This window comes from Carex rostrata, chromosome 24 (assembly GCF_964058835.1).
Source record: "Carex rostrata chromosome 24, lpCarRost1.2, whole genome shotgun sequence".
Taxonomy (NCBI): domain Eukaryota; kingdom Viridiplantae; phylum Streptophyta; class Magnoliopsida; order Poales; family Cyperaceae; genus Carex; species Carex rostrata.
Genome location: NC_135941.1, coordinates 5,029,089 through 5,101,177, shown reverse-complemented (window position 1 = coordinate 5,101,177; position 72,089 = coordinate 5,029,089). Strand labels below are relative to the sequence as shown.

General features: G+C 34.4%; 3 protein-coding genes and 2 long non-coding RNA genes across 6 annotated transcripts; 3 read left to right on the top strand and 2 right to left on the bottom strand.

Moving 5' to 3' along the window:
- The first annotated feature begins 1,904 nt into the window (after positions 1-1,904).
- Positions 1,905-2,890, top strand: LOC144575916 (uncharacterized). Its single transcript, XR_013518559.1, has 2 exons — positions 1,905-1,965; positions 2,683-2,890. It is a non-coding gene; the product is annotated as an uncharacterized LOC144575916 (long non-coding RNA).
- An 18,101-nt stretch (positions 2,891-20,991) lies between these two features.
- On the top strand, positions 20,992-24,128 carry LOC144575848 (dirigent protein 20-like). Of its 2 annotated transcripts, none has more exons than XM_078326094.1 (2): positions 20,992-21,469; positions 21,743-22,157. In XM_078326094.1, exons 1-2 carry the CDS (start codon positions 21,087-21,089, stop codon positions 21,948-21,950), a joined length of 591 nt encoding a protein of 196 aa, XP_078182220.1. In that variant the 5' UTR covers positions 20,992-21,086; the 3' UTR covers positions 21,951-22,157. The 2 variants fall into 2 exon arrangements, with proteins under 2 accessions (XP_078182220.1, XP_078182219.1); XM_078326093.1 differs by lacking the exon at positions 21,743-22,157 and adding an exon at positions 23,945-24,128 and having other exon boundaries at positions 21,054-21,469.
- Positions 24,129-26,739: 2,611 nt separating this feature from the next.
- LOC144575288 (protein NRT1/ PTR FAMILY 4.5-like) lies at positions 26,740-30,286 on the bottom strand. Its single transcript, XM_078325381.1, has 5 exons — positions 30,134-30,286; positions 29,586-29,803; positions 27,975-28,415; positions 27,724-27,842; positions 26,740-27,628 (listed from the first exon to the last, which is right to left on the bottom strand). Exons 1-5 carry the CDS (start codon positions 30,219-30,221, stop codon positions 26,740-26,742), a joined length of 1,755 nt encoding a protein of 584 aa, XP_078181507.1. The 5' UTR covers positions 30,222-30,286.
- Positions 30,287-40,076: 9,790 nt separating this feature from the next.
- LOC144575808 (uncharacterized) lies at positions 40,077-42,292 on the bottom strand. The gene is made up of 2 exons (XR_013518532.1): positions 42,182-42,292; positions 40,077-40,329 (listed from the first exon to the last, which is right to left on the bottom strand). It is a non-coding gene; the product is annotated as an uncharacterized LOC144575808 (long non-coding RNA).
- Positions 42,293-49,061: 6,769 nt separating this feature from the next.
- LOC144575794 (SET domain-containing protein) lies at positions 49,062-52,815 on the top strand. The gene is made up of 5 exons (XM_078326041.1): positions 49,062-49,538; positions 49,773-49,963; positions 50,517-50,683; positions 51,160-51,224; positions 51,943-52,815. Exons 1-5 carry the CDS (start codon positions 49,152-49,154, stop codon positions 52,609-52,611), a joined length of 1,479 nt encoding a protein of 492 aa, XP_078182167.1. The 5' UTR covers positions 49,062-49,151; the 3' UTR covers positions 52,612-52,815.
- The last annotated feature ends 19,274 nt before the right edge of the window (positions 52,816-72,089 follow it).

The window sequence follows — 72,089 nt, the reverse complement described above, 5'->3', positions numbered from 1 at the left end:
AGCAAAAATCCAGAAAATAAATGATGCCGTCGCCGGCAACGGCGCCAAAAACTTGTTCACACAAAAGTATGCACAAAGTTTCAGTATAGCAAGCTGTACTTTTTAACCTTGTTTGCACCTTTCGAATCGGATTGCAAGTGTACAATCCTATCGAGCAGTATATTCAGGTATTGATCCTGTAACGTCCCGTCACGTCAATTATTTTTATTATTTTATCAATATAATTCTAGGAACAAAATAATATTCATACTTTACATTAGTATATATGATGAAACATATATAAGAAATATGTACATATGCTATGGAATGTATATAACTATTAAGAAGCTAACATGATGATCTACAATTTTATGTTATATGATATTACAAAATTCTAAGACATTATATTCAAAATATTGTACCCAAGTAGAGTTAATAATTATATTCCGAAACAAAAAAAAAATAATAATAATAACGTATGGATAACTGATGACTGGGAGTATGTTTCTCATAACGCGCGTTGTCATAATGACTAATTACTATATATAGAAATCTGACAAGGAGACCAACGACTTTTATATTTTTGTTATTTTCCATATTTTAAATTTACAAGTGTCAAGGTCATGTGTATAATAGATATATATGTGCATATTATGCTTCTGCTCATATATCAAGTTCTCTTAATATACTTACTATATGTTTAATTTTAAAAAGATTGTTTTCATCACCTATCTAATTCTTGATCCGAAAATTACCATCTTTCAAAATAAAATAAAAGAGAAACAACAACAGAAATAATTCGTGCTTCCAATTCGTATATACATCAAACATTAAAGCTTTCCATATCCATTTCAAACAAAAAAAGAAGAATATTATATATTTCCCTAAATTCTCCTTCCTTAAAATTTGGTCTTTCCTCCTTTGTTTTCCTGTCTACATGACGTGCTTTCCTTGGCCAGCTAACAATCTAACGCCGCCCTCTCTATAATAGCCTCCTCTCACCCTCTAGCATGTTAACCCTAGCAGCCCCTCACCCGTCCTCTCTCTCTCTTCTTCTCCTTTCTCTATCTAGAACCCAAGCCGTCCAAGATGCACAAGAAGCCGTAAGGACAGCCATCGCTGCTGCATGCCGTGCGCTGCTTCCCCGCACCAGCCACCGCCAAAGCAGCCAACTACTCGGCAGCCACCACAGCCCATGCACCATGCCTTATCCTTTTCTCATATGTTTCTTGCTTCCAAGGTACACCCAAATCAAAAGTTAGTTATTAAACTATTGTACGAATGATTATCTGTCTAGATGGATTTATTAAATAATAAAAGTAGTAGCAAATAGTTAGTTAATAACATCATATGTTAATGCTTCTTCTGTTATTCATGTTTTTGTCTATTGAACGTATCTTCACTTCACTATCCTCTTAAAATTATTATACTTTTAAAATAATATCAAACATTATGTTCATTTTTGTTTCAAAGTTTATAAATACCTATCTTAGTTCACATTTATTTTATCTTTATACTTTGCCGTTATTCATTGACTTTTAATTCTTTGTTGAAGTAACTATATCAATTTTTACTAAGTACTCAAATTATTTTAACACTGAGGATATATAAATAAAATGGTAATTACTAAATAGCTATATTTTAAAGAACTTGATTAAAGAAAGTTATGATGCATATTATATATATAGTGTTTCTTCTGGAGACGTTGCAAACAATCTTTAATTTTATTTTTGGTTCTTGAAAAATAAATAAATTAGATTACAGCGTCTCCCTATTTAGATATGTTCAAGTCTTCGTTTGCTCTTTTTTCTTAATCTCTGATTTTTAAATGGATTTCAAGTAGGTTGTAAATGGCAAAAACGTATTAAGTATTATAGACAAGTGTTGTCAAACGATGTTAACTAGAGTCATGTTTACGTAATTTAGGTTCAAATTTCGAAGTGTTAGAAGAGTGGAAGAACGAATAGGAATCTACTACAATAACAGGTGCGGGTTTCCTAGACTTTATAAAACTATTTTACTTTCTTATTGTCATTCAATTATTTATTATTATTGCATTAGTTGGATTTATGCATGTTGTTGTCGAACCACTCGTATGACTTGAGTAGACACAAATAACTTGCATGAAATGATAGGATTCATATATTGACCAATGGACTTGCATGAATAGGATGTGTTGAGCATGGCATGAACTGTGTGATTGAATAAATGTGTTTTTGAAAAAAGAACAAATATGGTAATTGAACAGGGGCCAATATGCTTGCATATTGGGATGTATACATTGGGTTTAGTTTCGACTGGACCCCTCGTTAACGTGACTGTAGGCGAAAGCGGTCCTGTCACGGATGTGATTGTAGGCTGACGCGGTCCCTTCATGGACGTGATCGTAGGCGGAAGCGGTCCTTTCACGGACGTGATTGTAGGCGGAAGCGGTCCTATCACGCCAAGACCTAGCGGCATATGAATTCACCGTCTAGTGAGGCAAACGAACAAGATTAACGGATTTTTCTTTAAATAAATGAAAGTAAATGAATGAAGTAACAATAGGATATGCATTGCATTGGAAGAAGCATACACATTTTATTTATATATTTTCATATTTGTGAATATAAGTAAAGGTTTTATAAGCTCTAGGCTGGAACTAAATCCCGCACTGAGAGAAGGTTCGATCTCTCACCCGTTCCACTTTTATGTGGGTTCCAGGTAATGAAGCGGAAGGATTCGAGCAAGGACAAGAGTGAGACTAAGCGGGAAGGTTTATGATTGATAAATTACCACATGTTGTTTAGTTTTATTTCTATGATTCAATAATTGATACATTGAGCAGGCATGGCAGTGCTTGTATTACTAGCCATGTCCGCCATGATCGTTTGTTAAACTCGTTTGATTATGAAATAAATGTGGTCTTATTGATACTGTTATTGATAATGTATGTGATGTGCATACACCTTACGTAGAAATACGTGGCGGGTTGTCTCGGGGTGTGACAGATCCACAGGACGGTTCAAATTTAAACTGGACTCTACCTAAATTAATTAGGTACTAGAAGTGAGAAAATGGTGAATTGGTTTGTTTTAAGTTCCTAAATTTGATTGCAATAACTAAATTACAAAAAATAAAGTTTGGTTTTTAATCAGATATAAAAGGCGTTTCCAGGGTTTCTGATTTCATCTTCCACTCTGCCTCTTAGCACCAGCCAGGCGACCCGCTTCCTTTCAGAAGCGACCCTTGTGACGCGGCCCGCTTGGGCTTCGAGTATAATACAACATGCTATGTTTTTTCGTTGATTCTTTGTGTAAGGTGTTGGGTTTTGACGGTTCAAACCTATTGATTAAGTATGTTGGGGTTTTGACGGTTCAAACCCATTGATTAAGTATGTTGGGATTTTGACGGTTCAAACCCATTTATTTGCTTAAGGTGCGGAAAGAGTAAAAACAAAAATTTTTACATCTAACTTAAGCTACGGATTAAATGAATCAAGAAGATCCGTTTAATCCTATTTACAGATCTACTCCATAATTGATTTTCTAAAGCTTTAAATCTATTTACCAATTAAATATATTAATATAACAATTTATACCTTGTTTCCAAATCACAGTTGGAATGCAGACCGAGCGAGAAGAGCTACACCAGGGAAGAAATCGACTCGGAGTATCACACGTGTGATACCTCTATTGGTTATCCACCAGGACTAACCAGAGAGCGGTTTATTTCTTTTGCCAAAAATACTATAAACCGCGGTATATAGCAAAAACACTATTCATCGAAATTTTTTGTTTAATCAGATTCACTAAATAAACCAAATCTGAAATACCGCAAAAATTCGGTAAAACACTATTTACTAATCCGAAAAACTGTAAACCGAGAAAGAGAGAATTCCAATTAACGAAGTAATCAGATTAACACATGAATTAGTGAATTCTCTCTTTCACCTATGCCCCTCTATTTATAGGCATTCGAGGAGGTTCGCAAAAAGACCAAAATGCCCCTGAAGTTGCCAAAATTACCATAATGCCCTTTTGTGGCGGTTTTGGAGAGGCATTCAAATTTGATTTTGCAACTTTATACTGGTTAGATTAGTTTAATGGATTCTAAACCCATTAACCCAAACCCATTATGAATTAGTAAATATCCAAATCAAATATGTATAATTGTCATGTACAATTATATTCGTCTGCGGTTTTCGTTTGGTAATTTTTATACAACATGTCAAACACGTTTATAAACTAACTAGTGTTTCTGTTTGTCATTCTAAATGACGTATAATTAATTATATCAAGTATAACTAATTATAACCATTAGTTTTTGCTTTGTCATTTTTACATGACAAGTATAATTTAATTATAACACGTATAATTAATTATAACCATCTTAATATTAATTACAATCAATTTATAATTAATCAGTAAGATTCTCCGAATAGCTACTATATGGTGTGACCCAATAGGATCTGTGTTATGTTGGTAAATAGAGTTAAAACTGTTTTAACTTCTATAATCATGAGCGGCATCTGGCAATATACATCATGACCATCCAATTACACAGATGATGCTGTACTATACAATATCACGATCCAGTAAACAATTTACTTGTGTCTGTTCTTTTGTCTCATAGCTATCATATCAGTTTCAAGGTGTCATCCTTGCTAACTGAATCTTTTTTTGATCTTGAGCAGATTATCAAATATAATTACTCTTGTAATTATACCGCATGCAGATAATCTAACTTTACCAAGGGGCCCAGTGATGCTATAGCTCGTATAAAATACGAGGGACAAATAGTACTTTTGGTAGACTATCACTTCCTCAGCTAAGCTACACATATGGAAATGCTACCGTTATGACTGCTTTTTACGAACAGCGTTAGATAACACTCACACATACATATTACTTAGTAGGAACGATAAATACCTCATACTGCAGAACTTGACACTGAATAAAAACATTAATGACACGAACACAATTCTATTTAATGTTTCATTCGGGGTCTGTCAAATATCATGTTCCTAGAACATGTATCTATGTGATTAAAATGACATCTCGTGTCAAGTGGTTTGTAAAACTTAACCATCTTTTAATCCACATACTAACCTTATAGCGGTAATTAGTGTTCCTGCTAATTACCTTGGTCAGTGACCTTTTAAGAGTATATATCATCTATATTATGGAGTTTCACAATTTCAGTCATGAACTCGAAATGATCCATAAATGCAATAATACTCAGGATAACAAAATGATATATAAATAAACATTCAATTCATGAACAAAGCTTTATGATAAATTATCGTATTATTGACTTCTAGATTATTACAAACTAACATAAGGTTCTACTGACCGTACCTAATGTTCCTAAACCTCAACTCTCGTTTGTTGGCTTAATAAACTTGATGCCGAAAATGCAGTTTCACTTTCTTAGATTTTCAACCCTAAACTCGCATTAGGTATTCTACCTAAGTTATTTGTTCAGTCTACTAAAGGCATCCAATATCTCACGATAAATGGAAAGTTTCACCTCACAGTTACTATTTGGCTTTTGAAAACCTACCTCAAATACTTGGTCTGGTTGAAAGAAACATCAAGGCTAAATTACTAGAAGATATGCTATAGACATCTAACAGTAGACAATCAAGAATCATTCAATCAATTTCAACTAAGCAATAGAAATAATACTCAAACAAATAAACACAAATATCAACTCAGATCCAAATAACATTCATATTAAAACAGAGTTTCAGACTACGTCATAACTCTAGAAACTAAATAAACTACTCAGACATAATCAAAAAGCAAATAAAACAAATGATAAAAGAATTATTCATGACAAAACCCGAAAAACAAAGAAGATCCGTGAAGAACTTGCGTCTTTCGCTTCTCAACTTCATCTCCAGCAAGCCGTCAAGTCTCAACCCTAGGAATTGTTCTCTTGCTCTCAATGATGCAGAATGAATTGGTCTTAAGCAAGAAATCTCGTATTATAGCCTTCCTTAACCGACTTTCCTTTAATTGGCCTCTGTATCCCGTTCTAATTTGTTTCCGGAAAAGGCTGACGCGACCCGCGTGCCTGTGTTTCTCAAGTGATTGATGAGCATCGCGTATGTGGTCGCGTCAGGGTATGATGTGGCCCGCTTTAAATGTGACGCGGCCCGCGTGAAGACCTTCACACTTCACAATTTTCCCTGATTTCGCATGAAGAGAAATGTATACATTTTTATAAATGAACTTGGTTTATTATACCACTAGGTATAGAATGAACTTGGTTTATTAGAAGTTGAAATTAATTATGGCTCATAATCTATGCATGACTCACAATACCAAATTACGAAACAAATTTTAAGTGATTTGGTGATTTTTGCTGTATACCTCTGTTGCTTGATTTAGTAGTTTAGGAAGTAATTTTATGCGGAAAAGTTTGCCAAACTCATGCTGGTACAGGTTTGTACTAGCCCATACCAATACATTTATGAGTTATATGATTTTTGGGTTTTTTCTTTTTGATGAATGTCTGTCAACCTGTGTGCCTAGCGATTTCACAACAAGGTGAAATAAGCTAGCACCTAATATTTCATAGTTACTGTTAACACTAATTTGTTGCTGGATTCTTTGCATACAAGATCGAACCTCTAACACTGAGGTCGAATTAATCAAAATATAATTTAATTGCCTTGGTTTTTAATCTTAACTCAACTGATGGTTTCACATCCAATTCATACCAGCACAAAGTTCAATTTTCTATTTTATTTTAAGTAGAATTTAGGAATAAGAATGCAACTGCAGTTGCCGTATTGTTAACATGCGAATGGAATATGAGTTTTATACTCTTCCAGCTGACTTGCATGTTGGGATGGTTGTTGCCATTTGAATGCAATGCCTTTCCCATAACATAAGGCTAAACAACTGGATTTTCTATGAAGATAATTAAAAGGGGAGTGCTATACTGAGGGCAACAATTCAAGTTTTGAGAGCTTTGTTTCTAAATGTCAAATTTACCCTTGCTCTCTTAACGGATGGCTTAATGAATCGCTGAATCAAAATCCAAATTAAACCCGCTTTCCTTACTTTCTCAGTTTCTCGTCTCTCTTGTCTTCGTCCATTTCTCTCCCACTCGCTACAGAACCAATGAAGAAGGTCGAAGGCATCCATACCACCGCCGTTGTCGAACTCGCCGGTTGCGCTCTCTTCATGCTTCCCGTTTTGATCCATACTTCTCTAACCGCAGCCACCGCCGCAATAGCATCTGTACCGACGACCACCCTTACGCCCTCTTCTGTTGCTCTGTACGAATTAATTTGAGTTTTCCAATATTGTTGGTCTAAGCTCTATGACATTATGCCGATTTCAATTAGAATCTTGGTACGTACTGACTTTGATTTTTTAATCTTTTTCTTTACAAATTTTTGTCTAATTTTATATTATTTCAGATGTGCTATATTTTGATATTCTTCTTCAATTATCAATTTTTCTGCGTGAAAACTCGTAGTAAGCTTGTGTAGAAGGATCAAAGAAAGTGTTCCTTCCCTGATGAATTTAGTGTCAAGTGATGGGCCTACTGGTAACCTCGGGGCAGTGAATCATCCTTCTGTAGTGAGTGGTCTCTAAATAATAGTTTTAGAACTATACACTTTAAGTATCTCATTACCTTAAAGCATACCTATTCATTTATACTAGATTATAAATGAATTGTATTTACATTTTTGTTTTGTTTTCTTTCCCTTTTTTTTATACAGGAACATAATTAGTGTCAAAGGAAAATCTAGGATGGAACATTGACTCGGCAGTGTAATAATGATAAATTGAGGAACGCGGTGGACCGGGAAAACCTCTGTATCCATTTAAAAATAATAAAGTTATTTAGACTTCCATTAGTTTTAATTTTTACTTGTTCACCTTTGCAGGCTAAAGCAATAGCAATGAAAGAGGCTCTGTTGGAAATTCAAATGTTGTGTGTGTGGGGGGAAGGGGGGGTGTGGCTATGTGTAATTTTCTCTCTGACTGCTCCCAATTGGTAGAGGTTGCAACTGCTGCACAACCACCCCTGGATATTGATTGGAGAGTGCATAGCGAATGTTTTGAGATCTGGAAGCATTTTAGATTAAATCAAGGTCTAACCTGCAATTGTAAAGGTTTTATTTTTCCAGTCTTTAGGACCTGATTGGTTTGTAGTACCAGTAGCTATGTGGAGATGCTGTAACGTATCTATTATGAATTTGATGATGTAAGGTTACTTGATGTAATTGCCCAAGGGCTTTGAAATAAAAAAAAAAGTTCTAATTTTTACTTATGAATTATATAATTTGGTTGTTTAGTAGTGGCATGTTTATCTTGTTTGAAAAAAAATTCTTTTTAATCAATGAAATTATTATAGTTTATACATGGGTATATGATAGAGCACAAAGCTGGAGCACAAGACAACAAAACACAAACCCATAGCACTGGCACATCAGTGCTATGATAGCACAGCGTCAGAAAATGAGAGCACTGGCACATCAGTTCTAGTTGCTTACATTAGAATTCTATCAAATCTGAAACTAGCAAATAACAAAATAGGCTTGTACCAGCATGCAAACAACCTACTCTAAACTGAAACCAATTAAAACCAACAATATTTCAAAAGTGACAACATTAGTTACAAATTAAAGCCAAGTGACAAAATCCATGATCTGCAAACTAAAATAAAACATATTCATATAAAAAATTAAAACCAACAAAATTCAACTATTACATATTCATATCAAGTCCTTTTGCTCGAACCGCATTGACGGGATGCTTCAACAAACTCAAAACCAGAAGGATCTCGTCGCGTAGAACTTACTGCCTTTCTCTTATTATTTGACTTTGGTGGACGGCCTTTAGGAGGTCGAGTAATAGGTTCGAATAGAACATCATACTGATTTATGAGTTCTTTTATCCTTTCACGAGCAATTTCCTTTTTAGAAGCCGGCCATTCTTGATACTTAGTGCGAAGTTCTTCGAGCATGACACTAAAGCCATCATCGTTGTCATCATTGTGTGTAGTCGCATAATCACTCAAGGTCCTTCCAACAATCTGCCATTGTGAGTGTATCGAGTCAAGAATTAGCGGTTCATTTCTCCAATTACCCATTTTGTGAGCACACGGAAGACCCATAGTTTTTGTAAATTGCCCACTGCAAACCGCACTCAAAGTACCAAACTTTGCTTTCATGTATTGCTTCTGTAGCTCTTTTAGAGCATAAAGAGACACATTGTAAACAACATTTTTAAAAAATGAAGTATTGCAAGTGTGAAGAAGATTAATCTTTTTACTTGAAAGCTGTCCCTACAAGAAAATTTAAGACAACAACAAATTAAACTAAGTGATTCTAAAGTTACATAAATAAAAATTTGAGATTAGAACCAAAGATATGTGCTTATAGTACCTTAATTTCATTAAATTCATGTTCAATTACGAGACATATTTTGCTCCGCACTTCATAAAGATCGCCAGTTGAAACTTGTAAATACATCTTAAGTTTGGCATGTGCTGATTCTGCTCGTGAAGATGCACGGTTGCCGAAGTGCAAGTATTCATCAGTCCATGCACTGACAAACTTCTCTTTCAATGGTAGCCACACATCTACAATATACGCCAATGCTTTCTTTTTCTCCACGTAGGTTGATTCAAATTCTTTCCATTGTTCATTATATTCAAGCTCAGTAGAAGAATACACTATCTTTTTCCAAGAACTCAGAAAACCTACCCAAGTCTCTTCAGTTTCAAAATATTTTTTACACTTCGTTAGTATGTTTTTCTCTATATGCCACACACAGAGTAAATGTTTGCACTCTGGAAAAACAATTTTAATTGCATTTATTAATGCAAACTCTCTGTCAGTTATGATAACACAAGGTTGTTTCTCACCCATAATGCTACTAAACCTTTTTAATGCCCATATGTAATCCTCCTCCCTCTCTCCTTTCAGAAAAGCAAACCCCGAATAAAAAGAAGTGTTGAAACTTGAAATTCCTATAATATCCAGTAATGGCATTTTGTACATATTGGTTTTGTAGGTACAATCCATAATAAAGATATTAGGAAAGTTTTGGGTTAACTTCACCGACATTGGATGAGCAAAAAATAGATGAGTGAGATGGTCTTCTTCACTTAAAATGTCGTATGTGAAACCACCTTGGGAAAGTTCTTCCAAGAGAGCTTGAATGACTGAACGACCCGCAAGATTATCTTTGCGAATTTTTGCTTTTGCATTGTAAATGGTTTTTGAGATTGCAGAAAGCTTGGGGTTAGATTGACTCATATGTTCAACACTTCTTATTTCTTCTTGCGATAGCCTACGACATATCGGATGTCCGGTTACATCAATCGAAGCTTCATGATTGTGTAAGTAGTTCTTTATTTCAATCATCCATAACCCATTATCTTGTCGTTTTCCCTTAATCTTAAATTGACAATCCGTTAAACGACTTGTGGTTGTTCTTTTTCTTTGTTCTATCGAAATATTACGTTGGTCTCGATAACAACCACCTCTGTCACATCACAAAATCACATACTTATCTTTTCTCGAGCTACGAATTGATAAACCATAACCTTTTTGTGAGAAAAAAGCACGTGTTCCCTTGATCAAGTCATCAGATGTCTCAAAGCTTAACATGGTTAACTCGAGCTTTTCATTCTCCATGCCATCATTATTGATCGGCTCGTTAAAATTCATCTGTCAACAGAGTACAAAGTGTTTTAGAATTATAAATAAATTGTTGCACAAGATCCAACATATTGGTCAGTTTTTAGAAGTTGTATCAATTGTGCTAATATATATCCATACTAGACCTTACAGTAGTGCTAATTAATTCTAGAATGGCATCTTAATTTAATCAATTTAATCCCTAGTAAGGTTATTACCAGTACTGTTATTAAATAACAGAAATTGTTATGCTTATTACCAATACTGTTAGTGAATTCTTGTTAATTAAGAATGAACTACAAGTGCATAGCTAGAATTGCCTAAGGCCAAATTTTTCCTTTTCATAACTGGATTATGTTGAATTAAAAAAAAATACAATAATATAGATTACCTTTTAACTTTTGCTTGAGAATTCGTGAGTAATAACGAAGCTTGTTTTTAATCAGCTTCTCTTGCTCGAAGTACAAGGCTTTAAGCTTGCTTGTGTCTAGAATTTCAGCGTATGTCACACAATTTGATGTCATACTAAGTATTCCGTCAATTGATTCTACAGTCTGATTTATTTCCATTCTTGGGTACAAAACTATTTCAAATTATAAGAAATTGGAGGAGAAAAAGATATAAGAATCGAACAGAATTTTTGAAACGATTTTCCACTGGCTCCCTATTGGATTCTCTGAGTTAGTATGAAGGAAAGAAATTGGGTATTATTTATCAGGTGAGAGAGAGAGAGAGAGAGAGAGAGAGAGAGAGAGGAGAAGGAAAGAAATATAACGGAAAGGAACATTCTTTATTATCGGGTGAGAGAGAAAGTGTATCTGTAGCGAGTGGGAGAGAAATGGACAAACACAAGAGAGACGAGAAACTGAGAAAGTAAGGAAAGCGGGTTTAATTGGATTTTGATTCAGCGATTCCTTAAGCCATCCGTTAAGAGAGCAAGGGTAAATTTGACATTTAAAAACAAATTATTCTCTCACCTCTCAAAACTTGAATTGTTGCCCTCAGTATAGCACTCCCCTAATTAAAATGATCGATCGGGTGTCAATCACGTATATGAGAAAATTTGATCTCTACTTTAGCAAATGGTGTGCAAAATTGTGGTTCTAATTAAACGGCATAAACTCTCCGCCCATTTATTTTGTCGTCATTTTTTTAAAAATCAAAGTATATTAGTACTGAAGTTTTCTAGCTTTTTCTTGAATGAAGTGATTAAATCAAGCTCTTGGAGAGAGTTCTAATTTGCTGGTAAATAAAGATTTGGAAGTTAACAATAAACTGTGTGATGATTGTTCTATATTGGGTTAGATAATTGCATATTCTCAATACTGGTATCAACTTCATTCAAGTAAATACTATGATTATGTCATATCATTTGAAGTATTGTGTAGTTTGAGCAAGTCTACTTAACACTTTTGAGTAAGCTTAATCTCAAATTGTCATAGTTACAATTGATATTCAATTTCTACTTAAAAATTTCTCAGCACACATATGCAAACTGTCAAAGAACAAGCACCACAGCAAATGCATCTTCTATCCAATCTAGGAAGACTTTCAAGTTTCGAATACTTTGGCCTGATCATGGATTCCTCCACGGCATGTTCTCATAAAATTGAAAAATAATAGTAAAACAGGAGACTAGATAACTTGAAAAATCCAAAGTTTACAGTTCAAAATGTACAGTGGCTTTCATTATCTGATTTTGGTCTGATGATACTGGAACCTAGCTACATTTTGGCATATGGCCTCCAAGTGATGATCGAAGAGCACACATGTTTAATTTCTTCTCCACAACTCCAACAATATTCACATTCAAATTGCAACATTACCAACTTACTAATTGAGCTCATGTATTCAATTTGTTCCCTTTGTATTACAATCATCGAGACATCCAATTGGCAAATAATTATTCTTGAATTTTAGAAAATAAATATTTCCGTAAATTATATTTTGAAAAATAAATTCACTTTTAATTTACAAAAAATTCTGATTTTTTTATTTTATTTCTATCTGACTTAACTAGATAATAAGAAAAAGGTAGGCCATGATGAATAGTAGCGGCCCAAACAAATACTGGTCCGGGATGAATAAAGCAGCCCGCAAAGAAAGCTTGTTTTTCCTTCAACATCATCTCAAAATAATGCTACTGATTTAATTTTAATTTTTTTTAATGCTATGAATAAAAAAACAGCGGGACGGGGTTCATGCCACATTATTTGTTTGGTCCTTGAAAAGCTCTACCACTGCTTGTGGGAGAGATTTCTATAGAGAGCTACCTAAATCATACTTCATTTAAAAATCTCATTTAATTTATTGTTTAATATTCTACAAACTGGATCGGTTTTAGGACGTCATTACTCATTATTTTAAATATTTTGAAATAAGCATGATTCTTATATTATCATCATATCATGTGGTTGCTGTATTAAAAGTATGACATTTAGTCCATTTAAGTTCTAATATAAATTTTGTTACCTAATTATCCGGCATATCATGTGAATCTGAACAAATTATATCATGTAATAATTATTGTAATCAATTTGGTCATACAAAGAGACGATTCCGAACATAGAACTATAAAATCACTAGTGGAAAATATGGAATCAAGATCGGTTATATACGCATATTAGTATCGGAATACAACCGATTCTGATGAAGGCGATCGATACTGATAACTATCAGGATCAGTTGTTTGAAATAACCGATCTTGATAGTTGTCAGGATCAGTTGTTTCAAACAACCGATCCTGATGTTATATTGGATCTAAAAAAAATATTTTTTTATTTGGCCAGCTTCCATATATATTTGCTGGCCAGCATAAAATATTTTTTTTTATTTACCATTGATTTATTGGAGCTCAAAACCAATTAAGAACACAAAATAAAATTCATGAAACACAAAAATAAGTACAATAATAGTTGAAGAAATTCGGTGCAATAGCAAAATAAAATTCAGCCACATGTATGGCACTCCCTCTTTTATCGTCTCCACCAGTGCAAACTTCAAAATATGAACAAATATTTATATCATTAATTGCTTGTTTGTGCATATTCGATACATGTATTATTTAAATTGAAAGACAAGGAAAACCTAGCTAGCATACCTCAAAGTGTACCTCTTCACCGCCGATGGAATAATCTCAAAAAGCCTTGCTCAAATGAAAAAAAAAATTGAAACCATGAACTATAATACTGCAATTTAGTGTAAATTAAAAATACAAAAGATGCTCAAATGTACATAAGAGATTTGAGAAAATAAACAGTATGCACCTTAAGTATAATTTAAGGGTATAAGCCGGGGCATCATCATTCATCTCATTCCATGAACATGGAAGAGATGGATGGCACATCCTTGTCAGTTTTCGTCTTCTTCGCCTTTTTTTGACATGATCGAGAGAGAGAGACGGACGAGTTGAGAGGCGGGTTTGATTTTTGCTAAGTTAAAAACGAGAGGCGCGAAATGAAAATAAGAACCCTAGAAGAGGGAGAGACTGAGACAGAGAGAGACGGAGGAGTTGAGAGGCGGGTTTGATTTTCGCTAAGTTGAAAATGAGAGGCACGGAATGAAAATAAGAACCCTAGGGAGTTATCAGGATTGGTTGTTTCAAAATAATTGATCCTGATAGTAAACAGCTAATCCTGATAATAACTATCAGGATCGGTAGGATCGGTTGTTTAACCAAAAAACTGATCCTGATAGTTATAAAAGGGTTTCTTGGTTAAATCATGACATTGAATGTTTGGCAAAAATCATGAAATTTTGCTAACGTGTTATTCTATGATGCTAGAAATTTGGCTAGAAAAATGAAGATTATATTTTTATTGCATGCTACTGCTACATATATCTTCTCTAATATTTAAAACATTGATCACTTCTTGCACATATCATGAATTAATGCATATTAATTATAATGTCTTGTACAGACTTATATATATAGAGAGAGAGAGAGATGGGCTATGGTGCATTGCAATGTATGGAAGGGTTCGTGCATTGAACTATAAATCTAAAATTCAAAATTCAATTGGCCGATCCAAACTGTTCATCTTGTTCTCCATATTAATATGTGCTTGGAGACCAAATTTTACATCTTTCTGAATTTTTTTACTATTTATTAAGTATTTTACAAAATTGTTGATCTAACGGTGGCTTAACAAAACAGTAAAATCAGCAGCCACCGTTTTTGATTTAAACTAGAATATTTCAGGAGCATATTGGACATAAAAAAATGAATGATTTTGATTTTTGCATAGTCTAAAGTTTTATTTTATATATTTTTCCTTAGTAATTGAACCAGTACATGCAGGGGTGAACTCAGTAAGGAACTTAATATCTGAAAAGTTTGTCAGGCGCCAATCCATACAACACTATTAAAAAAATTAAGACAATATCTTTTTTTATTTTTCAAATTTGGACAAATTAGATAATTAGAGTTAGAACTGTAAGTTATTTATTTATTTTTAATTAATTAAATTCTAATTTAGTTAATAGATTTAAATCCGATTTGCTATTTTTTTTTCTCTCCTTACTAAAATTCTAAATTTGCCTCTGAATACATGACCATCATAACTCTGAATATATCATTTTCTTCTATTTTTTTTTGAGTGCGGCATTTGTTTTGGGGGACAAGCGGATTACTTTTGAGGTATTTTTGACTTGGGTTGCTAATACTAAATACAACACAACATAAAAATTAAAATTAAAAAGGTTTCTTTATAAAGAAATTTAAAGCACAAGAGGAAATTGAATGCCGACAAGCACAAAGGAGCATGTGAACAAAATGAAACCAAATCGCAATGGAACTAACAACAAAACAGATCTATAGATACATCCAAATACAACAGTTTGTTAATTCCGCACAATATATGCAATATATACTAATTAATAAATAATTAAAGGAAGTTTTTCAATGGCACAACTACTAAAATTAAAAAAGGAACAATTTTGATTTTTGACCATCTGACCTAGTATGATATATCCAGATAGTCTTTCAATTTTGATTTTATTTCATGTTAAAAGTAGTTTTCAAGTTTTAATTTTCTTGTAACTTATTTTTTTTGGATGTTTTAAACAAATTTTCCAGAAATATATTATTGATTGAGAAAGTCTTATTATTCATAAATAGTTGTACCAAAATTTTAATATTTCTTAAGCATGTCATAATATTGGTTCCTAAAGTCTTAATAATTCTTAAGCAGGTCATAATATTGGTTCCTAAAGACTATCAGGATCGGTTCCTAGCTTAAGAATCGCTCCTGATAACTATCTGGATCGGTTCTTAACCTAGGAACCGATCCAGATAGTCTTTAGGAACCAATATTATGACCTGCTTAAGAAATATTAAGACTTTAGGAACCAATATTATGACATGCTTAAGAAATATTAAAATTTTGGTACAACTATTTATGAATAATAAGACTTTCTCAATCAATAATATATTTCTGGAAAATTTGTTTAAAACATCCAAAAAAAATAAGTTACAAGAAAATTAAAACTTGAAAACTACTTTTAACATGAAATAAAATTAGCTACAAAAAATAACATTAAAATTTTTAAGATAATTTATTAAAATAATTTATAATATAACTAGATCAGTTGTTTAGTTGTTCTAAACAATTGATCCTAATAGTACAACTATTAGGATCGGATGTTTAGTTGTTCTTAACTCAGTTGTATATAAAAAATCGATCTTGATAGTATCAGAATCGGTTTTGTATAAGCAATTGATTCTGATAGTTCAACTATCAGGATCGATTGTTTGTAAAAACCGATCCTCATACTATTTGGATCGGTTTTTATAAACAATTGATCCTGATAGCTGAACTATTAGGATCAGTTGACTAAAAAATCCGATCTTATTAATTTTTAGGATCGGTTTTGTATAAACAACCGATCCTGATAGATATTAGTATCGGTTGTTTCATATAGCCGATCCAGATAGGTCGATCCTGATTCCTGTTTTTCCACTAGTGAATGTAACGTACGTAGAATAATAAATTACTTTATTAGATGAAGAGAGACCCAAAATACTTTTTTAATGAAGGAAAAAGAGAGAGCTTAGACCACTAAGTCGAAAAGAAAGCTTGATAGTAGTAAACAAAAAAAAGAAAAAAAAAAAAAATTCAATATCTTCTTCCAAGTCCAAATAGTCAAGTCGTGTTGTTTAATATCATCTTTGTATGAAAATGTAATTGCATAATATATATTTTTTTTTAGATTTTTTACTATTTTTAGATAGGTAAAAAATTACTATTTTTGTATGACTTAGAATATCTAATTTTTTTTACCTATCTAAAATAATAATAAATAAATCTAAAAAATATATAATTTTATCTACAAGTATATTTTCATATTTAGATTATGTTGAATGGTTCATATCAATTGTTTGAACTTTTAAAATGAAGATATTGATTCGGACCAATAATTATATATGCATAGTAGCCTCACTCAATAATAATTTGATTAAATGAGAGAAATAGTGTCTTGAAAGACGGAGCAATGGAGCATCGATCGTAGAGACAAAAGAAGCAACAATCCTTTAAAATAATTTTCTAAAGGAGTTTAAAAAAAAGTATGATCCAACAATTATATTTTAACTTCTCTATTTATTTAGCTGATCAATAATTTACACAAACAAATATTTCTTCTTAAAAATATCGAAAACCTCACCTGCGTTAAACTAGAACCGAGGCACTCGTAACACGTGAAACTCGTGAGTCTGAATTCTTCGTTTAAGCTCAAATATATAAACGAGAAATTTAAATCGGATTCTCTACCTAGGTACTGGAGCAGTGTCATTGTTTTAGTGTACTTTTTTTTTATTAGAATTGCCCGTAGGTTGCCCGCACATATACTATTTTCTGTCTTTGACAGGGATTGAACCCACTCTCCCACGGAAGAAGTGAGGTGTCTTACCAAACTGCTATAAGCAGCGGTTGTTGGGGAATCATAAAGACCAAACAATTACGTCTTATCTAGAGATCAAACAATTACATCTCATCTAGGGGTCAAACACTTACACTCTGGAGAAGAAGAAACAGTTCCCCACTTTAACCTAAGGACCGTTTTATGCCAAAGAGACTCAAAACATAAATCATAAGTGTGGAACATAATATCTGATTTCATGTCGTTTGTCATGGAATAACCAAAGCCATAGTAGAGCAAGCCGTCTCCGTGAGCACGAAACAAGTCTTCAATGACAAGAAGTCATTCTCGCCTTTTGTCGTCGGGTCGAGGAATAAGTTTTCCAATACAGCAAGGTGTGGCTCTTGAGAAATCCTTTCCATATTTCCTAATGAATTTTTCTTCTCTATTCTTTGATGGTGGAAGAAGAAGAGAAGGCACACAAACCTATATTTTTCTTAAGAGAAAAAAATATGTTCAGTTTCTGTGTTTTTCTTGGTTACCTTGTGCCTTGGGGACCAATCCTTATATATAATAATATTTATGGTTATCTTTCAAATTGAAAAAGGTATAATGTGTTGTGCATCAAAAACCGTGCTGACACATCAAAAGCTGTGCAACTGCATCGATATCCGTGCGGACAACACAACCCTACATAAAGGCAGATTTCTGACCTCATAAAATGTACTTTTCTGAATTGCAAATTTCTAAATCAGTCCATTAATAATTTGATATTTGCCTAAATTGTTCTACACATTTATGGATCACATCCTAATGAATATATTAATTGTCTATTACCTTATTTGATCACTTTAATTAATTGATAATTATATATGCTAGTAAACAATCCATAATTAGATTACATGTATACTCAATATTAGCATTAAATCGAACAAAGTTGACAATAAATTCAACAGCGGTGACTTGGTGTCAGTACTAGCTACTAGGTGACGACCATCTGTTTATTGTGCCCGCTTTCCGCACCTCAGCGACCGTTGGCATAAATTCATTTGATAGGATAGTAACATCAAGGCAAGAGAACCCAAACTCGTGATTCACGCTTGAAATGCATATCTCTGTATTAATTAGTACCCCTGGATTTTCTGCGATGATAATATTTATAACATTCTGATGCGAGATGCTGTTGTTGCATCCTAAGTGGGTTCCACATGAATTCACATTTTGCAAGCGGTTCAAGAAATCTACTGCTGCAAGCTCTCTGCTCGCGTGCTTTGATTCAATCATTTTCACGAGCACGAGGTCTCGATCGACTCTCGATTGAATCCACGGGGGCAGTACTGTAGTGGCGTAAATGAACCCCCTCCATATGGAATTCACATCCTCTCCAATACCTGATAAGGGAATCTTTTACAATTACTAGATCTGAACTGTTCTTTTTAACTTGACACGAATCTCAAAGCCCAAAAATACTGCCTCCTATTGCAGCCTGAATATCAAACCAGTTGAAATTTAATCTCAAACCGTAAAGTGAGGGTAATCCTCTGCAATATCGAAGAGATACGGATTTCTCCATATGGGCACCGAGAGAACTTTGACAATTAATTTGGTTATGCATTTTGTTTTTGAATAATTCGCGAGTAATTTAGCACGCACTTAGCACCCTTGAGACGCCCTAAATTCAACTAGTACACACTACGCACAAATCATTCAATCTATCAATATAGAAAAATAGAGGCCATGTTTATTCAAGGGATCTGGATCACCTGCCCCCAGGAGTGCAGGAAATTCCTGTCTCTAGAGCCCTTGTTAGGTGAAAGCGGAATCACTTTTAATATTTAAATATTTAATTTTCGACCCAATTCGAACCCATCCGGCAGTAACTCTAGAAGCAAGAATTTCCTACTCCCAGGAGTGTAGGAGATTCGGTCTCTTACCCAAGACGTGTAGCATTTGAGATTTTTTTCTTCACATGAATATGAGCTAGAACTCATATATATGCACTGTAAAAAGAAAATTTATTATTTCAACCGGCAGTTAAAATTATTCTTTGGAGCCGTTGTGCTATTTGGTTTGCATGTACTGTTCTTATTATAGACCCGGCCTAATTAGTTCAATTCATCTCAGGTCAGTGGGTAATAACAAAACAAATATGTGATTTTTGCATGTTTGCATTGAGCTACGTTATACTTTTGCATGGTACATGTGATCTATCACTGGACCAAAGTCCACTCTGCTATATTTGTGTTGTTAGTTTATAATTTTACTCAATTATCCTTCAGAGATTTTATTTATTATTTATAAATAAATAAATGCAATCTTATCTCTTCCATGCATGTTCCCTGAGCCTCTGCGTGATTCACGTGTTGCTCTTTGCTTTAGCCCTCCAGCAATACAAAAAGTACAAAACTATTTACTATTATCTTGTAATTTCCATCTAATAGTAAGTTTTAAAACTGTCCCATCTATTATACTTGATAGCTACTACCAAAGTTTCAAAAAAAAAACTGTCCAATCTTAGCTAATTGCACACTAAATTGGACAATTGATCAAGAACTAATTTAGATAGTTCAATTTTTGTTAACCCTGTTTGATTTATTACCAACCCCGTTGAATTTAATGTCAATATTGAGCATATATGTAATATAATTATGGATTGTTTACTGTCATATATGGTTGTCAATTAAAGTGATCAAAGAAAGTAATAAACAATTAATATATTCATTAGGGTGTGGTCCATAAATGTGTAGAAAAATTTAGATAAAGACCAAATCATTGATGGACTGATTTAGAAATTTGCAGGGTTGTGCAGTCTGCACAGATATCGATGCAGTCACATAGTTTTTTGATGCACAACACATTATATCTTTTTCAAATTGGTAGATAATCATAAAAGTTATCATATATAAGAATTGATCCTCAAGACACAATGTAACAAAAAAAAAACATAAAAATTGAACATATGTTTTTCCCTTTAGAAAAATATAGTTATATGTGCCTTCTCTTCTTCTTTCACCATAAAAGAATAGAGAAGAGAAATTCATTAAAAAAATTTGAAGATGATTTCTCAAGGACCACACTTTGTTGTATTGGAAGACTTATTTCTCAACCCGACAACAAAATACGAGAATGACTTCTTGCCATTGAAGACTTGTCTCTTGCTCACAGAGATGACTTGCTCTACTATTACTTTGGTTATTCCATGACAAACGACATAGAATCAGGTATTATGTTCCGCACTTATGATTTCTATTTTGGGTCTCTTTAGCATATGACGATCATTAGGTTAAGGTGGGGAACTGTTTCTCCTTCTCCAGGGTGTAACTGTTTGACCCCTAGATGAGATGTAATTGTTTGATCTCTAGATAAAGCGTAATTGTTTGACCTTTATAATTTCCCAACAAACCCTAGAACAAGCCTTAATGGTTACTTAATTACAATAAAATGTTATTTTCTTATTTACCTCGTCCATTTAAACTACAATAATCCATGTTAGGTTGGTGTTGGACCAGTAATTGGTTCAAGAAGTTCCCTATTAATACCCCCACACAATGCCCATTCTTTCCACATCCATCCATCAGTTGAAAAGCTTAAAACCATGGCTGCTCTCACACTCTTTATCTTCTCCCTCCTTGTATCAACAACCTTCGCCATTGAAGACCTCGAGAAACCTCAAGTCGTTGAGAAAGAAGAGAGACCCGCATTCCAAGCTCTTCCTCTGCTAGCTGCCGATAAGAAAGAATTCTACTTCCATGTGTACTTCCACGAGATTTTCGATGGTGTCAACAAGACCACAGAAACAGTAATAAGCCCAAATACTGATTTCCCCGAATTCGGTCAAATCGGGATCATGGATGTGCCCTTGTGGAGTGATCTTAACCAAAAAACGATCATTGCCCGAATGCAAGGCGCCACTCTTCAATCAGATCAAAAAACATATGGCTGGCACTTGAGTTGCAGCATTGCATTTGAGTTGCCCGCGTAAGTTATTCCCGGATATATAGTATTTGTAATTAATTTGTGTTCTTTATTTTGTTAATTTTCGCCATTGCATCTACACTCTCAAAATTGCAAATAGAAAAAGACACCATTGCATGCTTAGTGAAAAAAAAAGAAAAGAAATAGAAATGTTCATATTTAGAGCCATATAGAGAAAATGTTCTTACATGGGGCTTGATCTGGTACAGTTGTAACATACCAGTTGATTTTTAATTTATTATTCTATAAAACTTATTATTTTGATAATTTTATTAGATTGAAGGGTTCAACCCTTCAGATAATGGGGCGCGCACTACAGCTGACAACTCCGAGGGAGTTTGCCATTGTCGGTGGGACCGGGGTGTTCACATTGGCACAAGGAGTGATATATGGAAGAAGACTGAGCTCACCCGATGATTCGCTTTGGATCGAGCTTAAAATCCACGGGTACTACACCCCCATGACGCAACCCCCATGGAAATGATATCTAGCTAATTACCAGATAGTGATGCTCATATTGCTATGGTTTATGGCTTTACGCCACTCTGCTGCTTTGTTTTTTTTTTTTTTTTTTCTTAGTTTGCTACTTTTAAACTTTAATTATGGGTTAAGGATCAGTTTCTGTTCCGAAATATGCAAGTAGCGCTGGTTCTCTCTTTTTTGTACGAGAAAATAATCTTGTTGCCAACTTGCCATATGATGCATTACAATCTGTATATTTTAAAAGGGGCATATGCCAATTCTCTTCTAACCATAATCAGTAGTTTGAACATTTTTATAGACAGAAAAGTAATTAAAGCAACTAGTCCAAATTAGCATGTTCAAAGAGTTATTTCTTATTTGAGATATAGATAAATGAAAAATTGAAATTAATAAATAATCAGGTTAAGAATGATACTCTGACATGAAAATAAACCTTGAAACAAGAACAGCCGAAATGCTCTATACCAGCATTTTACATTTTGGAATTCAGATCCAGTCTTTGTTGGAACAGCACCAAACAAAGGCTGTGCATAATTGGAAATAAGCTACTAGTTGAAGTTATTTCACTTGTAGATGGAGAATCAGAATTGCATGGATGTCATTGTACTCAATTAGAATTTACATCAACATAGATATTAATTAGAGACTGTACAATTGGAAAACTATGCAGGCACGACATGAAAGTAGAAAGTGCACAATAATTATATTGTCAAACAAGAAAAAGCAGACCAATTTCAGCAAGCAATTTTTAAAACCCTACTTCTACTTCTAATAATATTAATATCCATCAATTGACATCCGGAAGCTGTTCCCATAGAATCTGTATCCCCTCATGTTACCTGAGGGTACAATTAGGAAATCCTCTGGCACGAACGAATCTCAAAACAAACCTCTTATATCTACAATTAGTTATTGAATAATTTTTTGATCCGACTCGGAATAAATTCAGAACATTCTTTCTAATTGTACCCTCACGTACGTATATGGATCCCTGTTCTGTAAGGCCTAAGTGCTATTCCATTTTAAAACTGTCAGATCTAATTGCACATTCGAATTAAAAAATTGATAAAGAATTGATTCAGACAATCAAATCAGAAAGTCCAATCTTTTAAAGTAGCTTGCACGGCTTTACCACCTCAACTATATAAAGGCCTCAACAATTTTTGTTTACCCTAGAACAAGCATTAATAATGGTTAATTACTTACAATATAAAACTTTATTTTGTTATATACCTTGTGCATTTAAAACTAAAATAATACACCCACAATTTCCCATTCTTTCCATTAACCAATAGAATAGTAATAGCAAAGATAGCGTCACTTGTAATGCCTAAAACAATGGCTGCTCTCCCACTCTTTACCTTTGCCCTCCTTGTATCAACAACCCATTAAAGACCTTGAGAAAACTCAAGTCTTTGAGAAAGAAGACAGACCCACATTCCAAGCTCTTCCTCTGCAGCTAGGTGCTGATAGGAAGGAATTATACTTCCATGTGTATTTCCACGAGATTTTGGATTGTCCCAAAAAGACCTAAGAAACAGTAATAAGCTCGAATAATGATTTCCCCAATTTTGGTGATATCGGGATCATGGATGTGCCCTTGTGGGATGACCTTAGCGGAAAAAAGCTGGTTGCCTGAAAGCAAGGTGCAGCTTTTCAATCAGATCAAACAACATATGACCGGCACTTGAGTTTGCAGCATTATTTTCGAGTTGCCTGACTATGTACTTCATCCTAGAGAGTATGTATAATTTATGTTTTTTATTTTGTAGATTGTCAGGGTCTGAACAGCTTCATCTCAAGATTGCAAGTCGAAAAAGGCACCACTGTATGCATAATGAAAAAAAAAGGAATTAGAAATGTGCATATTTAGAGCCATATAAAGAAAATGTTCCTACGTGTGGCTTGATCTGGTACTGTTGTATTATCGACTAGCGAACATATCATTGATTTTATTCTATTGAACTAATTATTTTGAAAATTTTATGTGAATAGGTTGAAGGGTTAGACCCTTCAGGTGATGGGGCGGGCGCTACAGCTGATGACTCCGAGGGAGTATGCCATTGTCAGTGGGCCAGTGTGTTCACATTGGCACAAGGTGTGATATATGGAAGAAGACTGAGCTCACCGGATGAGTCGCTTTGGATCGAGCTTAAACTCAACGGATACTACACCCCCATGCAGTTTGGAAAATTTATTTCTTTTAGCAAATTCAGAGTTTGGCATTTGGAAAAGTTTTGAGAAGCATAAAAACAACACAAGTTTATTTTGATTTAATATTCTTGATTCTGACAATTTGCCAAACTCTGAAAATAGCATTAATTTCAATTTTTTTCTCTGGTTATTACCATTGCAACTTGTCAGTTCTAGGAAAGGACAGGTACTAGTCTGACATGAGAAAATGATGATCTAATTCTTTTTTCTTTTTTTTTTAAATACTTGGTAGAGACTACCAAGTTTGAAATAAATAGATATGTTTACATCACAATCTTACACCGCTATACACATAGTTACTACTCTCTCTGTACCCAATGCTTGACCTGGATATGTAGCACTGGTCTGTCTACAAAACCGAACCCACAGCCCCACTTCTTCACTATCTTAGATGCTAGTATTCTTGGATGCAGCACCGAACCTCTAAATATCACCTCTTTCCTCTGTTTCCACACATGCCACAACACAACCATAAATCTTGTTGCCCACAATCTCCTTTCCCTTGCTCCTCTTCTACAAGTAGATGATGACAAGTGCCATGTCTGAGCAACTGTGTCACCCCTTATTAACAGAGTTTGCCCAATTCTAGTTTGTACAAAGTCCCACACTCGGCTCGCATACACACAATAAAACATCAAATGCAAAGCCGTTTCCACCACACAGTTATCACATAACGGGCATTTGAGATCACACACCATACCCCTTATTAACATCACCTCATGAGTTAAAATTCTTTCTTTTAGAAAAAAGAATGAAAATTTTTTCACCTTTGCTGGTGCAAAGCTGTTCCAAACTTCCATGAATGCCCATCGGGTTTTCCCACCCGACAAGAACATTTTATAAAATGAACTAGAAGAGTATATACCAGATGAAGACCACCTCCAAATTAGTGAGTCCTCTTGTTCAACAAAAAAATCTTCAATGTCGACATCTTGGTCCCTAAAAGCAATTCATATGCCTCACGGAGCGACATAGCTTGGTAACTCGGTCTCAATTCCCCATCTCTGTAAAATCTAATTGGAATTTCATCCCATGAATCATACCAGTAAGAAATATTTTCTCCTGTCCCAATTGACCATTGCGCTGACCAGTGGAAAACATGCTTAATTTTACACAAGTTTTGCCAGAAAAATGAACCTCCAACCTTCCAGATTAGCAGGCCTGTAAACCGAAAATTCAGCTTTCTAATCTTGTGTATTGTGCAGCCCCATAATCCATTAGGTTCTTGGTATGCCTTCCACCACCACCATCTTAGCAACAGTGAAATATTTCTAATTCGAACTCAGTGACTACACACTATATTGAAGGGCCTATGGATAGTTGAATTGATGAATGAAATCAAATTTCGTATTGATATATCTAAAGAAATAAATTTGGTACCGGTACAAGTTTCTTAGCAGGCCTAGCTGTAACCAATAAACTGGGCCATGATTGGAGAATCTTGGATGGTGGAGGTGAATTTGATTTACCGATAGCTTAAGAGCTGGGCTGGAGAGTGCGTTCTTTCTTTCTTTTTTCTTCAGGTGGCTCTTTAAGTTCCTTTTCGGTAATAATATTAGTTCAACACCTATCCTTCTTTTGTTCTTATTTATGTTCTTTGGCATCAAATGCCAAATTAAATGATATTAATTTTGAATGAATAAAACTTAAATTTCTCACCAATTTTAACTTTTCTGGTTTTTTCTTTACGAAAGAGGATTGTAAGAAATTTCAGATCTTCAAAAACATAAATTAATCAAGATGAGCTTTTGTGCAATAATAGTCCATAAATTAATCAAAGCACATCCATACAACTAAGTTCAAATGGTATCTGTCTCTGATCTCTTAGATCCAGGGGCGGATCTATGAAGGCTCAGGGGTAGGCACTTGCCTACCCCTGGATTTGATTTTTTTTTTAGAATTAGTACTAATTTTTCATGTGCCTACCCCTAATTCGAAGGAGTGCCTACCCCTGGTTCAAAAATACCATTGCTTTGGCCCAATCAGTCACTATTATGAGAAAAAAATTGATTTAAAACAAATATCTGTGCTTCGGCCAAAATCGGCTGTACAAAGAAATTAGAAAGAGAAGAAGAGAAAAGTGAAGAAGACAATTCTGACTATGGGACCCACAAATTTATTATATATGATATTCAACTTTTCAGATTTTAGACTAATTGGGCTCACGGAAAGTCCAAATATTTACTTTCTTTGTGTACATGGCATTCCATCCTATATATTCCATCTTATATTTTCACCAAAAGCCCAATTGCCATTCCATAGGTATACATGTGCTGATGTGAATGCCCACCTTTCTCTACCTTTTTGTTCAAATATTTACCGTGTGTCACTATAAGATGGTATATTATCGATATTTTTATTTGGTTTCTATTCTTGACAAATATCTTTGCTTCTTAATTGTTGTTTTATGTTATCACGTATGTAACATTATTTGTTGTGTAATATTTGAATTTACAATTTAATTCTATTAATTTTGCAATTACTTTTATTTTTTGTATGCTTTTATTGTATAATAAAAGTGAGATGTACGAATATAGTATTGTACCCGATAAGTTAATGGATTTGAACCCGATTAGCTATTTGAATTCAATTAGTGCCCTACCCTGATAGAAATTCTGGATCCGCCACTGCTTAGATCTTTTTGCATCTTCTGTCACAATTCCTGGATTGTACCTACATACATATTTGTTAGCCCAATAAACATAATTCAAGAACGAGACCAACCCAATAACTGAGAGCAACCAATAGAACCTATCAAGGTGGCTCTTGTTCAAGTTTGCTCCATCTAACCAGCCCTTTCCCTCTCCATTTCTCGTAACCTTATTCACCACATTAATGAGGAAGCTTGACAACCAAGCTGACAATCCAAGTATGCAGAAGAAAATTGATGTGCCAATCGATTTCATCCTGGTAGATATCTCACTATAGAAAAATTCTAACAATCCAACAAATGAGGTCACATCTAAGATGCCTAGAAAAAAGAACTGTAACCCCAGCCACAAGACGGACATAGGAACTCCTGTGCTTGAGTCGATTAAGCCATGGTCAATTGCAACTTTCTTTCTCTTTGTTTCTACAAGAGCTGCAACAGCTGTGGCAACAGTCACAAAAACAAGCCCTATGCCGATTCGTTGCAAGTGAGTTATACCCCCGGGGTAGCCAGTTAATTTTCGTAGAAGCGGAACAATTACTCGGTCATAGATTACTAAAGTTACCATTTGAAATGTGATTGGTATGACAAAGAGGCTTGCAGGAGATATGTGGATTTTACCAAGCTGTGTGTTCATGGTGCCACCCTGTTGAACAGTGAAGGTCAAGAGTAGAGAAACGGGTAAGTATCCTATGGTGGAACTAAGGAATATAGGAAGCATGCGAAGGATTATCTTGGCTTCTTCTACTTGCGTTGTACTGCATAAGGACCAGTCTCCTTTCTCTCCATTATCTATTGTTGCCTTGTCCAGAAATCTATAATTTAAAAATTTACATATGGAAGTGAAATTGACGTGCGTGAATCTATAACAAGAATATAAGGTAGGTAGGATTTTGTAAAAGAATTTTACTTGAATCCTCTGGTTCTGGAAAAGACTTCCATTTCTGGTGTATTTCTATTGGCAACTTCTTCTGATACTCTGTAGTCTGTTAAAGAAAGGTTTCTGTTTCTATATGCAGCTACAAACACCTACAATAGAAAGATTAGGGAAAGCATGTGAAGTAGATTCAATAAATGTAAATTTATAAGGAGCCAGTACAACTAGACGTACCAATATTATTAAAATACACTAGTGTAGCAGAAAATTCCACCAGCACGTACCTGTAAAATTCGAGTAAGGGGGCTTCCAGTTGGTATTTGGTTTCTGTAAAAGGGGAAACCACAAGCTGTGACAATCAACCCGGTCAAAACGAGGAGGGTGCAAAGTGCAAAACCTATGTCCCATCCCTTGTTATTCTGCACCCAAACCACGAAAATCAACCCCAAGAAGCCACCAAAGGAGATCCCAAAAGTGTACCAATTAAAGAAGCTGATCTTTTGTCTTTGTTCGATCGGGTCATCATCATCAAACTGGTCCCCTCCTAAGGGAGTAATGCAGCCACGCAAGCATCCTTCACCAAAAGTGACTGTATAGAGGCCAATGTTTAGCAGAACAAAGTTGAAGCCGTGAACTTGGACACAGTTATTGTTTTCTTTGTTGATGTCGCATTGTGCTGGGTGTAGAGATTGGTAGTGGGCTTGGATGGTGAGGAGACCGTAGCCCTAGAAATTGAATTGTCAGAAAGTACACTAACTATACCAAAGGGAGATGACAAGGTGGCCATAACTAACGGTGGTTAAATTATTGCAGTCTGGTGTAATTGTATACTACTAACTTTTGACATGGAGAGTGGGGGTTGAAAGCAGTACCCTTTTTTTTTAATTTATTATATACCTTGAGTTAATACATACGGTTGTTGCTTCTTAGGTTGAGGGAGGAGGTACTTGGTTCAAGTACTATAGCAATCTTGCTTTGTAGTTGGTCACAACTAACAGTGGTTAAATCCTAATCAGTGTTGTCTAAATGATATATTTAACATGAAGCACTGATAAATTAGGACTTTCCTTTGAAACCATTTGAAACTTTTTCAAATGTCATATTACTCAATTGTGGTTCTAAACAGGTGGTTAGCAGATACTTAATTCACCTTTGTATACAGAGAACTTTTGAAATGTGAATTGAACTACTAGTAATTCTTGTTAAATAATTCTTCAGAATCAAAAGGTTTGTCAAGTTTAATTTACAAATATTTATGCTTCAACTTATTATTTCTGAGTTCACGAGACATTTGGTCTACCAATAATTCAACTAGGTTTGATAATTCAATGATTGCAGCTATAATAAATAGCCAACATGAACATGACATCTTAGCTACTTTGTTTAGTACGTAACGCATAAATTAATGCTTTGGTCTTCCTTATCCAGAATATTATAAATTAGTTACCTGATTTCAGACCCATTCTTACTCTGACTTATTCTACTAAGAAAAATAATGATGTTGAACTGCTGATTACGTAACATATAAGTATGGTGAGCTACTAATTAACTATGAACTTTTTTCGTAAACACCACGTAATTTTGAGATTTTGCAGGGGCCTGTACAAAACCATTTTCTACATAATCAAATTAAAGTGTTAGTTATTTTTTGTTGACTAAAATTACTCCATCTTTGTTAACTTAGCATTATTTCTACGGAATCCATTTTTACTTGTAGGACTGATCACTACCAATATAGAAAATTCATATAATTCTCAAACCAAATTTTTCAATTTTTTCTCCGGAAAACCTTGGTCAGTGAGACAACATATGTTTCTGTGTTCATATTTCTCCAAACTAAAAAATTAATAGAATGATCAAAGAACAAAGAAGGAGAAGGAAATGAGTAATTATACCAAGACCTCCAGGGGGGCAAATATGAGCATGGTGTAGAAACGCTTGATATATGAGTCGGAGATGAAAGCCCCAACTAAAGAGAACATGCACATAGCACCTATAAAATCTGTGGCAATGGTGGAAGACCTAGCAACACCCATATGCATGGTTCCATGCAAATATGACACCAAATTCATCAAGTTTGCTATGTTCACCGTGTACATCAGAACCACTACCACTGCCAGAATTATCGAGAGAAAAGATATGTTTGTTAAGTAAGCAATAAATGGCCACGGGTTTAAATTTACGGTTCCAAGTTTAAGGGAGAAACATAATTATAAAGTTTATAAGTGGAAATTGGAAATAAAGAGGGACAGAAAGCCTGCCAATCAATAACCTAACCAACTGACTAACTGAGATCGACCAACGCTCCTCTTCTGCCAATCAAGAAAAAAAGAGCTGATCTTTTCCTAGGATCCATATTCTACATGTGCATGTGCACGCACACACACACCACACACACACAAAATTAAAGGGCGCACACACACAGAGAAAAATCAATGCGTACCGTGGAGAAAGAGTGCAGCTCTAACACCTCCATGCCATTTTGTGTTAACTGGCCTTCCTCTCCAGTCTACTAATCCTTCAACAGTCATTCTGCAACTTAGTATGCTGGTAAGAAATCCTCAACTATCCTCTGAAGAGTCTCCAATGTTTCCTAGTATATATGCAGTCCGACATATCGGGAGTGTGATATATAGATGACAGATTTATTATTTAAAGTTAGCTAGCCGGTGTGTTTGGATGGAGCAAGAATAGCACTAATCCGAGAATAGCACTATTCTTTTGAGCTATTCGATGTTTGGATGAACCGAGAATAGTACTAACCCACTATTCTTTGTTTATCTTATATGAATTAGCTCACTATTCTACTAACCCAATTAAAAGTTGAGTTAGCTACTATTCTCAAACTTGAGATTAGCTATATTCTTACTCTATTCCTTGTTTCATCCAAACGTATGTATAAAGTGTAGAGCAAAGCTAGGGTGTGATGTGCTCATCAAGAGGATTTGGTGAGCACAACTCCAAAGGTATATTGGATTGACTTCAAACGTTGAATCCAAACCGTTGAAATCCTTATACTTCATGAGTGATGCATGTATATAATTTTTTTTGAAAGTTTCGAGTTTATTTTTACAAGGTCAAGCGGTCAAAGAAAGTAACTTTTTATAACTTATTATAACTTAATTTATAAGTTGTTTTATATATTCAATTTTTATCATTTCTTTGACCGCTTGACCGTGTAGCAAATAAATTCAAAACTTTCAAAATTTTATATGTACATACATCACTCATGAAGTACATGAATTTCAACAGTTTAAATTTAGAGTTTAAAGTCGATCCAATATACTTTTCGAGTTGTGCTCACCAATACCTCTTGGTGAGCACATCACACCCTAGCTAGCTTTACTCTAAAGTCTATATGTATAAACTAGCTTGGTAGAAAATGAGATGTCTCGCTACCTAAAACCAATCAACAAGATAATCATTGCCGGGATAATTTGTATAGTGATTAATATTAAAAATTATAACTACATTATTCAAATGCATATATATACGTATGGTCTTTTTCGCGAAGATTAGAGTGGTTGAACTTTGAAATATGGGATAGAGACTTCCTATATATTTTAAAGGGGCAACACTAGCTACGGAGATTTTTATTAATACCCTAAAAAAAAGGTTTCTACAAATATATCCTCGATTTTTTTTTTTAAATGTCCCAACCGCCCCTTGATTGGGCGGTCCATTATGAGGACCTGATCGCCCCTCAGTGGGGCGGTCCACTCTATTTTTTTTTTTAGATCTTAGTATTTTTATTTAAATAATTTTGTGAAGTTTTAGTTTTCTTATTTAGGATGTATGCCAAAAAAATAAGACATTTGATATATTGATGAGTGATGTCATAACTCTTTATAACTTTGACTTGATTTGTTAGTTTGATATCACAAGTCTACATAACACTAATTAATGAGTTAGTCTTGATTCTTAATAATTTATTTTATTAAAATATACACAAGGAAGATTAATAAGTCCATCATCTGTCTTATACCCAAAGAACAAGATGCCAAAACTATCAATAAATTTAGACCAATTAGTATGGTAAATTGTATTTTCAAATTGATATCCAAAGTTCTCAATGGTCGATTAGAATCCATTATGGATAAATAATAGATGAAAGCCAATTAGCCTTTAACAAAGGCAGATACATTCTGGATAATGTACTCTTTAATCAAGAACTTATTCATGACCGTATGCATAAATTCACTCCAAGAGTCATTATCAAAATTGACTTTGAGAAAGCATACAACAAAATTAATTGAAAATACCTTAATAGAAGTTTCAAAACATAGGGGTTTTGCTGATCTTTGAATAAAATGGATCACTGCTTGGCTTACTAGTTCACAATCATGTGTTAGTGTCAATGGGGACCTCCACACCATACTTCTCTTGTAAAAGGGGGTAAGACAATGAGATCATTTATCTCCTTTCTTATTCATCATTACTGCAGATACACTAACTAGGATTTTCAGTAAAAGGAGACAATCACATCTTCTCCAAGGGTTAGTACCACCAATCCAAAATAATTATGCAATTACTAATTATTATTATGCAGATCACACTATCATTTTTTTTAAAAGTAGAAGGCAACAATGTGGAGAATGCATGGTGGGGGATGATTGCTTTTGAGGCAATTTCAGGAATTAAAATGAACCTCCATAAAACTAAAATGTATCCTCTCAACACAGAGATAGGGCCTCAATTAGCGATATTGTTTAGATGTAAATTAGCTAGCATATTTTCTATTAAATACTTAGGGCTACCCCTTCAAGAATCTGGTCTTCTTCAGAAAGATTGGGACTTCTTAGTAGATAAATTTGAAACTAGATTACAAGGATGGCAAGGGAATTTGCTATCTATTGGAGGGACATTAACTCTCATTAATTATGTTTTATCCTCTATTCCCTTATATGTTCTATCCATATATAGAATTTCCAACATATGTTATTGCCAAACTAGATAAGATTAGAAGGAACTTTCTATGGCAAGGGTCTACCTCAAAAAAAAAAAAAAAAAAAATTCTCTTATTAGTTGGCATAGGGCTTGTATAGCTAAAGAATTTGGCGGTTTAGGTATTCTAGACTTGAGACAAATGAATTCAGCCTTACTTATGAAGTGGTGGTGGAAGTATCAAAACCAATCATACTCTCACTTGTGGAAAAAAACTGATCCAATATCAATATACTCATCATGATACTCCTGCTTCCTCATTTTGGAAAGAAATACTTAAATTAGAGTCTTTAGGTTAGAGTGGTGTCACATACTCCCCAGGTACACAGTTAGACTTACGATTTTCGTTAGATATCTGGAACCAACAATATACCCTAGCTACTCAATATCAAGAATTGTTTGAAATATGTACAAATCCAAATGTATCTCTTAAAGATATCATTAATTCACAGGGTAAGGCCATCTCATTCAAAAGACATATGGATGACATGGTGTCTCAAGAGTGGTCCCATATCTACTGCAAATTAGCAACATTTCATTCACACACGATTTTGATCAATTATCATGGAAATGGGAACTCTCTGGGATTTTTTTTCTGTTAAATCTCTTTACAGATTCTTAAAAAAAAATTTTAGGGGGGGGGGGGGGGGGGGTGAAAATAGCATAGGCTATGCTATAGTAGTGGCAAATGTCTATTCCACATAAAATCAAAATATTCATGTGGCTCATAACCAAAAACAGAATCCTAACTAAAACCAATTTGAGAAAAAGAGGATGGAAAGGAGCAATTCAATGTCAATTCTGTAAAGGCATTGAATCCACTAATCATCTGTTTTTACTTTGCCCTTTCACTCGGCAAATTTGGTTTTGGATGGGTCTTAATCAGCAATATTATAAAAACTAATCAACCATCAAAGATATTATGCAGTTTGCTTGTTCTTTGCCTCAACACATGCAATGTCTTTTTTGTTTTAGTGCCCTTAGTTACTGTGTGGAAGTTGCGAAATGATATGTGCTTTAATCATAGTAATAATAAAACTTTTTGAAATGTCATTCTCATGATTGTGGCTTTGGCTAACTATTGGTCAGATTTGGTTAAGAGACAAGCTAGAGATGTGATACTGGTATGGTTACCTACAGTGATAGAAGAAATACCGCTCAGGATATGGGATCCAAAGGACACACAGATGGCGATGTACCAATCTCCAGCCGAGGAGTGATTACTTATCTATATATTTAGCTGCTCCTTTACATTTTGGTTTTATGTTAATGTTTTGTAAGGCAGGATATTCTCCAGTGATTAGACTACCTTTTATCAGTTTAGCATTTGCTTTTCTTATTACGTATGTTGGATATATGAAAACTCATGTAGGGCACTTGTTGTTTCTTTAATGAAACGGGCTAAATGTCTTTTGTCAACAAAAATTTAGTACATGATCAAGCGGTCAAAACAATGAACAATTTATGAGTTATTCTTTAAATTGTTTTATGTATTTATTTTCATCATTTTTTTTGCCGCTTCATCATGTGCTAAATTAATTCGAAACTTTAACATTTTTACATGCACATGCATCACTTACGAAGTATATGGATTTCAACAGTTTAGATTTATAGTTTGAAATCAATCTAATAACCTTTTAGAAGTGTGCTCACCAACTCCTTTTGGTGAGCACATCACACCTACTTTTGCTCAAATTATTTAACAAATAAACATATACATGTGCTTGAATGCCAAATTTTACATTATTTAGATTTTTTTTACCATTTTCGTAAATAGGTACAAAAATACCTGACCTAAAGATTCTATACCATTAAAAAGTAGTGATTTTTGACATATTTTAAAAAATAGTAAAAAAAATTAAAAAAAAATGTAAAATTTGGTCCAAACACATTTTCGATTTTAATGAATGATTCGGATGGACTATTATCTTTAATATTTCACAAGAGGACAAAAATTACCTGTTCTGTCGGAAGCTATCAATTTTTGTTGGCACATCACTACTAACTTCAGATTTCCGAATTTTATTAGTTAGCAACTTAGCATTTAAAATATATATATATATATATATATTTAAATTAGCATGAGTGCATGACATTGAAAAAAAATGCGAAACTTTATAAGAACGAAGACTAAATCTGCGCACAGAGAGAATTGTGTATTCTTTTGTCTTTTTTCTTTTTTATCAAAAACCAGCCACAGGCTGCCGGTGAGAATTGTGCATTCTAAAATCATTTTTTTAGGTTGCATATGCGACATAGAGAATTATGTATTCAAATTTAGAGAGTTGTGTATCCATGTTTTTTTTTTTTAAATTGCATACAGTATAGGTCGAGAGGATTTCGTTCCAAATTATTTTTGAAATTGATTGTCTAATTCTGGGTAAGTTGTGTATCCAATTTTTTTGAAGTTGGATAACTTCGGATCCGCACTCTATTTGATCAAACATGTCTTGGAATTCTGGGTAAGTTGTCCATGTCTTGGAATTCTAATTTTATAGAGTTACGTGATAATATTTATATAATTCAAAATATTAAAAGAAGCAATTTTATAGAGTTACGTGATAATATTTATAGAATTCAAAATATTAAAAGAAGCATCTAGATGCAGAATATTTTGTTTTTAACTAAAATAAGTTTTGAAAAAAAAATTAAAATTCGATTTTTTTTTCTAATTACAATATTCAATAAAACTATTTAAAGAGTTATGTGATAACCGTGTGGTGATTCAAAGCTAACTATAGGATTAGTTGAGTAAAGCTAAGGTGTGATGTACTCACTAAGAGGGTTTGATGAGCACAACTCCAAAAGTTAATCGGATCGACTTCATACGCCGAATCCAAACCGTTGAAATTCATGTACTTCATGAGTGATGCATATACATGCAAAATTTTGAAAGTTTCGAGTTTATTTGCTACACAGTACTCAAGTGGTCAAAGAAATGAACATTTTATAAGTTAATTTATAAGTTATTTTATATATTCAATTTTTATTATTTCTTTGACCGCTTGACCTTGTAGCAAATAAACTCGAAACTTTCAAAATTTTGCATGTATATGCATCACTCATGAAGTACATGGATTTTAATAGTTTGAATTCGACATTTGACATCGATCTGATATACTTTTAAAGTTGTGCTCACCAAACTCTCTTGGTGAGCACATCACACCCCAGCTTTACTCGATTAGTTCAATTCTCTGCTTTTTCTGCGCACTTACATGAAATTGAGGTGCGCTACAACCTAGAGGTCCAATTATTGAAAGTTGAAAGTTGAAACTGATGGTGATGATTTGAAAGTTGAGTTGAAAGTGACTTGAAAGATGAAACTGATGGGTGCAAATCTTTTTTTTGAAAATCTTCGCAGAACTGATGGGTGCAAATCGAAGCTAATAAATTATTACTCAAATATTCTAATAAATTAGACTACAAGCGTATAATTCTACCAATTTAGTATAGTATGGTGTCGATTCGTACGGAACAATGATTTCTAAGTTTTGGACAATCAAATTACAATAGTTCACTTATCTAAACAAATCCGAAATCCGAAATTTGAGATTTGAGATTTGAGATTTTTTTGTTTTTGAAAACAAAATTACTGAAAATTAAAATTAAAATTAATCTTACTCGTACATATATCTTTAATCATACTCAGAGTGAAGATAATTTTATACTCATATCCATTTAAAATTAATCTTACTTGTACTTTATTCTTAGGAAAAATTTCTAATGTGTCTATCTAAACTTTTGAAATAACCAATCTCCCCATCAAAACATTATAATATTCAATATACCCATACAAATTTATCATTCTTTCTTTTATCCCCTTTTAACTATTTAATATTTTATATAACTATTTTAAAAACTAAATTGACCAAAATATCCTTCAATTTTAAATGGACGTGTTCATTAACTCTGCCTTCTATCTTCCTGTCTCCCTTTCTCCATGTAATCTATCTCTCTCATCCTCACCATCTCCACTCTTTCTATCTTTTCTTGTTGCTGGTTAATACCACCTCCTCTCTGAAAATTCGTTCTTCCTTCTAGTCGCACTCTGTCTCTCTTTTATCCTCACCATCTCCAATCTTTCTATCTTTTCTTATTGCCGGTTAATACCACCTCCTCTCTGGAAATTCGTTCTTTCTTCTAGCCGCACTCTGTCTCTCTTTTATCCTCTTATTGTTCCCTATATAAATCTGTTCTATGCCCCCATTCCCAACAAGCTCCTTTTCTTCTCCTATCACATAAATCATTCAAGTGTGAAAAAGACATGCAAGCAAAAACCATTTGCACATCGAGGCTTGAGTTTGGAATGCTAGGAGAGATAATGAAGCGATAAGATAACAAATGAAATGAAAATAAAATCTAAATCTAGGAAGTAGTATTTACATACATACTCATGCTCATGCATATTGACAGCAATAATGTTCTAAATGTTGTCTGCATTGAATTTTTTTTTTTTTTCTTCTTAATTTGTGTTAGTACCAACTCCTAATGGTTAATTAGCTAATAATCTGTTATTCTTGGTGGTGGTCAATTTCAAGTAGCTTTTTGGGAGTTCATTTAATATATGGAGATGAAATGTGGTGACCATTCGCTTTCCATGCCTATTTGATGAATGATGAACAATACAAATATAGCAGATTTTTTTTTTGCATTTGTTTTTGCAGAATGTCATATTTAGAGAACATTTATACAAAATACAAAGTTAGCCATGTTTATTTTTTATCATACTAAAAACACTAGCCACATATTTTTTTGTGCTTCCCTTATACTGATTTGATAGCATTATTTGGCTCTATCCACTCTTTTCTCAGAAAAAGAAAAGAAAGGAATCTAGTGATTTAGCTCCACTCTAGTAGATTACGGAAGAAGTGATAAAAATTTCGATAAATTAATGTTTTCTTAGAGAATTTAGATAATTAAACTTTGAAGTTGACGACCCATAAAACAGAGTTCCTGAAGGTTTGCCGCGCGCTGCTCCATCAATTATCAACATATTTTGTTCCTCTATTTGTAGCAAGATTACTCTTACTAATTTTGATTTGATGCTTTCAATTTAAGAAGTATAAAAGTCGAACCCTCTGTATTTATTTACTTGACAATTTTAAGCCCTCAACATTTAACAGGTCAAGAAGAGATAGAGAGATTGGAGATGGTGAGAGATGGATTGCATGGATGGAGCGAGAAAGGGAGGAAAAGTTCATTTAGAACTAATGGACATGTCCATTTAAAATTGAAGGGTATTTTGGTCAATTCAGTTTTTAAAATAATTAAATAAATATTAAATAGGTAAAAGGAGATAAAGAAAATAATGATAAATTTGTATGGGTATATTGTATATTACAGTGTTTTGATAGGAAAATTGACTATTTTAAAAGTTAAGATGAGTACACTAGAAATTAAAAATTGACTATTTTAAAAGTTAAGATGAGTACACTAGAAATTTTCCATTATTCTTACCGGTAGATATTAACTTACTCGTACCATATTCTTATCTATTAAGATAACAGATAACATGTAACAAAACAAATATCATAAATTAGTCAATAAATTGATATATAATTTAATAAAAATTATATGAGCAAAACTAGGGTGTGATGTACTCACCAAGAGAGGTTGCAGCAAATAACAGAAAAAAGATTTTTAAAAACTGAGATTCAAAAATAGCTACAAAATAGTAGAAAAATTCTAAAAATGCAAAGTTTAATATCAAAATACTTGGCATGATGTGTTCTATAACACTGCAAACTGGCATGGTCTAGTTCTGTCCCTAGCTATTTCAGATTTTATGATTTGTCTTCAGAGGCATTTTGGAGTCTGTTTGTACCAGTCATGACTCACATCTATTTCCTTTGTTTTATTTACTAGCCACCCATGCCTAATACGTAGTGTTGATGTTTAGACACTATTTGGACATGAGGCATGACTTGGTTTAGATTGAAAACATATAATAAAATTAGAAAGGTTAAATTAATATGGTACCTTATTCTTTGCTCAAGACCTCCCGGTATACTATATTTTTTTATACACTATGGGGCATCAATTTCCTCTCATTTTGTAGCAGTATACCCACAAAATTGACCCTTGCATGTTTAGCATCTTCTTTAAATTTAAGAAAACAATGAAAGAAAATTTTCAATTGAAATGTGACTTTAGGTTGAGACACAAACTCGATTTCTATACCTCTGAATGGGCTCTGACAAAATCTACAAGCCTCTGCCTGAAAACCTTTCTCAAGTGAAAATATGCATTTTGACCTTCCTCTTTCCAACACTCCCTCAGTCAGTTAACTAGCTTTACTACAGTTCATGCATATTTTTTTTCTTTCTTTTATTTCTTGTTTTGAAGAATTGCAAAAGGCACATTAGTGGAGTTAAGACATGTAAAATCCATGATTCTCATTACGTAGGCTACCAAAATCTCTGAAATTGAACAGGTGGTAAACAATTGATACCTTTTTCACTTGGGAATCAAAAGATTACTATCTACAAACTGAGCAATTCACCTCTCCATTGTTAACAATTATGATATGCATAGTAAAACACTATCCTGCATGAAAAAACAAAGACAATGTCAGTAAAACAGACTGAAAATGCATCATTTTGTTCTAAATTCAAAAGAAGGAAAATATTTTCTTTCATTTTCCAAAAAATTTCACCTTGACAATTCAAGTTAGGCAATGTAATGGCAGAACATGACACTGGTTACTCTAGCCTTAATCGTTAATCCAATACGCACACATATAGTTAACATGACAAGAACAATCTCGAAATATTATCTCAGTTCAGGCAACATCCATTTAACTTCAGGTCTCACAACTGTTGGCTTGTGCTATAATTTACTTATCTGTTTGACTAGATTTGCAAAACATATATAAATTGCATTTTACAGTTTTTCTTCTTGAGACATTGTGCATATTCATAACAACTGAAGATTCAATAAATACATATCAAGGATGAATTAATGAATTGCACAATAACATCAAGGATGTAGTCATGAAGCACAAAGCATTGGACAGCAGAAACATCATCTCAAGATTAAGGACATTTAATCTGTAAAATTGGTAAAATAAGCTTGAGAATGACCTAAGTAAGGCCTACCATTGCAACGGAATAAATAAATCCTCAGCTGAGTCTGTGACGGTTTAACTCGATCAGAACCGTCACCTGACGGTCGGCATTCCAGAGGATTACAGTTGAGGGGACCAATGTAACGGTCATCTACCGTTAACAATGGAATCCACCATTGTGCACCGTAATCCATCGTTATGGTTCCCTAATCCAAATCTATTCAAATTAACCTACCATTGTAACGGTCCCTGTACCGTTGCAACTGTCACACCCCAAACCAGAAATTCTGGATTAAGGTGTGATCAACCTCGCCTCGTGCTTAATTAATCATTAAGCACGCAAGGTTAATCATCAATAATAAATCAAACAGCAGCGGAAGCAAAATAATATAAATATCAAGCATCAGTCACATAGCAAATAAATAAACATACACATACATAACATATAATTCGATCCATCTCGGATCCAAATCACACCATCTATAGAAGGGGATACATGATCTATCGAGCCCGTATATATAACACAGAAAATACGGGACTCGTAAACCTAATCAAAAGCCTAATCCTAACTAGGTCAAGTGGTGTGGCCCTCGGGGACAGCTCCTGCTGCGGACCGCCAGAACCTGTACCTAAAATCCACGAAACAACTTGTGGATGAGCGACGAATCGCCCAGTATGTGACCCAGAATTATCCCCTCAGGGATCCTCTACGGTCAAAGCACTTTTATTTATATAAATTTCGTACAGTTATGACTACAATTAAATATGCACAAGTGTAAACCTATCTCAATATCTAATAGTCATAAAACACTTTTAATTAATGCCATGATGCGATTGTTCTAATATGCCAACATGTAAAATAAACCCAAAGTCAAAAATACAATATCAGATAGTAATCAATTCGGAGTCCAGTACCAAAGCACTGTGTGAACAAATATAATAATAATAATAATATTACAGATTTAAGTAAATCACCCCGTGCTGTGCCAATAGGATAAAAAGAATCTGAATGATATAATCCAAGGACTGTGATCAGGGAACAATGATACACGTTGCCTAATGACATCGCGCATTTCCCACAAGATTAGCATTACACTAGCACACTAGCCGATGGTTATACCTTTACCAAAAAGAATCTGAATAATATAATCCAAGGACTGTGATCAGGGAACAATGATACACGTTGCCTAATGACATCGCGCATTGCCCACAAGATTAGCATTACACTAGCACACTAGCCGATGGTTATACCTTTACCAAAAAGAATCTGAATAATATAATCCAAGGACTGTGATCAGGGAACAATGATACACGTTGCCTAATGACATCGCGCATTGCCCACAAGATTAGCATTACACTAGCACACTAGCCGATGGTTATACCTTTACCAAAAAGAATCTGAATAATATAATCCAAGGACTGTGATCAGGGAACAATGATACACGTTGCCTAATGACATCGCGCATTGCCCACAAGATTAGCATTACACTAGCACACTAGCCGATGGTTATATCTAAATTCGGTGTGTCATCTCACCTAAACGATTCATCGATCAAACATATAAAATAGGAAATCATACCATGCAAGTCGTAAAATAAGTCAATCAAAAGTAGTGCCAGCCTCGAACTGGTGCACTAAAGTGCCACGGCCTCGAACCGTGCAACACAACGCCACGGCCTCGAACCGTGTAGCGTAATATCAAGGCTGCCAGTCCAGCTGCGCAGCCCTGAAACAATGCCATCGGGGCCTCGAACCACCGATGGGGTAAATCACAGGATCAATAAGTAGTGCCAGCCTCGAACTGGTGCACTAAAGTGCCACGGCCTCGAACCGTGCAACACAAATCCGCCATGGAACTCGAGATCGGAACCATGCGGGAGCGTAAAACAGACCTACACAGAACTCGAGATCGGAACTGTGCAGTCTCAAAGTAAAAACATGCCACCACGGAACTCGAGATCGGAACCGTGATGGGGTAACCAATGCCACAAAACTCGAGATCGGAACTGCTCACGTCAAATAGTAAAATGATCGAAAATAATATATAATCAAATGTTTATACATATAATATAATCCTAAAGCCATCCGAGAGTCAAGTGACGCTCGGCTCAGTGGCTGTCGGGCTGTCCCATGCCAAGTGACACCAAGACAGAACGAAGTCACTCGGCTCTGCTCAGCTCTCACCAATGCATGCGTATGCACGTAAAATAATAATAATATATTGTCTTCCACGAGAAGAAGACAAACTAGTAATCTAATATTCTAATAATACACATATATAATATTATTTAATTACTCTACTCCTAAAATACAGTAAATTCGAATTTTTCAGAGTTTATGCAATTCTACCTACAGTGCAGAAAGGATAAACATGCTCTAAAGTTTTAATGCAACTACAAAAAAATAAAGTGCGGATGTCAGGTCAGATGGAACGACTGGTAAGAGTACGCCCACGAAAAAGATAATTCAGATATCCCACACCTGAGGGGGCTGGAGTCTCTGTCGCTAGTAATCAGCGTGCTCCGCGTATGCTCCGAACTGCGGGTCAGTCGGATCGGTCCACGGGTCGGACTCGTACGGAGTTGACTGATCTGTGATCACGTAATTTAAACTAATTAAAATCTATGCTAATTTTATTCTAACCCTTGTCCCACTTAATGTGTAAGTCAACTTCTCGATTATTTCGATTTTATAAAATTACCGATTCAGTCAGTCTGACTGATCCGATTAGGCGTATATTAATTAATTAATTTCATGTCATCGAGCTTAGCATAAATATTAATTTATAAGTTCGTCGACTATTGATCATTCACTTTGGTCTAATTTAATCTAATTTAATCCTAATTAAATTTATATTCTAATGATTTAATTTGAAGATATATTGCTTGTGTAAACTCAAATGTCGAATTATTCGTAATAAAATAATTGTTCAAGAGTTACGGTAAGTTAACGGGTTTTACTTAACTAATATATTCTAATTGCCTATCCACTTTGATTTATTTTAAACGGACTACAATTAATTTTAATTGATCAAAATTCGGTTTTGAAAGTAAATTTATAATCAAAAATCTCTAATGCGAATATTTTAATAAAAATATATTGATTGTATGATCATTGCAATTTTTATAATCCGTTTTAATATAGTTTAGTTATTTTATATTCTAGATGTATAATTCTTTTATAAAATTTTAAAAACAGAACCTTTAATGATTGTACGCGTTTTCTAATTAATTTATTCCTAAGTCGCGCAATTCGTTATTTTTATAACTAAATTAATTCCTACGTTTAATTAGCTGTTTCGAATCTAAGTCCATAACGAATATTTTTCGTTGCTAATTAATTGTTCTTTATTAATTAGTAACAAATTTTTGTACAAGTTTCAAAAAAATGTTTAAAATAATTATTTTAACTTTAAAACTTTTTATAAAACTTTTACAAGGGCCCAAGTGTAAATACATGCATATTTTCAATACAACCCCTTCTTAATTTTAATTATCACAAGGGCCTACATTATGCACAAATAACCCCATAATTCAAACAACCACACAAGGGGTCCCTGTCAGTTCAAGGTTGGTACCAGCAGCATCACTGGGCCAGTACCGACTGGTACCAGCATCACATACAAGCAACCACAGCACAATCAACAACCATACAGTAAAACAGGTACCAGATACACATCACAGCAAGGTGCACACAAGCCAGAACAGCAACAAGGCACAACAAGGCACAAGCCAGAACAGGTACTGGTACGGTACCAGTCAAGAGCACCTCAAATCAGGGGTACAAAGCCGTACCAGAAAATACAAGAGAAGAGCCGGTACACGGCTAGAATAGAGCACAAACGTCACAACATCAACTCAAAGTGTACCGGCTTGCATTTTTCATTGGTCTGCCGGGAAAATCAACAACCCGAGCCGGCACCTACTACGCAAAATCAAACGAGGCAACAAAATCAAGGTGCTCACTTACCGGTCAGCTAGAATCACAGAGGGCTTTATCAAAAGCGGCCGGTACCAAGAATCCACGGTTCTCGCCCTTCGGGCGGCAAAATCAAGCAACGGAATCAAGTCAACAAGCCCCCAAAATCAACGGCAAGCACCTCAGGAAGTCACACGAGCACTCGATCACTCTCACAAGAAACCCCAAAATTTAGGGTTTCGAAATTCTCAGAAATCAGAGAGGAAGAGCAAGAACAGAGAAAGGGGGAAGTCAAGCAAACCTCAGCACATGAGAGTGAAAACAGGAGTCCCCGAGAGAGAGAGTGAGAGATGTATAAATACCCGTAAAGGAAGGAAATCCACACCATACCAGTACCGTACCGAGCAGGTGGTGAGGCCATCTCGCCTCACCTGTTCTCTGACAATTGAAGGGACAAGGCGACGACCAAGAAAAAGGGGCGGGATGGCTCTCTCCGTCTCCTCTCCATTATCGCACGAACAGGGGCCAAGTAGGGTCGGGGCGCAGGGACAAAGAGAGAGCCAGGAGAGCACGGGAGAGAGACGGGAAACAGAGAGAGATGGGAAAGGGTTTTTTTAAAACAAAACTGCATCAAGATTCGTGCAGATGGATTCCAATCAACGGTTCAATTAATTCGGTGATTTAAATAACTGGATCAGTGATTCTAATACTCGTTTATATTTCAATTTAGAATTCAATAATTTGATATCGATTTATATAAGTATATACATTCTAAAATTTCTAAATGAACGAGTCTTATCAATCCTATAATTTATTTGTACGAATAATTTCGTATAATCATACTCTTAATTAGAATTCAATTATTTATTTATCCATATGAACTCAATTATTTTATTTTCTAAATTCCTACATTTTTAATATACGTAATTTCATAATTTATATTTCGAAATTTTTAGATTAGTTTTAAATTGATCAGATAAATCTGATCGATTTTTATTTTGGTTAGAAAATTTTATTTAGCGTAAAACTCAGTTTAGAAATAAATCACGTTTTAAAATTTCAGAATATAACAGCAACGGTCAGCACCACATAATTCATTTTTCTGAGCTCTCTATAAATAGAAGCTATACCAAGGTTTGGAAATTATCTCTAGCTGCCCCCAACTTCAATATTTCGAATTCTCAGATCTAGAGAAAGCCATTGTTGCTTGTACACTCAAATTTCAATACTCACAATCAATCTCAAGCTTAATCAATACAACAACTCATAGAGTGATCTTGCGAGATCAAATCAACTACTACCTTGAGCCTTATTGCTCACCTTGCAATCCTTGGGCTCTTTGTTGCTCGGGTTGTTTTTCTTTGAGCCTTTAGTGCTCGTCAGCCGATTTTGTGCTCGGGCCGTGTGACTTCCCAGAAGATTGTAAGAGCTCACCAGTTTCACCTTGTATTCCTTTCTAATTGGGTAAAGAAAGGTGCGCCATTTCGAAGGTCACAAGCCATGGAGACGTAGGCGTTAGTGCTGAACTCCATAAACAACTCTCGTGTCAAGTGTCTCTAAACTCTACTATTTACTTTATTTATTTTATACTTTAGTTTAGGATCAAGTTATTCTAGTTTTTGTCAAGAATAACTATAAGACGCACTAGGGACTTATGACTTAGATTAAAAGTTTAAAAATACCCTATTCACCCCCCTCTAAGTGTCTTTGGGACCAACAACAACAAGACGGTCCATGTAATTTAAAGCAGTCACAAATTACATTCAAGCTTGAACCCAAACCTAAAGACCCAATCTAAAGTTTCTTTGGTGAGGAAGAAGCTGCCTCACCCCTTCCTGGGGCCTCATTCTTCTTCTTCTTAGAAAGAGAAGAATTCACCACACCAGGTGACCTCAAAAAAGGAAGATAATCAGAAGCTGACTGGGACTTCTTCACAGTAGAAGACGATGAACTAAGAGAAGGCGAAATAGATGCTGCGTCGATTCCATACTTCCTTGGCCTCCCTCGCTTTTTCTTCACCGATTCGGCGGGGGCCAAGCTACGACGAGAGAGATGGCGGAGAGCTTTTAGGGATGGGAGAGAGGGAGATGTGGTTTGGTGTGGGTCCTGAAGGTGAGGCGAGAGATGGTTAGGGTTTAGTTTTTCTTTGGAAGAAGAATGGATCGATTGAGAAGGGTTTAGTTTTTCTCCAGCGAAAAATTGATTTCATCTTCACGAATTTTGATTCAAATTTGATGATGCATAATAGAAATACATGTGATAATACGGGTGGCATTACGTGTGCCGAGTATAATTTTCACTAAATTTAGACTTCTATACTTAGAAATGGTGTATTTAATAAAAAAAAAGGCAAATTATTTGTTTAGATGACTCAGATTCAATTCAAATTTAGATCAATCAATCGCAGTCGTTGCAGGATAATGACACTTAACATAAATTAAGATGCATAATATAGGAGAGGAGATATTTGTGAATTTTAGAAATTTAGAAGAAAAATTACATAATTTTGATGTTTTTTGAGAGGTATCCGTGAAATTCACTCTATATTCTAACTAGGGATGGCAAAAAAGCCCAGTTGGCCCGGAGGCCCGTTCATATCCGACCGGCCCGCCCTTTACCCGGTCAGCCCGGCGCTGTAATGGGCCAGGTAAGGTCGGGCCTAAAGACGGGCCAGGGCAGGCCTGGGCTTAACTCTAAGCCCACGGGCAGCCCGTTGGGCTTATATCTTAATACAGTAAAATTGAATTTAGGGTTTTTAGTAATCAGCATTGAGCAGCCGCTCCTCTCATTCTCTCTCGCTCTCTCTGTCCCTCTCCTCTCCGTCTCTTAGCCCCATCTCTATCGCTCTCTCTGTCCTCACTCCGCCACCACTAGATCGCCGCCTCCACCACCAAATCTCCGCCTCCGCCACCACAGATGTGATTTCTCTCCTTCACTCCATCTCTCTCCGTCATTCTCTCCGCCACGGTGACCTCTTTCTCCCTCTCTTTCCTCCACCCGTCCTCCGCCAGGACCACCACGGTGCCACTACTCCTTCGCCACGACGCCACGATGCCACTAGTCACTGTATCTGGTTAGTTTGTTCCCTCTCTTCCACTTCGGTTCTTATAGCAATATCCATTTGGGTTTCTTTTTTCTTTAGGCAATTTATCTCAGAGAAGTTCAGTTATTTGGATGTGTATTCTCATTATTTGGATTTGAATTGGTTTAGGTTTGAATTATATTTCAGTTCAAGTCGTTTTAGTTCTTGATCCATAAAAGTTTAAAGAGAATAAATTAAAATATTAAATTAATGACTTGGGACTTCAATTTATTTATTTCAACTGTCCTGATAAATTAAGTTGACCATAATGATTGATGTTTTCAACTAAAATGTCATCATAATTAAAAGTTGATTAAATTGGTTTATCATGCTAGGAGGGAATAGCTGAGTTTGTTTTACAAATGTATCAGGATTTGTTGAACAAATGTATCAGGATTTGTTGAACAAATGCATCAGGATTTGTTGACTTTGTTTTACAAATGAATCGGGATTGGATCAGATTTTGAGTCATTAATATTTATGTCTTTGAGTTGATGAAAAGCCTGCCCCTAATTATCAGTTTCAAATCATACATATATACTCATTTTCATGATGTTTTAGCAACTCAATTATTATTGATCCCAATATGAGAGCGCGAGTTCAATGTGGCTTTATAGCGTTCATTGTACTGCCTTGCCTTGCCACCCATCAATGATCAATTTCATTTCATTGTGTCTTTTGTTATGCTCCTCAAATAATCCACCAACCAGCTTAAATTTCACTTCAATATTTCATCATTACATAATTACATTTCATTCATGATACTTACCAGCATTTAATTTCGTTAACTGTTCTTTCTGCTAAATGTAAATAAAGATATTTTAAGGCAAATAGCTTTATTGTTTGGCAAATAGCTTCCATGAGATATTGTTTGCTGAATGTCATAGACTCACATTTTTTATGTGCAGGTAGCAAGTTGGAGCAAGAGAAGTTTTAGGCGAAGAGTGGTTGTTGCTTATAGTGCTAAATACTATTCCAAGTAATTAATAGGGGCTGATATGCATAAATACTATTCCATTTAAGACATTGTGATGATTTAGATGGAGATGGTGATGAAGATGTTGAGGTAACTCGTCTTCATCTTTTTTATAGTGAAGTGTTAAGTATGCATAAATTTTAAATACTATTCCAAGTAATTAATAGGGGCTGATATGCATAGATTAAATGTACTGCCTTCTTCTAAGTGTGCTGTTTTCGAATTGTATATGGATTTTTGTTTACATGGAAATGTGGTTGAACATTGTTTACTAAAACTAAAATTCTAAGTGTGATGTTTTCTAATTGTATATGGATTTTTTTTACATTGAAGTGTAGCTGAACTTTGTTTAGTTCTTAACTTATCATGGTTGAACCTTGTTAGTTATTAATTTATCATGGATGAAGTTAAACATAAATTAAATAGTTTATAGATGGAATTAATCTTGTTTATACAAATTAATTATGCAGATCAGAGCAATAGAAGAAGAGGAAGAGTTGTGGGTTCAGTTCTTTGTTATTACTGTATTGAAATTTTTGTTGCTGTGCTGTTTTGCATAGTATTAATTTATGCTTAGTGTTGTTTTGCTTAGGGCTGTGTTGCCATATCACCTTGGATTTTTTTTTAATATATGTTTACTATTAAATTATGCTTGTGTTGAACTGTTGATTATACAAAAAAATATTGTTGGTTTGGACCGTAGGCTAGAGAGGAATCAGCCACATCGGATTATTTTCAAGTTCTCAATGATTTGTATTAGATGGTTGAATTTTGAATTGTACAGACCAGCATGGATTTCAAGATTGCTTGAGTTCAAATTTAATTTTGTTGCGAGTGTTACTATTATTGATTGACACAAGTTTCATTTCATATGAGGTTAGTTTGGAGGGTATTCGAATCAGACTTTTTAAAATTATTGGGCCAGATCAAGATTTGTAGTCCGTCATTAATTTAATTGGGCATGGCAGGGCCGGGCCGGGTAAGGCAGCCCATGGGCACAGACAGGCAGGCACGGGCAGGCTTGGGCCTGGAGGAAAAGCCCATGGGCAGGCCGGGCCTAAATTTTCAGGCCTGTCAGTTTGGGCCGGGCAGGCGGGCCATTGATTTTTAACGGGCAGGCCAGGCTTGGACTTGACAAAATACCCGTGGGCTCGGCCCATTGCCATCCCTAATTCTAACTCTGCAATCTCCGTAGTAGATATAAAAATCATTTTAATCAGCTGTTATTTTAGTCCGGATTCTCTTTATTACCTCACCGTGGTCAAAATCCTGAACAATCCGGTCCAAACATATATATATATAGGATCGTTTAAGATTCGTGCTAATATATCTCGAACGGACCGAATTCAAACTCGAAATCATTTGCAGACCCGACCCGGTACTGCCACCCTAAATTTACTCCGTGAAACTCTTCGCCTTCCAGTTGGACCTCTGCTTTCTGCCTCTTGCGCCGCCACCTCCCCTCCCGCGCCAAAATGGCGACAAAGAGGCTCCGTTCATTTCACCGTTGGATGCGATCAAACGGCGTAGAATGCAGCGACGCGCTTGCCCTGGTCGACGACCCATCCACCAAATCCATCTCCGTTCTATCTATTAGCGACCTTTCAGAAGGCGATCTGGTAGCCACGATACCGAAATCCGCATGCCTCACGATGCTCACGTGCGGGGCACGTGAGGTGATTGAAACGGCGGGACTGGCTGGTGTTCTCGGATTGACTGTGGCGTTGATGTACGAGAGAGCATTGGGCCCCGCTTCTCAGTGGTACGACTATTTCGGGGTTTTGCCAGAGAGGGAATGCGTGCCATTGGTATGGAGTGACGAAGAAGTGGAGAGCCTTTTAGCTGGAACTGAGCTCGATAAGGTGATTCTTTTCTTCCTTTTTTCCTTTTTCCTTTCTATTTAGAATCTTTGACCCTCTGTAGCTTTATAAAGAATATTATCGGATATTACATTATGAAATTCTCTTTGGAATGAAGTTGTGTACTTGTCTTTATGAAAAATACTAAGTATTGCTAATGTGAAAATTGTGTATTCTGGTTCATGAAATGTCGGTCATGATTTTATTCTTTGATGAATTACTGATTTCATTAGGCAGATAGTGAAGCAAGACAAGCAGTTCATGAGTGAGGATTGGGAAGAATGCATAGAGCCCCTTATTGGATCCTTTAATCTAGGCGCTGATTCGTTTAGTCTTGAGAACTATTTCTCCGCCAAGACCCTTGTTTCGTCTCGAGCTTTTGAGATAGACGAATATCATGGATATGGCATGGTGCCACTTGCCGACCTGTAAGTTTTACCATTGCACCCGTCTAAATTTTGTTGTTATTACTTTTAGCAGTGGACTAGTCTTCCTCAAAATATCCCAAGAAGTTAGTAAATCTGAACTCTGATGACATGTGCTCCAAATTTCTCAATATTTTTTGTCAATTGCAACTAATGTTCAACATCCTGTGGACCATGTGCAATAAGACCCAACCTTGAAAAGACAAGTCAAATTGATCGGATGTTCGTTGGTTCTGTGCTTCTAAAATAAAGAGTCTAATTTTTTTAAAGAGTACTTGGTTGAATTTGTCATTTGCATTCCACAAAAGAAGATAAGTATATACACCTGTGAGTTGACATAGAAATCATCTTTTTTTTTTTTCATTTTAGCTAAATTTGATTTAGAGGAAAAATGGCTTATAAAAAGTAGGTGTAAAATCATCAATGTCTAATAGAGTACCTTTTAATGCCAAATTGCTTTGAATTGTAAACGTTAGGCATATTAGATAATATAATATAGATTTAATTTTCAAAGACACTTAACATAATAAGAATATTTTTATATTTGAAACTTCAGGTTTAATCATAAGACAGGTGCAGAGCATGTACATTTTACACGTCCTGAATCAGATGATGAAGGAGATGATGATGATGACGAAGATGATGATGATGATAAAATTAGTGATTTATCTGGTGATGAACAATCATCTGTAGTAGATCACAGCACAAGTTCGTCAGATAATAGTATTACTTCTAACTTGAGAGGCCTTATGAACCACCCTTATAATACACTAATTATTATCATTATTAATGTACTTAAAAGAGTTTCTGAAAAAGTACTTTCGTCCCTGTTGGCAAAATAAAAGTTTTTTATGGTATTTCCAGAAATCCCCAGCATTAACTTGAATATAGAGCCAAATAATAAATCACGGTCACAAATCCATAGTCATTTAGGCTTCAATTTCTGGCGTAAGGTCTTACTCAACTTAATCCAATAATAACTCTCTTCATTTCCTTCTTTAACTCTTATTCATGTCTGATTTTCTTAAATTATGTACATAATCTCCTGTAAATTGAGAAGAAACGTGAGTTAAAGATTGTTTTCACAAAAAGAAATTTGATCTGCACATTTGCATTAAAGAAATCTTAAAATTAAATGTAATTATTGGATTTAGTTAAAAACATGTATGTTAAAGATGTGTTCTTTTTTCAATATTCAGCTGAAGGAGACAACCCTGCTGCTCTTGAGATGATTATCGTCCGGCATGTTAATGCAGGGAGTGAGGTAGTTTTCAAATTCCAAATACATTATTTTGAATTTTTTGAATTTGATAGTTTTCAAATGATTTATTTTATATTTTAAATTCCCCACTGTTTACGCAATCTGTGCTAGGATCATCTTTTGATTCAGCTCCTGAATAATGTTGCAATTAGCTACTAGTCATTACATCTTTGTTAAGATGTATATCTTCCACTAGATGGACAAATCAAATGTGTTCATTTTAAAGTTGTTTGAGGAAAATTCTTTGAATATTCTGATTTCTTAAAATTAGCTGATGTCACGACCATTTTATGAGCATAAGAATAGGAGTAGGACTAGGGTGTTCTTAAGCTTATCAGTCCATTTGGTGAAAATCTATCGGATTTACTTCAAACGGAAAATCCAAATCGTTAAAACCAATCTACTTCAAGTAATTTATAAACTTTCTTTTGTTGGCAGCTTGACTTTACACGAAATTAATTTGAAAATTTATAATTGCATGTAAACGAATCACTTGTAAAGTAGATCTGTTTCAAAGATTTGGATTCATCATGTGAAGTCAATCCGATAGATTTTGGAGTTTAAGCTCGCCGAATGGCTTGGTAACCTTAAGAACACCCTAGTTCTACTCATAAGAATATGTCTCTGTCATTCTAATCTGGATTTTAATTTTTAACTTTTTCAGTATGGGAATTATGTAATATGGTTTCATTTTTCTTAAACTTTGCTTTGTTCTTTGTAGGTTTTCAATACTTATGGTTATACGGGGAATGCAGCTCTTCTCCACCGATATGGGTTCACTGAACCTGACAATCAATTTGACATAGTCAACATTGAACTAACACTAGTACTGAAATGCTGCTCATCCCAATTTTCAAAGCAGTACACAAAATCAAGGTTGTCTCTTTGGCGAAAATTAAACTTTTCTGGTTGCACCAGCCAAAATTCAGAATATTTTGAAGTTTCATGCAATGGGGAGCCTCAATTTGAACTCCTTACACTTCTCTACATAATTTATTTAAACGAAAAATCTTTTGACAAACTTGGAACCATGGTAGACAGCTTAGTAAATGAAGATGATTTATCTTGTGCCATTGACCTTATTAGCATTGGAGGAGGTAATTGCAATTTCAAGAAAGACAGTATTCAAGATGCAAATGATTTGAACAAGTTTTTACTTACAAAGAGTGTATGTAAAGCACTTGTGATGTTAGCAGACCTTAGAGAGAGCCTTTACGGGTCGGTTTCATTGAAAGATGATGAGAAAAAATTGAAGGAATGTACTCCTGTGAAGGACAGGAAGTTGTATCATTCATTAGTTTTGCGGATTAGTGAGAGAAGAATTTTGGGTAGATTAAGAGATTATGCTTCAAAGTTTGGATCTAGGAACAAGAAAAGGAAAATTTTGTAGTTTACGAAAGAACAATTACCATTTGCTATGTATCTCTATTGTAATTCAACAAAGATTGTCCCCTTTTTTTTTTTGAAAAGGAATAAGGGGGTGAACTAAGGGTCAAGATATTAACACTATTAATCTTTTTATTCACACAATATTATCCAAATATTTAATGCACTAACTATATCATTTTTCAAGATAGAATGAAAGATTTTATTATATTATGGAAAGATATTTAAAGAAGATTAAAATCATCCATATATTTAAAATCATCAATATTATCTTGGAACTACAAACCTGCGTCGTATGCAATTAGAGTGGAAAAAAAGTATGGTGATGTGCTGTTTCGTCTTGTGATCGGATTTTTTGCGTGATGTGTTGTACCGTGTTAAATTTTCAAAAGATTATGATACGTAACTGACACATATTGTACAGTAATCGTGTCGTTCTCAGTTCTGCCGTGCCATTGACGCGTGTTTGTAGTTGCTGAGTTCAAATTGATACTGATGGCATATTCTTGGCCCCAATAGTTCTATTACAATTGTGGCAACCGCGCGTCAATTGCAAAAAGTTGTACGACCAATCTATTAAATAACCTTTTCTTTTAACTTAAAAATAAATTATTCGTAGATATCTCACATATCACAAAATAAATATTAATATAACCACTCAAAAGATAACAGGTACAAATTATACCACTCTAGTCAGAGGAGGCAACAAGTGCAAACCCCTCCTGTGCCATCTTTTATGACAACAAAACTCAGAAGAAACAAAAATGAAAAAACACTGAGCATGCACATACCTAAGCTATAGTAGTTATATAGTTGAGAAATAAGAGACCAGGCCTCAGAAAATCATCATAGGCCATCTTAGAAAATAAATCAGCTAGCATTCAAATTATAGCTGTTAGAGCCAAATTAGATACCTAGCCAATTAATCCTTGTAATTAGGCAAATATACAGAATCCCTCATAATAGAAAATAGTCTAACGGCTACAAATAACAATAGGCTATAAATACATGTGTACAACCAATGTAAAAGATCAGAGCAATCAGGAGCATATCTAGGATTTTCGTCGGGGGGCAAAAAAAATATCGAATCGGGTTTAAATAATTAATCGGATTTAAACCCATTAATTAATTGGGTATTCGATAAAAATTAATGCTTTGACTTATACTTTTCAATACTCTGACTTGTAATTTTTAATTATTTGACTTATAGTTATAATTACCAATTACTAATTACGAATCAAACGTCTCAGAGAGAGTCAAAATTTTTTTCAGAGGGGGCAGAATCGATCGGAGCCACTAAATCAGCACTAAAACTCAAAATCCAAAGAGGGCGGCCGACCCCCTGGATACATCTAAGTCCGCCCCTGAGAACAATTTAATATAAAAGTTCATTCGTCATCTCTTTGTAAAACATTTCATATATAATTAATACATCATAAACAATCTTGATAAAAAGAAGAAAAGAAAAGCTGACCTTCAGGATTTGTTCCCAAGCAATAAAAAATATACTTACGAGGAAAGGTCTCAACTCAAGATCAGATTCGATGCTGAAATTGATTCCACTTACTATACTATCTTATAAGTGAACTAATTACTAGACTTAATACAAGACAATTTCATCTATCTGACCTTAATCACAATTCACATCAGATGTTTCCACAATTTTAGCTCCTTAATATGTGAAGAGTATTTCATTATGGGCTATAATCTTAAATGTGCATATATCTCCACATTTTATGTTCTTCTCACAGAACTTTTTCCATCCTCCACAAAAGTTATTGCCAGAAGCATGAGAGTTAAACTTTACCTTCCAGGTTTCTTGTTTCTCATTCTTGAGTGTAATCTCTCCTTTTTCCAAATTGTATGGAGGCACCGAGCCGAATATTTTGGGAAGAAACTGCAATAGACATTTCAAATCATTTAGGCAGATTTTTAAAATTTAAAAATTAATTACCAGCATAAAAGGGCTACTAATACCAGAAAGAATGTGACACAATGTTCACCAAAGTATCATGTCGCCATATTTCAGTAGCAACTAGCTGTCAGATCTATGGTTAATAACCCTAGTATTTTATTTAGTGTTTTTTGTTTGAATATAGTAAACAAGGACCATTTTATCAACAATTATTATTATCATCATCATCATCATCATCATCATCATCATATTTGAGGGAGAAGACCAATGCTTTTATAAATTTTTGGATTTTTTGAAAATTTGCCTTATTACCATGAATTTATTGATGCTGTAATGACTGATTCTTGTTTCAAGAGTTTGATGAGAAAGAAAAATGATATGCTTATTTCTTTTCTTCTTGACATAGGATTTTGTTGTTGTTCTGAGTTCCTCGCACATATTGGAGTGGTCATGACGTGGTGTCTCCTTCTCTATCACCAGTTCATGCTTTCTTTTTGTTTGTTTGCCTGAAGATGACAACACTGCAGCTCAAATAGTGGTGATAGTAAAGGGGCCAGAAGTATAATAAATTAATAATTAAAGAAATTGCCCTACAAAATAATAATAACAATAACAATAAAAGAAAGGGGGTTGTTACTTGCCTTCTGTAACACTTGCACAATTTCCTGGAGATTTCTCTCTTGAGGCATTGAATCCAGTTCTCCTAAGAATTGCCACTGCACCTTGATTGTAATCCTTGAGGCATCCATTCAAACCAAACACCTTCACTTTGAAAACCATGTTGCCTTCGTACTGTAACACCAGCTTAAAGCCCACCTCTAATTTGTGATATTTGGAGAACTCAGGCCAACCTCCTATGAAAAAGATCCCTGAGTGATCCCTGGTTAACTTGATATTCCATGTTTTACCTATAGGGCTCAAGACAGTTGCAATCGGATGATTCTTGTTTTCGTCTTCCAAATGCATCATGAATTCTGATGGAAGCTTCTGGAAGGAGAAAATTGGATTTGTTGATGCCTTTCTAATTTTAAGGCTGGTGGACTAATGGTAGAATTAGTGAAACTAGAATAAAAACTGCATTTGCTTCTATGTTGAAATAGTGTATGCTTTTACAAGCAAAGGTTAACTAATGGAACCTAGATTATTCATAGTTTGGATATTAGTTGGATCAAATTAAAACCTTTCAATTATTCATAGTTTGTTTCCTGAGATTTTCAAGGAGTATGTTGTATTACTTACACTGACCATATATAAACCTCTTATTAGTAGTAAAATAAAAATTAAAGCAAACCATAACAAGCAATGAACAAAGTAAGAAAAAATAATTGTAACAAAATAATATCACCCAAGAAACTTAAAAAATTTGATGTTACTTTCTACTCCTTATTATGTGAAAAATTAATATCATTTTATATCATTAAAAATGGTTAAAATGGTCAAGGTATTAGTGTAATGATATTATATAAGATCCTAACTTACAAACTGTGTCACAACAATTACATGCATGCAGCAATAATGCAAGAGATTATTTATCAAAGGCCCTGAAAAATACATATATACAAGCTACCCATATCAGCAAAAAATGAGAAATTACCAGCTTGTGGAGATCAGCAGGTTGTAATTCAGTGACAAATTGGGGTCTACAATATGTGTTAGAACACACACTTCTCACCATGATAGAAGCTCACCGGTGAACTTGACGATCAAAAGGGAAATTTTATATTTTAAATTTTGTTATGCTTAATTTGGCCGCAATAAAAAGAGGAGCTATCTATACTATATAATTGAGCACACAAGCGAGCAAATTTTAAATACATGTGCCAGGTGGTACCATGGCAGGGGCAGTGGCTGTCCTTTCCTATTCCTCTCTTTCCTTTTGCAGGAAATGAAGTGAAATCTTGACTAGTCTTTATTAGAGAAAAAAAAAAAAGTTTGTAAATCTGGAAAGGTTAATTTGACTGGTCACATCCTCTGTAGTACTAGTACCTCAAAAGGCAGCATTGGAAGTTTGGAACCATTTGGCACAAGTTTCAAATTAATCCGTCCGGTTCATTTGACAGTTAACACAGTATGGAACCAAAGTAATTTGTACAGAACCTAAGCCATTTATAATCACCCTCATAGAGTCATATACTGCAGAGTTTGGTTAGTATAACATTAGTGTTATTTTAGTCTATATAACACAAACTCTAAAATCTATCGAATCGATTTGAAACGATGAATGCAAACTGTTCAACTCAATCTACTTCATTAGTTATACCTTTACATGCAAAATTTATAATTTTTTTGAACATATTTAGTATCAAGTCAAGCGGTCAAATGTGTGAGTTTTTAAGTTAATTTTAATACATTCATTTTTCAATATTTTTACCGCTTGATTTGATACTAAAATAACTCAAAAATATAAAAAAAAAAAAAAGTTGTGTGTAAACACATCACTCATAAAGTAAATCAGTTTGAACGGCTTAAATTAGTCATTTGAAATCTATTTAATTAACTTTGAAATTAGTGTCATATGACATCAATGTTATACTAGCCAAACTCTATACTGTATATCCAAATATCAATGTTGCAATGATAGAATCCAGGAAACTAATTAATTACCAATGATATATTAAATAGGATGGCTCTCAAACTTTCAAACCGGATATAAAAACCTATAATCTGTTTTGGAGTGTATTGCTTTTAAAATTTAGGGAGAATTTCATGTATATCCCTTAAAATTTTTGAAATTACATATTTTCTCCTCTAAAATTCATAATATCATACTGACCATTCTAAAATTTTAAAAACTCACAAATTTATTCAATTTATTGTCTTTATTATTAATATTTATTTTAAATTATAAAGTTCTCATTATATCTATTATCTCCTAAGATACTTGGCCATATATGATATCTCCATATTATATCTGAATTACGGCCCTGATTTAAACTAAAACACGTGCTTTAAAGCCTATAAATGTGGACTTTTACTTTGAAATGTGGTACTGCTATGCTTTGTTTGGTATTTTGCAGGAGAAAGGGCGAAAAACTGGATCTGACTACTTTTCATACGGCCCGTATGACATTCCCTACGGGCCGTACAAGATCTGCCCAACCACACAGAAGGTTTCCACAATAGAGGCACCAAGTCTCCAAGACAAAACACAGGCATACAGCCCGTACGGGGTCCCCTACGGGCCGTAGGACGCTAATTCGGAAAATCCAGCTGGAATCTGAAATGAGCATAATTTAAGGAGGCCGAAAAGGAAGCCTCTGGGGGCGCGATCTGGGGCATTAAATGAGATATTTCCACACCAAAAAAATGGGGATTTACCACTGGAACTTGGACAACTTTTCTTGGGGCAAAAGACAAGAGGAGGAGAAGAGGAAGAGAAGTGAAAAACGCGAGTTTGCAACGGATCTTCGAATTTTCCACTGTTTTGTCATGAACTCTTTTATTTCTTGTTATTTGTGTTATCTTATGAACATGAGTAGCTAATTTACTTTGTTTCTAAGGTTAAGATGTAGTTTCTAGTTTGGTTTTGTTTGCATGCTACTTGGATTTTGTGTTGAATGCTTTGTTTTTACCTTGTTGAGTAGTATTTTGATTGCTTTATTTGTGCTTGCTTGAATTGATTAGTCATCCCGTTAGATGAATGCGCACATCTAAGTGTTAGGAGCCAAGTCTATGACATTTAATTCGATCTCACTGACGTTCTTTCGACAGCAAATGAGTTATTGGCACTGCATATTCATGCTCTGATACCATCTTAACTGTCACACCCCAAATCCACCGGGTCTGACAGCCTGCCGCGTGTATAAATCAAGCGTCACATATACACGCAAGGCAGTGGATCTTTTATATGCATTGCCAATATCCTCATCTGCTGCGTCCGAGTAACAAACCTGTAAATAATCGGGAGGGTGGGGGTGAGAATAAATCCTCAGTGCGAATTTTGCCACAGTTTAGATTATTGGACTTGCAATCAAACTCTATATTCAACAATGAAACCCAAACAATAACAATGCAACAGTATATAAGAAAACATAAATAACAGAATGCCACTACTCGACAACAGTTAATCAACCTGAAACACAGTTTACGGAATTTCAATATGGATTTCAAAACACAACATATACTTTGGCTTAACTCGATTCCTAACGCAGTTCATTAGGGCTTGTAGCAATTACAGATGTTCTCTCGAGCTGAACCGTTATCAAACCCACATCTGTAGGGTTACAAGCGCCTACAGATGGCCAACCAAGCTGGACCCTTTATCGGACACCCATCTGCAATTGCTGTTTGGCTTAACCATTTCCTAAGGTCCGGTTACAAGTCACCAATACAGGTCAACTTGACACATATGCAAACACACGGACTCAAAGTTACCTATACAGGTCAACTTTGCTAAATCTCAAGCAAATATATCTCAAGCCACACATATAGGTCAGTCTCGCAAATTCTACAGATCGACGCATAAGTCAGCAGCGTCACCTGAATCCAGCCACCTAAACAGGTCGGTCTGGCAAATTCTACAGATCGACGCATAAGTCAGCAGCGTCACCTGAATCCAGCCACCTTAACAGGTCGGCCTGGCAAATTCGTAAACACAGGTCAACGGATAGGTCACCGTTACCTTATCCAGCCACCTAAACAGGTCGGCCTGGCAGATTCATTCACAACAAGCACAATTCATAGAACTAAACAATTAATAACCATACCAACATGCCAATCAACCTTAACTAAAACAATTCAATCATTCTCATTTATGCAATAATCAATATACAGCATGAATTCCAAAATATGCAACAATTAATCATTCAACATGACAAACGAAATAACAGTTTAATTCCTGAAAACAAAGTATCAAACAAGTCCAAGAATCCCGCACCTTATTATGACGAGCGTACCGCTTAATTTAAAGATCAGGCGTCTCGAATTGCCTCGCGAAATCTGGCTCGACTGAGCCTACACCTATATTATACGATTACTTGGTTTAGTTCGGTTACATTCTCAAAACTTAAATTCCAAAAGTCGTCTTTCAATTCGTCAATTCTTTTATACCTTTCGGCTCATTTATAATCATTTTAATTCAAGTCCAATTCCAAATTTACATATATATATGGTCGGCCCTTTTTACGTATCAATTATTTTATTCCAATTCAATTTAATTAAAGGCCCATAATTTAGCAAGGGTTTAAGCCGCTAATTAACAATTCATTTCAATTCGATTCAAGCATATTCCAACCGCAAAGTCATGGCTATCCTTCATATAAATTCACATCTTTTTCATATTGGTCCTCAATTAATATAGTTTCACACAATGGTGTCTACTTTGAAATTCAACCCCTTTTTATTCCGCTTTATTACTTAGAATCTATCCAATTTCACATAAATACATATTTGGTCTTAATTTACACAATTTCACAAGTTTACTCCAAGTCCATTATTTTAATTCTCAAAGCCGAAATCCAATTCTATTTACACATACACCTCATGTCATATTCATTTCAATATTTTAGCCCCTTTAATTCATACAAATCACAATGGCTATACATTTTACAACATAACCCCTTATACTTAATTTATTCGAACAATTCGTTCGAGTCGGGAAAATCAACAACCCGTACTTGAAACTAACCAATTCACATCCTACGACATTAATCAATTCATCAATACACAATTTACGAATTTTAGAAATTAACCGAAGGAGAAAAATGTCGGAAGAAATTGATTGGGTCCGAGGGTTTCGTCTCGCCTTGCGGCCACCTCACTCGAGCACTATCAAGCATCATAATAGCACCAATCAAGCACCGAGAGAGCACCAGAACAGCACCAGCGGGACCAATTTGCAAGCGTGAGGCACAACCCGCTTTTCTAGGGTTTCGAATTCTCACGGAATTAGCGGCAACCGGTGCCGAAGAGGGAGAGATAAATTGAAAGGGGTGTTCCACGGGTTAGAGAGAGAAGAGAGGGATATTTTGATGGTGGTGGCGGGGATGGCCGTGACAGCGACGCAAGGGGAGGCGCAGCCACTGTTTTTGGCGTAGAAGAGAGGAGAGGGGGCGGGTGGTGGTGGGGCTCACGGGTAGAGAAAGAGGAGTGGGGTGGGGGCTGGTGGGCGGTTTCGCCGGCGACGGGAGGGGGCGGAGGGGCGGAGCCCGCCCTGGTTTGGCGTAGACAGGGAAGGGGCGGACAGAGGGGGGGGGGGTTCTGTTTGGTCACGTAGAGGGAGGGAGAGGAGAGAAAGAGAGAAGGGAGAGGGGTGGGATTAAATGGGTTGCTTTAAGATTCGTGCTGGGTGGGATGGGTGGTTAATAACATTCCAACATTTAATTTACAACATTTAGATCCGTGTTGAAATTAAATCCAAAGGTCCAAACAAATCCAGAATTTCAATAAGGTCATTTAATTGGTTTAAGAAATCTGTTTCGACTCTAATTCGAATCGAAAGTTCATAAAATTTTGGTAACTATATTTGTACATAAAATTCGTATATTTATTTCTTAATTTAAGATTCGAATAATTTTATTTCCTTTTTATATAATTATGTATATTCAATTAATTATCTAAAAATTCTAAATGAACGAGCTTTATAAATTCTATATTTTATTTGTACGAATATTTTCGTAGAATTATAATTTTATTCCTAGTGCTATATTTTATTTTATTTCTAAATCTCTAAATTTTATTATACATAATTTTATAATTTTATATATATGATTTACATTACGAAATTTTAGTTTCGTTTTAGTCGGTCAGAAATTTCTGACAGATCGTTAAATTAATTCAACTTTTTATTTAAGCCAAATGATCAATTTAGAAATTTAATAAAGTTTTAAAATTTCGGAAATGTAACATTCTTCCCCCCTTAAAATAGATTTCGTCCTCGAAATTAAAAATCAAAATAGGAAATATTATCTTGCTTCATCTAAAATAGTTAGACCCAATTTAAGATGCATAGTTTAACCACTTTAATTAATTGTATAAATTCACCACGCTTTCGTTGCGCTACTCTGATCGAAAATTCTTGTATGAAAATTTCATCAAGTACTTTCAAAATAATTACTATTAATTGCCATTTGACAAGAATTATGATTTCATTCAAACATTATTTAGCTGGCACCACAACATTAAGATTATTCTAACATAATTATTTGTTAATTTATTAGTACAAGTTTATCACAATTATAAAACAATATAATATATTGCGTACACCTGATAACAAATTCATATCACTCTCATAAATGTTGGCGCCAGTTTACTTAAAAATTACAGAAGGATCATATATTTTTAACTTACTTTTGTTACTCAACATTTATACGCAACTATATTAGAAAGCTATATATATATATTTCTGACAATGTTACCAAGCTCGTACAAAATATCACTGATTAATTTAGTTAAATATTCTTAATAGATGTTTACTTAAATTGGTTCACAGTCACAACGTCTCGGTACTATAACTATCATGGAAATTTATATGTTAGAGTTTGGATCATATTTTCAAAGGGTTACCATTATATCTTAAACTCTTCTTTTATACATGTCGATGAGTCTATTAAAAATATAATACCCTATTCAACTTCTATTAAGACATGTCGTTAATAAACAAGGGAATTTTGTAAACGATAATAATGACTCGATCGAATCTCAGTGATCTTAATACTGGTCTTTACATTTTTAAAGTAATTACAAACCATAAGTATATTTTAGTGTACATATGCAATACTCTTATAAAGATTACCTACTAATTATTTCCAGTGAATAAAAATCAATTTTCTAATAATATTTAAATCTATAAAGTTTGAAGTAAATCAATTCCATTCATTTTTACTGCCCAAAACAATATATGTTATGTCCTCGAGTGAATTCCTTTTTACTATTAGTTTCGTAACAATTAACATTGTGCTAATGCCATAACAATATCAAAACGATCAATATTCTTTTCTCTATGATTATTAATATTTATTTTTACAAGTCTTATAATTAAAACTTTTCAGTTTGATTGTCCTGACAAGATCTACTCACAGCACTCTACAGAACTACACTTCATCAGATTTTAGGTTTCACTGTTTGATCAAACCATATTTCAAATCACATCTGGAGAACAAGAATAAAACAAATGTTAACTAATCTCAGTATCAATGAACGGTGCAACAATTCTGAACAGATTTCACAATCACGAAAGGAAACTAATGGATTCAAGGAAATCAAAATTTTGAGTCACATAATTGAATTATTTTCGATTCATGCTTAATCATTAAAGATTCAATTTCAATATATTTATATATTTTCTTGTATTTATACTTTGACAATCTCTTCTTTTATATACATATTCACCAGAACGTTACTATTTACATTTAGATCAACCATTATATTACAATCTAGTCTATAATATATTTTCATATAAACGTACCTATGTCATAGATAGTTATAAGCAATCGTCAAACTAAAATTTTTTTTTACCTTCATTCTCAATATGTGTAACAATTTACTTTAACAATTCATAAGCATACTTATATCTTTAGTACGTGTTGACAACTCTATTTTCAATTAACTGATAGCCACTACTGTCCAATACCAATGTCAATACGAACTCAATTCCACTCACTCAATCAATTTATTGCATAAACATAAACAAAATTATTTTTTCTTTTTTCTTTTTTTTTTTTTTTTATTAACACTTCAAGAATCACTATTATATTTTCATAAAAATCGATCATGCTCAAGTTAACAGAGAAAATATTGTTATCAATATGTTATACATTTAATTTGTGCCCATGTATCTATCACCTTATTTCTGTTTGCTTTTAACAAAAATGAAAAATTAAAATAATATTAGGCTTATGTTGTATTCAAAGAAAATTTAACTACATATTATAGCATCATTCAAAACTGAACTCCCCTTTCTTCCTTTATCATTTGCTTAACGGTTATCTCATTTCTATAACAGATTATTATCATAATCTTAATTACTATTAAGCCATCCATTTTACATTATACATACGTGCTTTCAATGTTCAGTTTCCGTTCTACATCAATTAAGGTATATCATTAATAGACTACAATAAAATTTCTTAAACGATACTAATAACTTAATTCGATCTCACTGACGTTCTTTCGACAGCAAATGAGTTATTGGCACTGCATATTCATGCTCTGATACCATCTTAACTGTCACACCCCAAATCCACCGGGTCTGACAGCCTGCCGCGTGTATAAATCAAGCGTCACATATACACGCAAGGCAGTGGATCTTTTATATGCATTGCCAATATCCTCATCTGCTGCGTCCGAGTAACAAACCTGTAAATAATCGGGAGGGTGGGGGTGAGAATAAATCCTCAGTGCGAATTTTGCCACAGTTTAGATTATTGGACTTGCAATCAAACTCTATATTCAACAATGAAACCCAAACAATAACAATGCAACAGTATATAAGAAAACATAAATAACAGAATGCCACTACTCGACAACAGTTAATCAACCTGAAACACAGTTTACGGAATTTCAATATGGATTTCAAAACACAACATATACTTTGGCTTAACTCGATTCCTAACGCAGTTCATTAGGGCTTGTAGCAATTACAGATGTTCTCTCGAGCTGAACCGTTATCAAACCCACATCTGTAGGGTTACAAGCGCCTACAGATGGCCAACCAAGCTGGACCCTTTATCGGACACCCATCTGCAATTGCTGTTTGGCTTAACCATTTCCTAAGGTCCGGTTACAAGTCACCAATACAGGTCAACTTGACACATATGCAAACACACGGACTCAAAGTTACCTATACAGGTCAACTTTGCTAAATCTCAAGCAAATATATCTCAAGCCACACATATAGGTCAGTCTCGCAAATTCTACAGATCGACGCATAAGTCAGCAGCGTCACCTGAATCCAGCCACCTAAACAGGTCGGTCTGGCAAATTCTACAGATCGACGCATAAGTCAGCAGCGTCACCTGAATCCAGCCACCTTAACAGGTCGGCCTGGCAAATTCGTAAACACAGGTCAACGGATAGGTCACCGTTACCTTATCCAGCCACCTAAACAGGTCGGCCTGGCAGATTCATTCACAACAAGCACAATTCATAGAACTAAACAATTAATAACCATACCAACATGCCAATCAACCTTAACTAAAACAATTCAATCATTCTCATTTATGCAATAATCAATATACAGCATGAATTCCAAAATATGCAACAATTAATCATTCAACATGACAAACGAAATAACAGTTTAATTCCTGAAAACAAAGTATCAAACAAGTCCAAGAATCCCGCACCTTATTATGACGAGCGTACCGCTTAATTTAAAGATCAGGCGTCTCGAATTGCCTCGCGAAATCTGGCTCGACTGAGCCTACACCTATATTATACGATTACTTGGTTTAGTTCGGTTACATTCTCAAAACTTAAATTCCAAAAGTCGTCTTTCAATTCGTCAATTCTTTTATACCTTTCGGCTCATTTATAATCATTTTAATTCAAGTCCAATTCCAAATTTACATATATATATGGTCGGCCCTTTTTACGTATCAATTATTTTATTCCAATTCAATTTAATTAAAGGCCCATAATTTAGCAAGGGTTTAAGCCGCTAATTAACAATTCATTTCAATTCGATTCAAGCATATTCCAACCGCAAAGTCATGGCTATCCTTCATATAAATTCACATCTTTTTCATATTGGTCCTCAATTAATATAGTTTCACACAATGGTGTCTACTTTGAAATTCAACCCCTTTTTATTCCGCTTTATTACTTAGAATCTATCCAATTTCACATAAATACATATTTGGTCTTAATTTACACAATTTCACAAGTTTACTCCAAGTCCATTATTTTAATTCTCAAAGCCGAAATCCAATTCTATTTACACATACACCTCATGTCATATTCATTTCAATATTTTAGCCCCTTTAATTCATACAAATCACAATGGCTATACATTTTACAACATAACCCCTTATACTTAATTTATTCGAACAATTCGTTCGAGTCGGGAAAATCAACAACCCGTACTTGAAACTAACCAATTCACATCCTACGACATTAATCAATTCATCAATACACAATTTACGAATTTTAGAAATTAACCGAAGGAGAAAAATGTCGGAAGAAATTGATTGGGTCCGAGGGTTTCGTCTCGCCTTGCGGCCACCTCACTCGAGCACTATCAAGCATCATAATAGCACCAATCAAGCACCGAGAGAGCACCAGAACAGCACCAGCGGGACCAATTTGCAAGCGTGAGGCACAACCCGCTTTTCTAGGGTTTCGAATTCTCACGGAATTAGCGGCAACCGGTGCCGAAGAGGGAGAGATAAATTGAAAGGGGTGTTCCACGGGTTAGAGAGAGAAGAGAGGGATATTTTGATGGTGGTGGCGGGGATGGCCGTGACAGCGACGCAAGGGGAGGCGCAGCCACTGTTTTTGGCGTAGAAGAGAGGAGAGGGGGCGGGTGGTGGTGGGGCTCACGGGTAGAGAAAGAGGAGTGGGGTGGGGGCTGGTGGGCGGTTTCGCCGGCGACGGGAGGGGGCGGAGGGGCGGAGCCCGCCCTGGTTTGGCGTAGACAGGGAAGGGGCGGACAGAGGGGGGGGGTTCTGTTTGGTCACGTAGAGGGAGGGAGAGGAGAGAAAGAGAGAAGGGAGAGGGGTGGGATTAAATGGGTTGCTTTAAGATTCGTGCTGGGTGGGATGGGTGGTTAATAACATTCCAACATTTAATTTACAACATTTAGATCCGTGTTGAAATTAAATCCAAAGGTCCAAACAAATCCAGAATTTCAATAAGGTCATTTAATTGGTTTAAGAAATCTGTTTCGACTCTAATTCGAATCGAAAGTTCATAAAATTTTGGTAACTATATTTGTACATAAAATTCGTATATTTATTTCTTAATTTAAGATTCGAATAATTTTATTTCCTTTTTATATAATTATGTATATTCAATTAATTATCTAAAAATTCTAAATGAACGAGCTTTATAAATTCTATATTTTATTTGTACGAATATTTTCGTAGAATTATAATTTTATTCCTAGTGCTATATTTTATTTTATTTCTAAATCTCTAAATTTTATTATACATAATTTTATAATTTTATATATATGATTTACATTACGAAATTTTAGTTTCGTTTTAGTCGGTCAGAAATTTCTGACAGATCGTTAAATTAATTCAACTTTTTATTTAAGCCAAATGATCAATTTAGAAATTTAATAAAGTTTTAAAATTTCGGAAATGTAACAACTAGGCCAAAATGCGAAAGTTGAGGTTAGGTATCTAGATTTGGTCGATAGAAACCCTAAACATTAGCATCAACGCAGAAAACAGTAGCTGCAGCATTAACTCGGGGTCCCCTACGGGCCGTACGGGAATCTGTACGGGCCGTATGCCTCGGGGCTGAACAGAAATGAAATCTGAACCCTGGAAACGCCTTTTTATCAATTTAAAACAACTTTAATTCTCTTTATTGTCTTTTAAACTTGTCATAAATCATTAGAATTGTTATAACCAAACCAAACCAATTTCTCTCACTTCTAGAATCTCAAGCAATTTTAAGACGAGTCCGGTCATTTTCTTCCGTCCCTGTGATCGATACCTGAGCATACTCATCGATAGGATAGTACACTTGTTATTTGATTTGACAGAGTATAACAAAGGTTTAAAAGGTATAGCTTGCTATACCGAAACTTTGTAAGCATATATTATGTGCGAACAATATAAAATACTCACAAGCAATTTGGAATTTTCAATGGTTAAATTTTAGAATAATTATATCATTCCCCTCCCCCCTGTCTCTCCATTTATCCTCCCACACTCTCTCTCCAAATTAACTTCCTTAACTGTCTTTTATCCCCACATTAATTCCGCTAAGAATTTTCATTTATCCTCGCATGAATTACTATCATTTAATAACAATCCCTGCATTAATTATATTGTCCTTTTAATAGCAATCATCGCATTAATTATACTATCCTCTAATAACAATCCTCGCATTAATTATACTGTCCTTTAGTAACAATTCTCGCTAACAATTATTTATCTGTTTATTAATGTTCAAGAAAGTATTTACTATTGTTCTGACAAGTATTTATCATTATGTCTCAGAAGTATTTATCATTGTTCCTGACATGATAATACTTTGATTTGATTAAACATTACTTATTGACAAGTTCAAGAACAAAGTTCAAAAAAGTATTTATTATTGTTCTGACAAGTATTTATCATTATATCTGGAAAGTATTTATCATTGTCTTTGACGTACATATGTTTTACTGAAAATTGCAATTATGTCTGAGAAGTATTTATCCATGTAACATAAAGTATTTATCATTATGCTTGAGAAGTATTTATCGTTGTCTTTGATATACATATGTTTTACTGAAAATTACAATTTAAAGTTGATAAAAATTAATAACAACCAATTATTAAAAAAAATAACGTTATATGGTTTAAATTATTTATATGAAAAATATACATTAAACTTCCGTTGGGCCGATTATTATATATGAATTCATATAAAACCATAACAGATTTCAATTCATGCAACATATATACATATTGCATTTTGTACACATGCAATCCCATGTGATTCACATAACATATACTCCTCAAGATCCAATACAATGTTTGTATAGAAGTTACGTCCTTATCACTTAGTAACCATGTGATCAATCATGTTGCCAAAATGCTTGGTTATGATCTAGTTTGGACTGAAATTTTATATATACTTAGTTGTATTAGATCCAACATATCAAAAAGGGAGTGTGCATGTGATCCATGACATGATGCCTCTTGGTTAAAGGTCTCCAATGAAATTACATCTCCAATGAAAAAAATACAATGATCAACATATATGTGCATACATACATAAGAAAATTATAATGTGCATGCATACATATATAATAGAGAATAAAAATTCTCAGTTAAAATTTTCGTCCAAAATTATAAGAAAATATTTATACATAAGAAAATTGCAATTATGTTTTAGAAGTATTTATCCATTTAACATAAAGTATTTATCATTGTGCTTGAGAATTATTTATTATTGATGTTTTACTAAAAATTGCAGTTATGTCTGAGAAGTATTTATTCATGTAACATAAAGTATTTATCTATGTAATATAAAATATTTATCATTATGTCTGAGAAATATTTATTATTGATGTTTTACTGAAAATTGCAATTATGTTTGAGAAGTATTTATCCATGTAGCATAAAGTATTTATCCATGCAACATAAAATATTTATCATTATATCTGAGAAGTATTTATCATTGGGTGAGGGGATTGTTTATTTAATGGTCCCCAGTTGTGCGGGAACAATTAAAAAAAAGTAAATTTTGTGCGGGGATAACTGACAAGTATTTATGAGGTGATTGTTTATTTAATAGCCCCCAGTTATGCGGGAATGATTCAAAAAAAAAGAAAATTTTGTGCGAGGACAATTGATGGATTTATTTATTTTTTCATAAATAGAGATCATTGTATAGAGATTAATACTTTGCAAATTCAAGATAAATACTTTGATGTTTCAAGTTAAATACTAACAGTTTACGAAACGCTTATTAATGACTGAGCAGTTCCTCCATGATTTTTTTGGTAGTTTGTGTGCAATTTTTTACGGAGATAAAGCTGTGGGGATTGTTATCAGAATCCTAAATTTTAACTATTTTTTGATAAATGGTCAAGTTAATTTTAAATTAACCTTTTGGTTTGAACAATTTGGTGATGAAATATAATAATATTTACTAATTGTACCACAAATAGATGCATTCTAGAACTAGCCACAAACTAATATTTCAGTTGGCGCTTAGTGAAAAATAGTAAAAATTAATCTCGTAGAGGTTTGAGCGTGGGCTTCTTAATTGTTTATCACTTATATGCATATCATTCGTACGGACCCCTCTTTGGGTTAATACGAAGGATAACTTGTGTCCATTTCATATTAATTAGCAATCTCAGCATCACGAAAGAACGGACTACGTACTTATTTCTTGCTAAAAATATTGAATAATCCTATCATAATTTCTATGTTGATGTTAATTTGACAATGGAGTAAAATAAAATATACCATTTTGGTCCTGAAGTATAGGCCGCTATCTGTGTTAGGATATTGACAGAGCATGTTTTACTTCATGCAGCGTACATGCAGCTCATATTTTTAATTCTGTTACATCATATGTGTCATGTGTGTGGTATGAAATCAAAACTGCACTGCCAATATATTTAACCCGATATCCCTATCCTTTGCGATTTGTTTAAAAATAGCACCACAAAAATAGGTCATGTTTTATTGAAATAAAAAATGTTTCAAACAACAGTGATCTTGAACTTACTGATCACCGCACCAGACCAATATTGGACAAGAAAAAAAAATAATAATAAACCAAAAGCAAAATTGATATCACATTGTGATCTTACCGTCAATTGCTAACCTAATCTAGTAATTGTAAGCCTTTCTAATTATGGAAAATTGGAAACATAATGCTTTTAAAAAAAGGAGGGATCTGATTACACCATTTTTTGGTGACACCAAATTACACTCTCTATTTTCAAAATTTACAAAGTTCAAACAGTCGATTCAAACCGTTCAACTTGTTGGATATGTTAAAATGTTCTTGCAGATCAAATTTTACATTTTTTGAAATTTTTTTACTATTTATTAAGTATTTAACAAAATTGCTATATTCAGACCATTGAATTTTTGTACCCATCTTAATAAATAATAAACAAATTTAGAAAAATGTAAAATTTGATCTGCAAACACATTTTAACATATCCAACAAGTTGAACGGTTTGGATCGACTGTTTGGACTTTATAAAAATAGGGTGTAATCCGGTATCACAAAAAAAAATGTAATCGGATCCCTCATCTTTAAAAAAAGAGCCAACAAAAAAAAAAAAAAAAAACTCGTCCTAATCCAACAAAAGATGGCGTGTCACCTCCGGCCATAATGACGAGAATATGGGGATGCAAATCAATCGAAACTTGAACGACAACCTTCTCAATTGAAGAAAGGGAGTCTCCATTTCACGACTTGCGGTGAGTGCAAATTAGCATTATGAGTGCAACTGCAATTATGGCCATGATAATTGCAATGCTTAATAACAAATACGGAGCTGGTGATCTCCAAATAATCCCGCCATCTCTCTTTCCCTATATCTCTTCCTCTTTACTTATCTAGCAGTCTAGCAGAGCATTGGTGAGAAAAGCAGAGTGCTGAATTTAAGATTAATAGTTGGTAAAGGAAGCATACTGATACAAACAGAGTAATTTTGGCTTCATACAGCGCACAAACCATATGTAGTGTTGTTTTGATCTTTAGTTTGTGCCCTGCATGAAGCAAAAACTGCAATGCAAAAATCTTTACAAAGCGACTAGCTAGGTGTAGTGGGGACTTCATATCCACTGTAATTTTCGTCAAATTGTACGGTTGCAATTATCAATATGGGCATTAGTTCTTAACAGTGAGACCTAAAACATTGAGAAACTTTCAAGTATTATATTAAATAGAACATATTGTATGAAGTAACGAGAAATTAGTGCATATAATTTTAGTGTAATATTTTATGACAGCACAACTCAGAAGAAGAAGAAACACTGAGCGTGCACAGTATAATACATCAGAAACAAATTTGATCAAAACAAAAGAAAAACAGTTAACCTTCAGGGTTTGTTCCCTAGCAATATAATTAACAGGAAAGGGCAAGCTACTGATACAAGTCATATATACAACCCAGCTTTATAATACACAAAAAATATCCATGCAAACACATATTTTTACAGCTAATTAAAAAGGTCTCAATGTCAGATTCGATGGCTGACATTGATTCGACAAACTATCTAATTAGTGTATACTGATTACTAGCCTTTATACAAGACAATTTTATCTATCTGATGACCTGAATAACAATTTACACATCTGATTTGATATCAGATGTTTCCACAGTTTTATTAGCTGCCTTAGAGATGGTGACAAGTATTTCATTATGGGCTATGATCTCAAGTGTGCAAGTATCTCCACATTTTATGTTGTTCTTCACACAGAATTGTTTCCATCCTCCGCAAAAACTATTGTATCTAGCAGCAGTGCTAAACTGTACCTTTGAAATTTCTTGTTTCTCATTTTTTAGTGTAATCTCTCCCTTTTCCAAATTGGATGGAGGCACCGAGCCGAATATCTTTGGAAGAGTCTGCAATAGACATTTCATTTCATTTAGCAGATTAAATATTAATTTAAATTTAAAATTAGCACCCTAAAAAGGCAAGTATCCCCATAATGTACATAACCATGTTGAATATTCACAGCCAGATTAAAACAGACGGTTCATATCTCATTCTATATGGTCAGATAATACCCTTGATCTGACTGAAATTCCTAAAGCCGCTAATATTACCAGAAAGAAAATGGCCACTATCAGGTTTTCAGAAAAATAAAAGAAAATGAAACACAATCTAATTAACCAAAGAATCATATACGTACGTAGCCATTTAGTAGCAATTGGTTTTCAGATTTATGTGGTTAATAACCCTAGTATTTTATATTTAGTTTTTTTTTATTGA

What these genes read in the sequence shown, in the direction of transcription:
- LOC144575848 (XM_078326094.1), top strand. Translation starts at nt 21,087, where the DNA reads ATGGCTGCTCTCACACTCTTTATCTTCTCCCTCCTTGTATCAACAACC. An exon ending in ATTGCATTTGAGTTGCCCGC is followed by an intron (nt 21,470 to 21,742) that starts GTAAGTTATTCC and finishes TAATTTTATTAG; the next exon opens with ATTGAAGGGTTCAACCCTTC.
- LOC144575288 (XM_078325381.1), bottom strand. Translation starts at nt 30,221, where the DNA reads ATGACTGTTGAAGGATTAGTAGACTGGAGAGGAAGGCCAGTTAACACA. An exon ending in CCCTTACTCGAATTTTACAG is followed by an intron (nt 27,843 to 27,974) that starts GTACGTGCTGGT and finishes TTTCTATTGTAG; the next exon opens with GTGTTTGTAGCTGCATATAG. An exon ending in TCCAGAACCAGAGGATTCAA is followed by an intron (nt 27,629 to 27,723) that starts GTAAAATTCTTT and finishes TTTAAATTATAG; the next exon opens with ATTTCTGGACAAGGCAACAA.
- LOC144575794 (XM_078326041.1), top strand. Translation starts at nt 49,152, where the DNA reads ATGGCGACAAAGAGGCTCCGTTCATTTCACCGTTGGATGCGATCAAAC. An exon ending in CTGGAACTGAGCTCGATAAG is followed by an intron (nt 49,539 to 49,772) that starts GTGATTCTTTTC and finishes TTCATTAGGCAG; the next exon opens with ATAGTGAAGCAAGACAAGCA. An exon ending in ATGTTAATGCAGGGAGTGAG is followed by an intron (nt 51,225 to 51,942) that starts GTAGTTTTCAAA and finishes TGTTCTTTGTAG; the next exon opens with GTTTTCAATACTTATGGTTA.